The sequence below is a fragment of the Panicum hallii genome, chromosome 9, assembly GCF_002211085.1.
Source record: "Panicum hallii strain FIL2 chromosome 9, PHallii_v3.1, whole genome shotgun sequence".
NCBI classification, from domain to species: Eukaryota; Viridiplantae; Streptophyta; class Magnoliopsida; order Poales; family Poaceae; genus Panicum; species Panicum hallii.
In genome coordinates, this window is record NC_038050.1 from 47,608,628 (window position 1) to 47,680,716 (window position 72,089).

General features: G+C 46.0%; 1 protein-coding gene and 2 long non-coding RNA genes across 5 annotated transcripts; 2 read left to right on the forward strand and 1 right to left on the reverse strand.

Annotated features, from left to right (window-relative positions):
* Window positions 1-23,191: 23,191 nt before the first annotated feature.
* Window positions 23,192-36,223, forward strand: LOC112875236 (alpha-mannosidase-like). Its single transcript, XM_025939008.1, has 28 exons — window positions 23,192-23,625; window positions 27,690-27,778; window positions 27,867-28,041; window positions 28,269-28,388; window positions 28,502-28,585; window positions 28,667-28,738; window positions 28,843-28,956; window positions 29,339-29,439; window positions 29,530-29,623; window positions 29,763-29,930; window positions 30,022-30,105; window positions 30,334-30,399; window positions 30,469-30,525; window positions 30,746-30,965; window positions 31,509-31,645; window positions 31,816-31,884; window positions 31,970-32,029; window positions 33,014-33,085; window positions 33,779-33,826; window positions 33,946-34,065; window positions 34,282-34,347; window positions 34,669-34,781; window positions 35,162-35,246; window positions 35,342-35,452; window positions 35,525-35,620; window positions 35,705-35,752; window positions 35,848-35,916; window positions 36,035-36,223. The coding sequence occupies exons 1-28, from the start codon at window positions 23,308-23,310 to the stop codon at window positions 36,221-36,223; spliced, it is 3,045 nt and encodes a 1,014-aa protein (XP_025794793.1). The 5' UTR covers window positions 23,192-23,307.
* Window positions 29,946-38,710, reverse strand: LOC112875237. Of its 3 annotated transcripts, none has more exons than XR_003225158.1 (6): window positions 38,120-38,710; window positions 37,141-37,243; window positions 36,463-36,548; window positions 30,455-30,540; window positions 30,298-30,367; window positions 29,946-30,085 (listed from the first exon to the last, which is right to left on the reverse strand). It is a non-coding gene; the product is annotated as an uncharacterized LOC112875237 (long non-coding RNA). The 3 variants fall into 3 exon arrangements; XR_003225159.1 differs by having other exon boundaries at window positions 30,455-30,523; window positions 38,120-38,709; XR_003225157.1 differs by having other exon boundaries at window positions 30,455-30,533; window positions 38,120-38,709.
* On the forward strand, window positions 37,251-40,590 carry LOC112875238. The gene is made up of 3 exons (XR_003225160.1): window positions 37,251-37,863; window positions 39,906-39,972; window positions 40,456-40,590. It is a non-coding gene; the product is annotated as an uncharacterized LOC112875238 (long non-coding RNA).
* Window positions 40,591-72,089: the final 31,499 nt, after the last annotated feature.

Below are 72,089 nucleotides of genomic sequence, written 5' to 3' on the forward strand. Positions count from 1 at the left end.
ACCAGAGGGACAATGCTTCGATCAGGACCTCCCGCAAGGATTTGATGATGGCAAGTTCAATCCCGCCCTTTGATGCATGTTTCTGTCCTAGTTTTTATGAACGCAACCCGATTGGCCTGTTTTATAAAAATGCATGGTTTTGCTTGAGAAAACATGGTTGGATAGCCACCCTTGTTTTGTGATAACCACCCCTTGTTTTGTGATGACTATTCCTTGACCACCTGTTTTATAAATAAAAACATGTGTGTGTGTGGGAAGAGGTAAAATGTGGTTTTGAAAAGTGAGTTAGACGGGATGGATGGCATTTCTGTGTGAATTGCCGTTGGTGTGCTCGTACCTTTGTGGTTGAGCAAGGATGGGGGATATCCATCTTGTCACCCCTAAGGACCGAGTTGATGTGTCATCTCACCTAGCTTCCTGTCGTGCAAACCACTTGACCGTTGTATGGGCAACGGCTTAGCATAAATCCCACTAGTTAGTCTGACAATGAGAGTGCCATCAAGCTAGCAAACAACCCAGTAAACCACTCAAGAACCAAACATATTGATATAAGATATCATTTCTTGAGAGATCATGAGACCAAAGGAGATATCATTTTGAGTCATGTGAGCACCGATAAACAACTAGCCGATATCTTCACCAAACCACTTGATGAGCCAAGGTTTTGTACTTTGAGGAGTGAGCTAAATATCTTGGAGTCATGTGAGCACCGATAAAAATTACTAGAATTGTTAGGAGTGTGATTTTCAAGAAAATTTGAATCTTTTCTTGCTTACTTGAGACTATTGTTCCCATTGTTGATTGTTGGCTAGTCTCAAGCTAGTGAGCCTCTCGCTTCACTAGATCTCTCTATCGAAATTTAATCCTATCCTTCATTGAAATCATACTCAGCCTCAGGGGGCGCCGGAGACTCTGGACTTTTGTCCGTATACTCCGAATGGACCGGAGACTCCGGACCAGCGTCCGGATTCTTTGGGAGGACTGGAGACTCCAGACCAGCGTCCGGATACTTCTGGTGGTTAAATCCTAGTATATAACCGCGGGGGGGGGGGTGAACTCCAGTTTATTTTTTTACCGCCGCCGCCTCCTTTCACTCCTCCTCATTACTCTCTCTCTCACCATTGGGGCGATTTGAAGCCTCCCTCTATCAAAACTTCATGAATCTTCAAGGGAAGGTGTGCCTCTCCTTCGAAAACTCTAAGGAGGCTTTGGATTTAGGGCCTTTTTCGCACCCTCTCTCGTATCTCAAGGTATTCAAAATTCGAATTGCCCGATCTCCCAATGTAGTTGATATTGTTGAATATCCTTTACGGCATTGTCTCGACTCAGGTCTAGCAACTCATACCCCAAGTTTCATTCAAATCCCATGGTAGAATTTTCGATTTCTTGAACCTAGGGCTTGGACCATGATGCCCAAAGACTCCGGATATTTGGCTCGGATACTCTAGACAGTTTGCTCGGAGTATCCAGACATATACCCGGACTCTCCGAATATCAAGGATTCCAGCCATCATGTTTCTTTCCTGCTGCATCTAGATTGATCCTAATCGCTCAATCCTATGTATAGGCTATGGGACGAGAATGTGTGATTGCTCCTACAGGGCAGAGAAGGCAAAAGCGTCGCCATGATCCTGTTGTCGGTCAAAACCCACCGGCGAGCAGCGACAGTCAACACGAGGAGCCGGGAGGCCTCCGGGACTGCTGGTGGGTCCTGGTCCCTCGATCAACGGCCCAGAAGTCTGGCACACGCTCCGGCTTGGTGAAGTGCTAGGCATGCCACCTGGCCTATACCTGATCAGGAAGGTGTATAAGTTGTTCGTCAGCTATTTTCTGGCATGCACAGCCATATCAAACATTAGACCGAGCCGTGATCGGCTCTTACAATGACCTCGAGATCAGCTAAAGAAGCCGACGGAGTCACTGTACTAGGTCGGACCTGTCTTGGTACCAAGTTAGACCTTCGTGTACCTTTCAGAATCGGCTACAAGAAGCCGATTGCCACGTTTAACAGATTGGATCTACTAAAATATGAACGTTTCGTACGAATCCGATAGAAAAGATAAAAAGCATGCTCTGTAACTGCCAAGCTAATCCAATCTGCGACGGTAAAAGCTTTCACCGTATGACCGGAACATCCTACGCGTGGTTAAGCCTAACGAACATGAAAGATAACAATACGCTAACCCGAAGAGAGGCCTAAAAACCAACTAACAAGTCAATTCCCGGAACAATCCCTCGTTAGGTTACCATAAGGCACCAAACATGCAGCCGGAATATTTAACCCGTTTGAAGGGCCTAATCATACGGATGTTAAACCAATTCCTTGTAACACAATGAACTACCATAACAGATTAGATCTACTAACCAATAACAGAGCAACGCGCTGCCCTTGCACTTGAGATCACGTACAAGAGCAGCCAAAAGATTACGAACAGCAAGCAGAACATGGATTTACTATTCAAAACCAATGCAGTATCATAATCGTTTAAGATAACTAGTGTTATTCGCCATCAAAAATGCTTCAGTACGAGAAACACAAAGATAAATAGATAAATGCAACGCTACTCCGACCATGCAGAACATGATCGGAGCAGCATGTCGATTACCTGGAGAAAGCCCTTGGGGAAGGGGTGGTGATGCGCTGAGAGTTTGTTGTGAATGTTTGATTGATTGTTTTATTGAATCTCACGATACATATTTATAGTCCGGAGACTTGATCTTTTCTAACTAACCCTAGCTGATTACGATACAATCTCTAACTTACTATATTTAAACCATCCTTAGATACACGGCCATCCTGGCCCTTGACACGTTCGCATAGAAGCCTATTTGCAGACTGTTACCATGCTTTCCTTCAGCCCATGATGTTCCCGGCCCATCCTTTGGCCCAGTCAAATTATGGCGATAACACATGCCCCCCTGGTTTTGGCAATGATAATTCCGAAACCATCGCCTCTTCGACTTCTCAGACTTGTGAACACACATACCGCTCCCAATGCCATTGGACGCGGCCCTTCGACTTCCAAGGCCTGTACACGCGCGCTGCCTTCCAATACCATCGGACGCGACCCTTCGACTTCTCCCTCGGGAATCACGATAACGCCGCTTCGCCTTCCATCTCTGCCTTTATAAACTATCATCAGCGGATTCATTTCTATCCATCTTCTCTCCCTGTGCATTAGCCGCACCAGCACACTCTGCATCCCCTGACAATGGTTTCATCTTCCTCTGTCTCCTCCAATTCCCCTTCGTCTTCTTCCATAATCTCCATCACTTCTCCTAACTCCAACACCTCCAGGGAGGCGACGCCGGAGTTTGATCCAATAGCTTTGTATGAAGCTCTCGCTCCTCTGCATTGGGACGCAGAAGAGTGGGACTTCAGCACTTGGTCAGAGGACGATGAGTCCTTGACCGACGATGAGGACCTCCAGATTCTCCTTCATGGGGGTCTGGACGAAGGCGACGACGACTCCTGGGATGACGACTTCTTCTCTTCCTCGGAAGAAGATGCCCAAGACACTTCCACCAACGACGACTCGACAACAGGAGGGTTCCTGTGCGGTGGTTCATCGAATTCAGAGGATGACGGGGACGCCAGCGACGATGCCAGTCGTAGCAGCGATGGCGGGAACAGCAGCAACACCGGCGACGACGACAGCGACAGCAATGACGACTCCAGCGTGTCCCCACCGTACAAACGCCGCAAGTCTTTAGGGACCCACTGGTGGTAATTCATAGGATCTTCTGCCATTGTGCGCAGAGCCGGTAGATCAGCTTCTTTTGTAATAATTTCTTGTAAATGAATCCTTCTATTTCAGCGAGCAAGTACCCGTAAATCCAATCTCCTAAAGTCCGATGGCATCGCATCGGCCTTTCTCCTTGAATTGCCCGATCCAACCCTAAGCTTTTCTTATACTGAATCTAAAGAACTCGAGTACCCTTCAAATAACCTCACCAATAACAAGAGTATTCTGCCAGAATTCATCCGTATCTGGCCATGTGCCAATGTGATTTGTCCAATTCTTCCTGATTTAAGTCGCGCTACAGAATCCATTATTGCCGACCTTGGTAAGATACCTGCAATCGACTTCTTTGCTTGTTATTGAAGTCCGGGACTTGTAGTGCCTGATTATTGCTTCTAAAGTCGATGGCTTGACATCGGCTGTTCAATCTCTAGTTCCAGGCGCAGACGTGCACCGTTCTATCTTTACAGATCTGGCTTGTTCATCACATTCCACCTTATAGCCTGATACATTGCATCAGTTTCTAAAGTACCCGATAGATGCTGACTTGTAGCTTGATATACCACGAGGTACCTGATCAGACCAAATTGAGGTGCCACAAAGTACTCGACTATATCCACTTGTAGCTCAATGTGTCATATCGGCTTTCCTTGCAAACACCCTGATTGCATTGGTACCTAGCCTGATGCCTCACATCGGCTTCATTACTCATCTTCCCACATGCTCGGGAAATATTTCTTGAGATGCTGACCATTGACAGCCACCGGAAATTTAACTCCATCCAACTCTTCAAGCATGTATGCATTCCCCGGCAGGGCTTGATCAACTCTATAAGGCCCGTGCCAATTTGGAGACCATTTACCATATGCCGCATCCTTAGTCCCCAATGGTAGCACCGCTTCCCACACTAAATCCCCAACTTGGAATTCCTTCGGTTTGACCTTCTTGTTGTACGCGCGGGCTACCTTGGCCTTATTTTCCTTGATCTTTTCCAGCGACCAAAGCCTGAGTTCTGTAATGTCTTCCACATTGTCGCTCATTAGTGCTGCATATTCTTCAGCAGTCAACTTATTCTGAAACTCTATCCGTCTTGAACCGGCCGTAATTTCCCATGGCAATACGGCCTCCTGCCCATATACTAAATGATATGGTGAAGTTCTTGTTGCCCCATGGCATGAAACACGATAAGCCCATAACACTTCTGATAATACTTCATGCCAACGCCGTGGATGTTCATCAATCTTCCTTTTGATCAACTTGATCAGGCTCTGATTAGACGCTTCGGCTTGTCCATTTGCTTGAGCGTAGTATGGAGATGACCTGATTAATTTGATTCCCATGTCGGCAGCAAACTTTTTGAATTCATCAGATATAAACACCGACCCTCCATCTGTTGTAATGGTCTGAGGAATCCCAAACCTATGAATAACGTGTTCTTTGATGAAATTGATGACATCCCTCGATGTTACTGACTTCATAGGAACAGCCTCTACCCATTTTGTAAAATAATCTATGATGGCCAAAATAAACTGATGGCCTTTACTCGATGGAGGATTAATCTTACTGATCATGTCCATGCCCCAGCCCCTGAATGGCCAAGGTTTGATGATAGGGTTCATTGCTGACACTGGTACTATTTGTATCTTTCCAAACCTCTGACAGGCCTGGCATCCTTTATAATACTTGAAGCAATCTTCCAGCATATCAGGCCAATAATATCCCGAGCGCCTGATCAACCACTTCATCTTGTATGCTGATTGATGAGTACCACACGTACCTTCATGGACTTCATGTAAAAGCCAATTGGACTCAATCGGCCCCAAGCACTTAAGTAGTAGCCCTTCCAGAGTCCTGTAGAACAAGTCGTCCCCTATCAGGACGTACATCATGACTCTGTAACGTATCTTCTTAGGTGCCCCCCGAGCCGGATCCTTCAAGTAATTGAAGATATCGGCTCTCCAATCCCCCTGATCCAGCAGGTTTATTGGAAAATCGGCTCCATCGGCCGTGTCCTTGTAACCTGAAGCCATCTGGGCAAGATCATTGGCCTTAGAATTTTGTACCCTTGGTATCCAGTAGAAATTTATATATTTAAACTGGGCCATTAGCTCCTGGCATTGTCTCCACAAAGGAAACAACAACTCGCTCTCACATCGGTATGTCTCCGTGAGCTGAGAGATGACCAGTTTTGAATCCCCAAAAACTTCTACTGCTTCTGCTCCAGCTTCGAGAAGTAAATCCATACCTTTGTGCACTGCTTCATACTCAGCTAGATTGTTGGTGCAAGGTGTTGGTAATCTGATTGAAAAGGAATATGTTGCCCCCCAAGGCGAGACGAGCAAGATACCTATGCCAGAACCATCTCCACAGACCGACCCGTCAAAATACATTGCCCATGCGCGGATGGAAAGCGCCGCTATGTCTGAGCTGGTCCTCTCTGCAACGAGGTCAGCCAGCGCCTGCCCTTTGACTGCTTTCGCAAGCTGGTACCGGATATCAAATTCTGACAGAGCGAACATCCATTTATCGAGTCGGCCGTTCAACACCGGGGCCGACAACATATGCTTGATAACATCTGATTTGCAGAAGATAATTGTCTCGGCAGAAAGCAGGATGTGGCGGAGCTTCGTATAGGTAAAGAATAGACAAAGGCATAGTTTCTCAATTTCAGGGTACCTTGTCTCCACATCTAGCATCCTCCTGCTGAGATAAAAAACAACTCTCTCCTTGCCATCCTGCACTTATACGATGACCGAAGCAATGGAAGTGTCACCCACTGACAGATAAACATAGAATGGCTTACCCTGCTGGGGTGGGACTAACACAGGCGGTTTGGATAAATATTCTTTGATTTCTTTAAACGCCTGTTGTTGCTCTGCCCCCCAGCGGAACTCATCATTGGCTTTAGTTTTCACCAACTCCATGAATGGCTCGATTCTTCCTGACAAATTGGAAATGAATCTCCTAATAAAATTTATCTTACCAATGAGTTGTTGGAACTCCTTCTTTATAGTAGGTGGCACCATCATTTTTACAGCTTCTTGACTTTTTAGGCCGATCTCAATTCCCCATTCATGAACTAGAAAACCCAGGAACTGACCGGCCGATACACCAAAGGCACACTTCTTAGGATTCATTCTAAGCCCGAACTTCCTAGTTCATTCCAGAACTCGCCGTAGATCTCCTAAATACCCTTCAGCCGATGCAGATTTTACCACCACGTCATCAATGTAAATCTCCACCAGCTTACCGATCAAGTCGTGGAACATATAATTAATGGCCCATTAGTATGTAGCACCAGCATTTTTCAACCCAAAATTCATGACCACATACTCGAATAATCCCACTGCACCTGGCACTCTGGATGCGGTTTTGTGGATATCCTCTTGAGCCATAAAAATTTGATTATAACCAGCATTGCCATCCATGAAACTCAATATCTTATGACCAGCAGCCGCATTGATCAACGTTTCTACAACTAGCATCGGGTACTCATCCTTTGGTGTTGCTCTATTGAGGTCTCTGAAGTCTACACAGACCCGCCACCGGCCGTCCTTCTTATGTACAGGCACAATACTGGAAATCCATTCAGCATACCTGCATGGCCTGACGAAGCCTACTACTATCATCTTTTCGACTTCTTTCTTGACTTCTTCTAGGACTTCGGCCTTCATTTGCCGTACTCGTTGCTGGAACGGCCGAAATCCTGGCTTAAGAGGGAGTTGATGCTCAACAATACTTCTATCCAACCCGGGCATCTATGTGTAATCCTAGGCAAAACAGTCCGTATATTCTCTCAATAGTATTATCATCGCTTCTCACAACTCTGGATTTAACTTTTTGCTGATAAATGTTGGCCGTGGCTTATCCCCAGGACCAATATCGACTTCTTCTAGCTTTTCAGCATATGTAAACCCGTATCCTAGTTTCCCTTCATCCATCAAGTCGATACTACAAATAAACAACGAATATGAAGCAGAAGGATTTAGCCGATCGCAGGGATCGGCCGACTTGTTCTTTGCAGTAATGTATATTATCTTACAATCACAAGGCCGGCTGCTCGAGCGGGCCTCTTCGTGATCATTATAACAATGAAACATGGATGACAAAAACAACTCGATTCTATTTTTTGGGGGCTGATCGCAGGGATCGGCCTTTCCTGGATAAGACCAGCCTCACCCCATTTTTTGTAGCTTCCACGCGGTCGTAGCCCTCCAAGCTAATCCCTGAGATCGTCTCCTGGTCCTCCGCGTCCCAGACACTCATGGCGACATGTGAAACTTCAACAGAATCGTCCGCGTGGACCACTTCCACTTCATCTCCATCCCATTGAATCAGACACTAGTGCATTGTAGAAGGGATACAGCAATTGACATGGATCCAATCTCTCCCAAGTAGAACGGTGTATGAGCCTTTGCTATTGACCACAAAAAATGACGTAGGGACGGTTTTACCTCCACCGTCAAATCCACGTTGAGGACTCCTTGCACCTCTGAAGTTTGTCCGTTGAAGTCACTTAGCGTAATGTTTGTTTTGATCAAGTCTCCAACAGAATGCCTCAACTTGCGCAGCACTGAATATGGCATTATATTAACCGCTCCTCCTGTATCGACTAGCATCCTGCTGACAGGCTGGCTGTTTATATACCCCTTGAGATATAAAGCCTTCAGCTGCCTGTAATTCTTTTCTCGGGGCTTCTCGAATATGACTGGTCGTGGCCCGAAGTCAAGCTAAGCCACTGGCACCTCCTCATGTCTTGGTGCATGAAACTCTGCAGGGAGAACAAACACCATGTGTGCATCAGCCGATGTCTTCACATCGGCTCTCGACTTCTTGGGTCACCATACCTTCTTGGAAGAACTCTCTGCTTTCCGAGGGTTGTGGACCTTTTCCGCCAAATCTGGCCACGCCTTCCTTAACGTTTCCAAGTATTGGGCCTCGGCTTCTTCCAGGTTGCACAGCCGCTGTACCCTCCGCTTCTGAGATCGGTTGAGCCCATCAGGAAACCAGCGTGGTCGGTGATACTTGTCCTCCTCATCTTCTGAATTTTCCATTGTATGTGTTGACTTGTCTTGTTCATGGCGGGGTCGCCCTGGTCCCAAACGCTAAAAAACTGAAGCACTTCTTGTATCTTGCTTCTGAGAATTGCACTCTGGGCAATCTTCAAGGGTGGGTAGTCTTTTCATACCAGAATCCCAATAGTATTTGAAGAACGGGCAATGCCAATGATCTCGTGTATCCTCTCATTTCCTAAGACGTTTCCTAGTGCGTCGCTCGTACTCTTCTTCTTCAGTCTCGCGTTGGAGACGCTATTGATATTGATATTGGTATTTTCTCAGAAGATGAGAGGAAACCGGTCGTTGATTCCTAACGTGCATGACCTGTTCCTCAGTGATATAGTCCCTTTCTTCTTTTTGGGGCCGATTGCGGGAATCGACCTCTTGTCTCCTTGATGCATGCCCTGCCATGTTAATACCGAGCGTAAAATCCAGCTGTCGACGCGTTGATCGGTCGTACCCTTCCACCATATTTACGTTCGGGAACGGTTGAGTATCGACCTTCATGGCGTACTGTCCCAAAATTAATCGGCCTTGCTCGATAGCCGATTGTATCTATCACCGGAGTTCCTTGCAGTCACCGGTACCGTGAGTGAAAGAGTTATGCCACTTGCAGTATGACCTCCCCTGGAGCTCCTGAGCTGTTGGCATCTTGAAACCTTCAGGGAACTTCAACTGCTTCTCCTTCAGGAGTAAGTTGAATATCTGTTCGACTTTGCTCACATCAAAATCAAATCCTTTTAAAGGACCCTGTTGTTTCACCCACTTGCAGGGCACGGGCTTTGCCCCCCGTGCCCACTCCACAACTGCGATCTCTTGGTCATCCTCGGAGTCTTCAGAGTCTTCAGCGTCAACCATTACTACTTGATGTTTGAACTTGTCTTGGTATAATTCTGGGTGACGCTGCTCGTATACTGTCATCTTTTGTACCAGGTGTGCCAAAGAGTTGAACTCCAGCTGGAAAATCAGATCTCTCACCGGTTTTACCAATCCCAAAGACGCCAATTCCACTGCCTCCTTCTCTGAAATTCGAATCGAGTAGCATCGATTCTTGACTTCCCTGAAACGCTGGATGTACTCCGCCACTGCTTCTCCTCGCTTCTGGCGGACCTGTGCTAAATCGGCAATCCCAGCTTCTGCAGCTTCTGAATGATATTGTATATGGAACTACTCCTCTAGCTGCTTCCAAGTGCGAATAGAATCAGGACCCATCAACGTGTACCATCCAAAAGCCAGCCCTGTGAGAGACTGCGAGAAAAACCTCACCCGCAATGGATCCGACACCAAAATCATCCCCAGCTGCGTCAGATATCGGCTCACATGCTCTATGGAGCTGGATCCTTCTGCTCCGCTGAACTTGGTGAACTCAGGTAGCTGATACTTGGGCGGCAGAGGAATCAGGTCGTAATCACTTGGATACAGCTTGGTGTAGCCGATCGCTCGCCTTCTTGGGAGAATGCCAAATTGATCTCTCAAAATGGCACTAATTTGATCCACTGTATGAACTCCTGGGGCCGAGTGCGTACCTTCATGACTCGGCCCTGTTGCATAAGTAGCCAGCCATGCGTGTTTGTCGGCATCGACTGCAGATGTTCCTCCAGTTGTTCTCTGCGTGGGTTGCACCGGGTTACCACCATCTGGTATATACGGACAAACATATCCATGTGGTACCTCCTTAGGTGGTTCACTGAAGAATTGGTGATCAGCAGGATCACCTCCCACCTTGTATATGACATATGCTGGAGAATTCTGTTGCTCTAGGGCGGCAAATGTGTAAGGCACTGGTGGTCTGGATTGAGAAGGCAACTCCCCTTTGTGACTCCCTAAAGCAGGTCCTGTTGGAGAGTACTGGTGTTTCATAATTTCCTACACCACGCGCACCGCAACGCGCTCGAGGGTGTTTACCAAACTCTCAGAATGTCGATGTAATGAGTGAGCCACCATGTAGTTGACTTCCTGGTGGAGAGCTCGCGTACGTTCTTCCATAGTAGTAGACAGATCCACTTCATTGAGTGCCCCTTCAGATGAAAATCCCTTCCATCTGATGCCGTGGTGACGAGTTCTTTCAAACAAGCTGATGAGATCGGCTTCAAAAGTAGCTTTTATTTCATTATACCTCTGCTTGTGCTCATCGGACAACTCCTCAAAAGTAATCAGGTTCTCGTCCGGCATCTTGACAACGGAAGTCGATGAAGCCGAAGAAGATGATGCAGCCGATTGCAGTCGATGTAGTCGAAGTAGTCACTGGAGTAGTCGATGTAGTCGACGCAGTAGTCGATGTAATCGGTGAAGTCGATGAAGTAGTCGATGAGGTCCCACTGGGCGTGCCAGAATGTGTTGTCGGTCGAAATCCACCGGCGAGCAGCGACAGGCAACACGAGGAGCCGAGAGGCTTCCGGGACTACTGGTGGGTCCCGGTCCCTCGGTCAACGGCCCAGAAGTCTGGCACACGCCCCGGCTTGGTGAAGTGCTAGGCGTGCCACCTGACCTATACCTGATCAGGAAGGTGTATAAGTTGTTCGTCAGCTATTTTCCTGCATGCACAGCCATATCAAACATTAGTCCGAGCCGATATCGGCTCTTACAACGACCCCAAGATCAGCTAAAGAAGCCGACGGAGTCACTGTACTAGGTCGGACCTGTCTTCGTACCAAGTTAGACCTTCGAGTACCTTTCAGAATCAGCTACAAGAAGCCGATTGCCACGTTTAATAGATCGGATCTACTAAAATATGAACGTTTCGTACGAATCCGATAGAAAAGATAAAAAGCATGCTCTGTAACTGCTAAGCTAATCCAATCTGCGACGGTAAAAGCTTTCACCGTATGACCGGAACATCCTACGCGTGGTTAAGCCTAACGAACATGAAAGATAACAATACGCTAACCTGAAGAGAGGCCTAAAAACCAACTAACAAGTCGATTCCTGAAACAATCCCTCGCTAGGTTACCATAAGGCACCAAACATGCAGCAGGAACATTTAACCCGTTTGAAGGGCCTAATCATACGGATGTTAAACCAATTCCTTGTAACACAACGAACTATCGTAACAGATTAGATCTACTAAGCAATAACAGAGCAAGGCGCTATCCTTGCACTTGAGATCACGTACAAGAGCAGCCAAAAGATTACGAACAGCAAGCAGAACATGGATTTACTATTCAAAACCAATGCAGTATCATAATCGTTTAAGACAACTAGTGTTATTCGCCATCAAAAACGCTTCAGTATAAGAAACACAAAGATAAACAGATAAACGCAACGCTGCTCCGACCATGCAGAACATGATCGGAGCAGCATGTCAATTACCTGGAGAAAGCCCTTGGGGAAGAGGTGGCGATGCGCCGAGGGTTTGTTGTGAATGTTTGATTGATTGTTTTATTGAATCTCACGATACATATTTATAGTCCGAAGACTTGATCTTTTCTAACTAACCCTAGCTGATTACGATACAATCTCTAACTTACTATATTTAAACCATCCTTAGATACACGGCCATCCTGGCCCTTGACACGTTCGCACAGAAGACTATTTGCAGACTGTTACCATGCTTTCCTTCAGCCCATGATGTTCCCGGCCCATCCTTTGGCCTAGTCAAATTATGGCGATAATAGATCCACAACTTCAAGTGCAAGAGGCATACCCTCCAAGTCCTCCTCCGAGGGAGCCACGACCTAACCGTCGCCCCGGCAAGGAACCTACTAGCAGTAGCCAAGCTCCATCTCATGTATCTCGGCAAGCTTCTTACATGATGCCAAGCATGGCCGTGCCTCCATCCCAGGCAAATCCAACTAGAAAGGGAATTGCTTGGGAAATCTGCCCTCGCACACCTCCACGTCTAAAAATAGAATTTCAAGAAGATCAACGCCAATATCCTAGATGCCCGAAGCTCACCTGTCCTCAAATTGTGCCTGGTTTTGCGGTTGAGATGGGAAGAAATTACTTCAAACTAACCGTGGCACTGACTAATGCATGCAAGGAGGACGTGTATAAGTATGAGAAGTATGAAGGATTGGAAAGGCGTTTTTGGTGCCAACTCCATCAAGACTTCTACTCCTCCGTGGTCTTGCGCAAGGGAAAGGCACCTATTGTCCCTTGCAAGTACGTAGATTGGGCATACTTTGAGAAGCTTAACGATCCATTCTTCAATCAAGCGAATGCAAAGTGCAAGGAGTTTGGAGTGAAGTATCAAGCGATCCATTCTTCAATCCTTGCTCAATTTCACTCATCTCTCTACTATGATGCAAGGAAGATTGCCTTCTTTTGGACAACCAAGGGAGTGAAGTATGGAGTGGATTACATGACTTTCTCTAGACTTCTTGAACTTGGCTCTAATGATGAGAAGCGTGACCCCATTCATGTGGAGCATCAATTGAAGCCAAATCAATTACCAACCCTCTTCTACAATCCGATCCTAGCCAAAGCCGGTAATGCAAGCATCCTCCAACCCTTCTACTACATGATGAATCAATTCTTTCATGCCACCATTGATGCTAAGGGTGGAGATTCTACGGGACTTCGATACTTTGCTTGCAACCTTCTTGCTCGTGTCATGCCCGGTGGAAGACCCTTATCAATCATGGATTTCATTTGGAATGAGTTGAGAAGGATGATGAACAATCCACAAAAGTTTCTACCGTCTGCTCCATATCTCATTTATATGATAGAGAGGGTCACAAAGGTCACATTTCCTAATGACTCCAAGCATGAGGCACTTCACCTTCGTCCTCGCTCCGGTGATGTACCACGTGCACCTCCACTTCATGCTGGTGCTACAAGGAATCCAAGATTTGATCCCGCTCCATCCTACTCTGGTGCCTCTTCCTCCTCTCGCCATGGTCACCATGACTCATTCATAAAGAGGGCACTCAAGAGTATCTTCTGCATGTGCAAGATGGCAACTCAAGAGATAAATGAAAACCGCCATGATATTATTGAGATCAAGAGTCACTTAGGGCTTCCTACGGATCCTTATCATGAGTTGCCAGAGTTTGATGATCCATTCGCCGAGTGGGATGCTGCGGATGAGGCTGCCATTGCCACTGCTCATGCTCCACTTCCTCCATCTCGATGCCGGGCTCGTGCTCCTACTCGCTCTCGTCGCTCTCCTCCTCGTGCTCAAGAGATCTTTGATGAAGAAGAGGAGATCGAGGAAGAAGAACCTCAAGACTACTTCGAGGTCCCCGACTCAGATGAAGATGAAGACACCTCCGCCGATGACACCCAAGAAGATGATGAGTAGAAGACTTCTTTGCTCTTTTCATTCCCTTTTTGGCACTTGATGACAAAGGGGGAGTGAAAATGACCATTTATGTACTCATTTGAGCTTGTATCGGACTATGTCACTTTATCGCTTCTGTTGCGCTTGAACTCATTCTTGTAATCGGGATCCATGTGGCCGGAGTATTCCCACATCTTGGTCGTCCTCTTTGCTAGAGGGATGTCCCAGCGGGAGAGAATGGTGCCGAAAAGCCGCACCCCGTCAAGGCCCTCCGCAACGCGCTCCTTCAGATTCTCCTCGATAAAACCCACACGCTCCTTCTCCGCAGTGAGGACCCCCCCACGTCCAGCTATCCTTATTCACTGGACACGCTCTCATGAAAGCCAGTAACAGCTTCTGCTCCGAGTTCCTGATGTAGAACCATTCCTCATGCCACCCTCGATTCGACTCTGCGGGGGTGTACGCTGGGTATCCTCCTGACCAGCCTCCTCTCTTCTGCAGGGCAAAGCCCCTGACCGACACGAGCTCCGCATCCCCCTTCACCGATAGGATTCGCTCGTAGAAGAAGGCTCATAATAGATTTGTGTGCGGATCTATCCCGAGGAAGCCCTCACATAGAATGACGAAGCTTAGGATATGCAACACCCTGTTCGGATTGAGGTACTGCAGCTCCAGCCCCCACTCATTCAGCAGCACGAGTAGGAATGGGTGCGCGGGATGCCCGAGCCCGCATTTGTAGAATGTGAGAAAGCTCACGATCTCATCGGCTTCGGGTCGGGGCTCCTCGTGCCCCAGGGGGGAGGCCTCCCATGGGCCACCTCCTTGGATAGCATCAGCCCGTTCTCCGTGAAATCCTGCAGCCACTCCCCGATCACGGTTGACGGTCTCCAGTTCGACATTGCTACTGAAAAGTGGAAAAGCCACACGATCCTCTATCTCCTTCTCCCTCCTCAGTCACAACGACTAAATGTTACAAAGAGCAATTGGCCCATGGCCGTTACAAAGAACAAAAATCAGGTACCACCATTAAGGTGGTAACACAGGTAGCCTTGGGAGGGTTGCTACAAGTGCGGTAAGACTGGGAGGTGCATCTGCCTCGCAAGTCTTCTTCTTGCACCTCCTCCCTCAAGGCACCCTTGGTAGAGGATGGCGGTGGGTGAGCAGTCCATCTGCCGCTAGCTAAACTCCCACGCCGCCTCAAACGGCGGTGAGGAGCTCCTCCCCGTTCCTATCTCCAATTGCCCCAAAGGAATAAGCCTCCCCTCAGGGCATACTGGAGCTGAAGAACACGGGGAAGCCGAAGCCGTTCAGGGCCCAGGCAGCTCCCATGGGTATACACGACAACAGGCAGGGATGAGGAGTTCCTGCTTGTTTTCGGGCCTTGCCAGTGGAAGCACTTACACATCCCCCGCCTCGAGCCGATGCATCTCCCATAATCTCCCAGGGGGCCAGGGAAACTGCATCGACCGCCAGATGGGGATGGTGACCGGACTATGCACCCGCTCCCCTCGATCATCCGAGCGAAGCACTTGGGCGACTAGGCATGGAAGAGGCCTAGACCTTTGTCAGCCCCTACCGCTCGCAAGCATTCTTCTAGCACCAGACGCTGAGGGAATCCCCAGCTCTGTCAGGTGGACGCCCACGGGCTGAGGGCAACTCCATTGTGTAAGGCTAGACTCACTCTCAACTTAAGCTTGGGGTGAGTTCTAAAAACAAGGCCCCGGATGCCCCTATTTATAGCTAGCCAGGAACCTGCGCACCCCGTGAGCCAGCCTCGCCGCGTGGCACAAGCTTCGCCTCAAAAGGATAAAAACCGTCACAAGGGAAATAGGGGTGGTATCCCTCTACAGCAGCAAGCGTGATAGATCGGGCAGGCCTCAAGATTCCGCCGAAAAGAGACAGCTTGTGCCGCTGCAGCGTCTTCATTTTGCGAACAGACAAGAGCAACCCAAATTGACCCACGGTCGTCAAGAGTGGCCCGTCGTAAACTGTGTCTCCCTGCGATTGAGACCACACGACGTAGCCTCTCACTTAGGGCCAAAACACTGCATAGTGAAAGAAGCGCCTTTACGATTAAACAAATCGTAAAGCTGCTCGGGGGCCTTTGATGGGTCCAGTGACCTGGGGTCCCCAGTGGACCCGCCTCTCGCTGGCATTCCAACTGGCCCAAGACGGCACCTGGAACGAACGACCATCTTCGTGGGCCGTGACTTTGTCCAGGCCGCCCAGGCCGGCTGGTCAGCAAAAGCATGGCTTGCACCCCCGTCCAAGGAGACGATCAGGGACTGGGTTCGTACCATGGCTTCGACTAAGGTCCCCGACCAAGCTCCGCCTTACATGTGTCACTATCCCTGACCGGAAAGGCCGAGGCCAGCCAGACCCTGCATATTGGCAGGCCCGGGGAGCAGGTGTGGCGGATAAGAATGCACGCAGGAGTCAACTTGTCGTACAGGCCAACCACTCCCTCCACGGGGGTTACAGTGCCCCTCGCTGCCCATAACAGAGAGGCATTGTTTCACCTGACTGTCCTTGTGAGCGGATGGAACATAAGGACGTCATCACAACGCGATGTGCACCCCTCCATCATGGCGGAATGACAGGGCGTAACGTTGAGGACGAAGCGTGACTGTTATACCGTGCTTATCAGCGCACGCCTACCCTTCCGACTGGCGAAGGACGATACATAGGGATAAAACAAGATGGCCACTCCGCAACACGGGACTTGAGCGGTGGCCGCCCGAGGACTCCAACTGGCAGAGTTGGCGACTCTGATCGACAAGGCAAGGAACTCTCTCTCTCTCCCTCTCTTTCTCTCCCTTAGTTCCCCTGTAAAAGAGGCCCCCCTTGGACTATAAAAGGGAGAGTTAGCCGCGTAGGAAAGGTGACTGAAATCCAAGAGATCCATCCTCCACTCGTAAGCTTTTAACTCCCCAAACTCTCACAAGCACCTAGGCTCAAGCAATACATTCGACCGATCCCCGACTGGATGTAGGGCACGATTGCCTGAACCAGTATAAATCTTGAGTTATTACGTGTTACGTGTTAGACCATATTCGATCACGACACGCGACATACACTTCGAGTAGATGGATGTTGGCCATTTCCGAAACTGACACTATCCAAACAGGTTTTAAGTACAACAAGCAATAAAATAATTCAAGTATATATAATTTGATGCAATTTGTAAAAAGACTTCTAGGGATTGTGTTTGAAACCTGGGATAAATCGTTGAGGTCTTCTGGCAATTCCTGCTCAAACTCTCGTAGTCCGGGCTCCGGCTCACCATACTGGACTCCTTTCTCCTCTTCGTCAGCTACAAACTCACTGTCAGCTAATACACACAAAATAGAGCAATGCGAGGGCAAATAAATTTAAATTCAAAAGAACACCAAAAATTAGGAAATGGACATGAATGGACAGATTTTGAATTTAAAAAGAAGAATTGGGTCAATCGGAGTTCATATGGGTGAGGTGTTGTGTTTGCAATATTGGGTGTTGGCTAAATCCGAATATTGCAAACACAACACCTCACCCATATTCACATAACTGGGAAGCTTACTGCCGGCGCTGGTTTGGTCTGTGAGGCGGATGCGAACTTGGACCGGACGAGGAATGACCCATTATTCATTTTGCTTCAGCCCTCAAAGGACCAAGTTATTAACACAGAGACAGAGAGCACAGGGTCTTCATGCTCCTCTCGCCTCACCTGCCATGCCCGAGCTACTGAGCTCGAGCTGGCAGCATAGGAGGTGGATTTCTGCTGGTGGGAAAGCACTGGAATCAGGTCCTCGTGCAATGACGAATACATTTAGCTTGGTTTGGAAGGTGGGAGAAGGGTGGTAGACTGTTGGCAGCTTGCTGCCATTGGTGGCTCTAGAGCTCGTGGCGAGCTGTTCGGAGTGTCAGGAGTGGTCTCCGTAGTCACTTCTGAGCTTGTACCACCGAGAGCTGCGGCTCCGTTAAACTCCCCTGTTCCTGATAGCGGACGCGCTTAGAATACGTAACACTGAACCCAAAAACGATGAACCTTGTATGCTTTGTTCTGAGGAGTAAAGCGGGGAAACCCTTTTTCGAAAAGAATAGAAGAGAGAGCTGGCCCGGGAGAAGAAAAGGAATTCAGAAAAAGGAAAAGTAGAAAAGGAAAAAGAGAGAAAGAAAAGAAACGAAACTTTTTTCTTCTGTTGGAAAAATTAAAATTCTAGAGAAAATTAATCCTAAATAAATTCGGAAAAATTCAAAGGACGCTCAGGCACATAATTAAAAGACAATGAAAAACCATGAGTTGAACGAACACGACTATTTATTTACTTTAGAAAATAAATATTTTCCTGCATTAAATATTCTGATAATCAATATAAATGTTTGAAAAATTTTAAAATTATAAAAAATCCTTGCATTAATTTTTATTTTTTACTCACATTCTAAAATTAAATATTCTAAGATGTGACATGCTGTGGCCGTCCATGAATTAAAAGCTCGTCGTCTCGCCGCCGTGTTGCAAGCACTGTCTGCCGAGCCCGCAGGACCACACATGCTGAGTGGACCAAGCACGCGCTGAGTGGGCCAAGCACGCGTACCGCCTTCCCGTTAGTCTGCACCTCTTCGAGGGCAGCAACCAACCGACAGCCCATGTAAGACCCCCGGCAAAAGATAGCCCATGGTGATCAGGTTCATCCGTGGAATTCCAAAATAAGAGTGCATGACATGTTGTAATCTTATAGTGGTAGTTTAAAGGTGTAAGACAACTTAAACAAAAAGACCTCTCACTTCTCTGAATGAGTAAATGAAGGAGAGAATGAACTTGGTCTGCGCAATGCACGCGTGCATATTCGTGTATCTTTTCATGTAACCAACCGCGTGACGTTGTTCCCATTTGCATATTAACTTTTGTCAATAATCATTAGGTGTTCAAGAACAACGATGAAGACCACACGAAGGTGGCGATAATAAGGTTTCTCCGAGCCATTGTCATCATGAAGACCACATGAAGGACGGCGATAATAAGATTTTTCTAAGCTATTGCCATCCTGAAGACCCACGAAGGGCGGTAATAATAAAAGATTTCTTGTAGCGCAACTGCGCAACCGATTGAATATATCGACAACGTTTTGCGTTGCCTCGTCATCTATTTGCACCCTCAGCGAGTAATCCTGCAGCGAATCTACACGATGACGCAGAGAATCTCAGCAATGATTTTCATAATATATCTCAAGTTTAAATGCATATTTCCAATAACATCAAACTATTTGCATTATACAGTATCTATGGAACCGACTAACCCACCCAATCCATCTAAGCTAAAAAAAATGAGTGGGTCAAAAAAATAACACAAACCCAATCGTGGGTTTACACGGTCTAGTCGCGGGTGGATGGACGCCTGGGGCCAAGAGCTCGGCCGCCATCCACCAAGAGGCCGGGACAGACACGGCCACACGGCGCGCCACTTCCAACGTGTGGCTGGCCGGCCGGTCGTCATCCGAGGCGGACCACCGGTATCGCGACGTGACATCGCAATGTAGACGGTCGAGCTAGTCGCGCTGTGAATTTTTTTATTTTTTAACTCTTTTTCAACTTTATTTTAAAATAACACATCGAATAAATATATGCAGATCTAACCCTTTTGTTGCACTGACAGCGCATGGCGTAATAAAAACATGCCGTCGCACCACATGCATTGGCGTGACAAGGTGTGCCACGTTGGAGCGCACGGGAGGGGTACGCCCGCGCGTATTCCATACGTCAAGCTTGTCACGCCCCTCCCACCGGCGTGACAGTATGGTCCTGTCACGCTACCCGCCGGCGCGACAAGGTCTCACTCTAGAAAAAGCATATCCTTTTCATATGAACTCGAATAAAGATAATTTTTATATGAAAATTGTAGCTCTCGACGAGATCTACAACTTCGTAGTTTGGAGTTTTTTCATTTTAAATTAATAAGATGCTTAAATTATTAATTTAAACTTTATACAACATATTAAGCACTTGTGCCTCTATCGGATCGTCTCCAACTTAGCAGCACAAGTGTCATTCTTAGCATTTCTTAGCACATCATAATCAAAATTGAAGAGCTAACCTTAGAAATGTTTACTCATGGGACAATTCTTACCAATATATCCCTTTGCCCCCACAAGTATAGCAAATACGATGCTTGCACTTGTAGGATACCTTCTCATCTAGCTTCTTCCTTAGTTCTATGCCCTCTTTCTTGATGATATGAGACCTTTATTTTTTAATGTTGGTACATGATGCAACTTCATGAACCTTTTAATTGTAACCATAACATTTCCACTTGCTTCTTCTTGTTCTCTTCTTTGGAAGTGTGGTCTTATCATCAACCTTGTTAGAATATATGGAGGCATAGCGCGCCATATTGGAACACTTGTAACATTTTACATGAGCCTTCTTAGTTTTCTTTTATTAATTCTCCCTCATGTCCTTTACTTCTTTCTTGAAGAAGCAATCTCTCACATGGTGTCCTTCTTTCTTGCACCCAAAGCAAGAGAAAGGAATCTATTTTGCATTTGCCCCTTGTTCTTGACCTTATTGGACTTGTTTTTCTTGTCGGAGTTTGTCTCATGTCCATGGCCCTTATGCTTCTCATTTTCACCTACATTATACAAGTCACTAATAGTGCTCGGGGATATATTTTCTTGAGAGCAACAAGGGTTAGCATAAGATAAATCAATACGAACTTGAGAGCATATGCACTTGTACATATGAGGTTGGTAGGATTTTACCGAAGTCTTCATCACCTCATGAGCTATGTCTAGCGTTGCATGAGAATCTACAAGTTTTGCATGAGTGCATGAAAGATCATCATATTTCTCTTGTAAGCCAACATGCTTGCTAGTGAGATCCTCAACTTGAGCTTTTAGCTCACAATTACTTTTCTCCAATTGGGCTATATGAGAAATAGAGTTAGTTGCACAAGTATACTCAATTGATAATTTTTCATACCTTTCAATCAAAGTCACATGAGAATTCTTTAGTTCCTCATGATCTTTGGTTAGAGCATTTAACTCCTTAATCTTCTCAATGAGATGCTTTTATTGCCTCTTAAGACTTCCTTTCAAACCATCACAATCAATCACTCTAGCTTTATTCTTTTTTGCTTTTAGCCATGAGACACTCATTGGCTTTAGGAGTACTATACTAAATGAGTTAATCAAGTTCAATTATTGTTCAGAAAGATTTGAATTTGCTTAAGTATTTGAAGAAGGGAAATATGACCAATTAGTCATTTTGAAGAGTTTCAAGTTTGAAATTTAGTTAGTCAGTGAAGTTGTAGCCAATATAAAAGTTGTAGTATGAATCATGTACTACAACATGGAAGAAAATTTGAATAAAAATTGAACTATTTGAGTTGATTTCAAATAGACAAAACATGATAACATTGTCGATTCAGGATGAAGTTGAAATAATCTAAGTGTTGGAATGCAGTGAAAAAGGTGGAAGTAATTTGAATGGATTTCCATTAAAAATTTGAGAATGAAGTTTGAACAACAAGCACACCTCAGTAAAGTACAAAGAATGAAATAATTGTCCGTTTCTCTAGTCTTGAATGTACTGATTACATGTTGGCATATTGAACCAGTTAACTGTTGTTGTTCTGCTTTAGCCACGAAGAGCTCATAAACAAGCTTTATGATAAAATATTAAAAAAATAAATATATACTCTTAGTGAACTTTATAGCAAAGCCTAAGTCAGCAAGTCCACATAAAGCTTTATTTATATTAATTAGTTGGATAAGTCTTGCTTAGTACCTTCATATTTAATATAGTATTAATCCTGTTGTAGCATAGCCCTTCGGAAAAAATGAATAGCAACCATATTTTACCATCATAACCATATTTTAAGATCTTAAACCTTCATCAAGTTACTTGATCTAAGCTTAAAAATATCATTAATATACAATGTTACATTATATTCCATACTTGACAATTATATAGTTTGATTTTTTATTATATTGGTTCTAATCAAATTATTGTTAGTTATCCTATGATATCTCATATATAAAATATTATACAGAACTTACTTGGTGGAACCATGATGAACATGTCAAGTTGGAGACAATCCGTTAGAGGCACGAGTGCTTAATATGCTGTCTAAAGTTTAAATTAATTATTTAAGCATCTTATTTACTTCAAATGAAAAAACTTCAAACTGCAAAGTTGTAGATCTCGTCGAGAGCTATAATGTTCATATGAAAATTATCTTCATCCGATTTCATATGAAAAAGATATAATTTTTCTAAGGTGAGACATTGTCGCACCGGCGGTTGGCGTGGCAGGATTGCACTGTCACGCCGGTGGGAGTGGCGTGATAAGCTTGACACGTGGAATATGGGCTGACACATCCCTCCCGCGCGCTCCAACGTGGCACACCTTGTCACGCCAATACATGTGGCGTGACAGTGTATTTTTGTCACGCTACAAGCACCGGTGTGACAAAAAAGTTAGATCTGCAAATATTTGTTTGGGTGTGTTATTTTTAAAATAGAATTTTAGAAAGATTAAAAATAAAAAAATCTCGCGCTGTCAGGGCATTTCACGCCGGCGACTCACCGAGCGAACCCAACCCCAATGCCGATCCAGTCGTGCGCGTCTTGTCGTTCAAGTTACCGTGCAGCCAGCGTAAATTTTGTTGCATAGTCCGCGACGGCGTGCCCAGCGGTCGTACTATGATACAATCAATAATGGTTCCTGTGCGAAGCACAATAAAATAAAATAAAAACGCTAGCTGCATTCCTCTGCCTGGGCCCGCTGAGGTTCACGAGTCACAAGGCAACAAGCAACAAATCAATCCGGCCGCGCGCGCATGTGGACGAACGCGCCGCTTCGTACGGACCAAGTTGGAACACATTCATGTTTTAATTTGGCAGGCAGGAGCAGAAGCTAGCCCACCAACAAAGAAATCACACTAAATCGGTATTTTAATTTTCGGGTATAAAAACTACTCCATACTCTTAGAATATATGTAAATATATAAATATCGTAAAGGTCGATGCCACCTACACGAAAAATATATTCTACACGTGCTTATAGCTGTATTTTATCATGTAAGTCATATCTAATTCAATAAAAATCTAATAAAAAATAAGTACGAGTGTATATATTCCATTGGATTTGGAGTCTGGTCGTCACAGCTGCTTTTGACGGAGCCCCACCGCCCGGTTGAAAACAAACGCATTGCAGGCCGGCCGGCCGGCACGCACTCCGACTACTCCGCTCACCCACCGTGCCGCGCGAGCCTAGCGTAGCTCTCTGCTGGTGCCGGTCGGCCGTCATGGGGCCGGCGCTTCTCCTGCTGGTGGTGGTGGCAGCGGCGGCGCTCGCGGTTACGGAGGCGTCCACGTCGGCGTTCGCGGCGGCGTCGAACAACGCGACGGCGCCGCCGCCGCCGCCGCCGACGGTGGTGGCGGGCAAGCTGAACGTGCACCTGGTGCCGCACTCGCACGACGATGTGGGCTGGCTCAAGACCGTCGACCAGTACTACGTCGGCTCCAACAACACCATCCAGGGCGCCTGCGTCATGAACACGCTCGACTCCGTCGTCGACGCGCTCGCCAGGGACCCCGCCCGCAAGTTCGTCGTCGTCGAGCAGGTCAGTACCTACCTACTCTCGGGGGGTTCCATCTGCCCTTGTCGATCGCCGTCTAGAGAATGCTCCTGCCTTCGTCAAACGTCTATGCTACTACTTTGGCTTTTGGTAACTGCCGTCCATAGAGATTTTCGCATTGGGTGACATGAGAGAGTAGACAAACGGAGCGCGGCCGGTGTGCATTGTTGCAAGCCATTTTTTACGTCGACACCGACAGGTACAACAGCGACCAGACAGCCAATATTAGATATTAGCTACGATCCATAACATCCTTGGCATACCGTGACCTGAAGATAGGCCCCCGCGTCGCTCCCGCAAGGCGACCACGGGCGCTCCCTCGCGCCGCCACCTCTAGCCCCCGCCGCCTCCCTCCCTCCCTCGCCATCGCCTGAGCAGGTCTTTGGAAGCCCGACGGCCGGCGAGGAAGGCGACGGCGGGGTGAATCGGCCGGTGGGGGTGCGGGTGGGACGGCGCAAGGGGCCCATGGCCGGTTGTGCGCCGGAGCTTCGTCGGCGCGGATCCTGCCCGGCCGTGGGCGGATCCGGCCTTCGCGCCACTGGATCTACCGCTCCCGCCCAATACGGCATGTCACGGAGTGTTGGGCGGCGCGGTGGGATGGTGAGGGGAGGCAGCGCGCCATGGCAGTGCCGCCAGACGGCGGGTGCGACGGCGCAACGGCGGCCTCGACGCGGGTCATGGAGGCCCCGGAGGGGTTCTTCTGCTACGCGCCCACTGTGTTGTGGGCGGCGTGAGGTGTGGCAGTGGCGCCGGCCGACGGTGGGTGCGGCGGTGGCTCCGAGACGGGTCGTGTGGAGGAGGAGGAGTCCAGCTGCATGGGGTGGGCACCGGGACGGCCTTCTGGACCCGAGCGTCCACGGGGCGCCGTCACTGCAGCGGTGGTGGACCTGGAGGCCCTCGACGCGGGTGATGGGCGGGAGCATAGCGACGGGAGGGAGGGAGCGGCATGCGCACGCCGGTTACGGGGTCGAGCAGGTGCTTCTCGCCGAGGTCATTCGCGGCCACAACGAGGCGGAGGGGCAGCAGCATGCGACGACCGACGGGGCTAGCCGACGGCGGGCGTAGTGGCCTTGCTACTCCGGCGCGTAAGGATGTGGTGGAGGAGGAGCGGCCCCTGAGGCGGCACGGGAGTGCGCTGGTGTACAGGGCGCGCACAGCGGAGGTGGGAGTACGCGATGTGAGAGTGGAGGTGCGGCGGCGGCGTCGTCCCGGATGGGCTGCCGTGGCTGTGGCCCAGGAGTACCGAGCCGTGCGCATGCAGGGGGTTGGGATGCTCCGGGCGAAAGCCCTCGCTAGCGTTCTTGCTAGTGGATATGACAGCGGCGCTCTAGGGCATCGGTTTCCCTGTTGGGGGCGTCATGTTGGAGATACAACCCTGTTGCACAGAGTTCTCTGGGTGAAAACCCTGTCCAGTTCTTGGATGAGCGACGGCGGTGTCTTTGGTGTCGTGCCCTCCTTGGAGGCATCGTCTCTAGAGAACCAACTCGACTTTGGTATTGCTGATCTTTCGGTCATGGTTGGCTTCAACCAGCGATGGCAAGTTTGTTGCGTGGTAAGCTGGATGGGTGTTGCTGACCCCACGAGGAGACGTTTGCGGTTATGGTGGCGGTCGGAGGTTGTCGCATGTTTGTTGGTTGTGGCTGCTTGCAGCGGACCGTGGTGGCTGGCGTTGCTTGGCAACAGTCAGTGCGGCGTGGGACTGCGTTGGAGGACGTCGCTTGCGGCATCGGCATCGTGGGACGACTTGGCTTGCAGCGGACCATGGCGGGTCGCTCAACTGGGCTGGGCTATCCAGTACGGGACATCGTCGCAAGATGGCGCAAGCGACTACTTTGGCTCACTAAAATGGCGGTGGAGGTTTCACGTGTGGGTGAAGCATGAAGGTGAGGTCAACCTGTGACAGCGGCACGGCTGATTGATGGAGTTCCGGGGAAGTGGAGCAACATTGCTCACCATCCAGACGGCGATTTTTGAAACAAATCTGTGACATGGAGTGATGAGGCTCATGCGAGCGGTAATTCTTTGAGGCGACGAGAGGTGGAGTCCAATGGCAGATGTGGCAAGACCCCGCGCGTTGTGTTTCTCGTGGTGGTGACTGCGAGGCAGCCTGCAAGAGGTCCAGATTAGGGGGTCTCACTCTATCAGGTGGAGTGTGGTGTTGCAGCGGCACTACGGTGGAGGATCCTGCACGGCGGTGGCCTTTTCGGCATCGTGCAGTTTGCTTCTATCGGCTTCCTGTCAACGCAAGGTTACGCTGCAGGTTTCGGCGACTACATGAGCGCGAATTTTGGTGGGTGCCGCGTCTCGTGGAGATGCGTTGTGCGGCTTGCGTCGATGTCCCAATCCGACCAATCTAAGTGGTTTGCATTGAGTCCTTTCGGCGCGCAGTGATATCCCAATCCAACCTGCCGGTGTTGTTGTTCGTATTTTTTTTGTTGTTGCCTGGTTATGTCTTTCCAGGGATATAACCTTATATTTTTCTGCTATATCAATAGAAACGCACTTGTTGATTGTTGTTCGTCCAAAAGAAAATCCATAACATTCTTTGTTTTTTTCCTCAATATGTCAGTCCATTCACACTTAATCCATCAAAGATTATTGGTAGATTCAAACTAAATTTAATTCATACGACCTCAAGCCCAAACTAGTGATCGTCTTTACTGTTGTCCTAGAACGCTTTGCAGCCAATGCTTTGATACCTTGGTCATTGCTACACGTGAAGAACACCCAAGTTCATCAAATAAACATACAAGCTTCTGCGCCGCCATTGTACTTTCCATAGTTTCCTGAAATGTAAGTATAGTATGAGATGGTGATCATATTATTCCACAAAATTTTGACATCCATACCGACAAGTGGGAAGGGACCAGAGTGTGCACTATGTCCCCCATCCTTTTGTTCCACTGGAGTGTCCTCTAGCTTGATTGGTATTGGGCTACTCTCATCGGTGGTACAACAGTGACCCACCCTTCCACTCCCTGATAGTGATGGCAACACTTTACACAGTTCCTGAATTGAATTGAGCCGTCCTTCAATTGGGTTTCAATACTGATTATCTGGGTCGTGGAGCAACTGTGCTTGTGGCATGGTGATATAGTTTCTGAATTGAATTACTCGTCCTGCAATTAGCTTTTGTAGTTTTTATGTTTGCCTAAAATATGAATCATTTTGACGGTGCGTGTGGCCAAATAGTTCAAAAGGCCTAAGCCTGACTGTACTTGTTTCGGTGGGATAAGTCGTTTCTTGTCCCTCAACTTTGTGATGGTGCCCTATGGGCCTTAGTCATATCCAATGCAATATCACTGAACTTGTTTCGATGGCTCACTCTTTGGAAAAAATATAACTAGCAAAGAGTTTGCATTATTGCACATCAAAAGAATCCAAAGTGAGTGCACTGCCATCTGCTAACTTGGTTGTGGGTTGCTATCATGTACATGTGCTGCAACAGGGACCAGCATGTGGACCACCTTCCACTCCTAGACAGGGATGTCCATCCCTTTTTGATTTCAGGAAGTTTCAAATTCAGGGAAATAGTGGTATTCAGTTTGTGAACAAGCCAAAGTTGGGCCTCTGGCAAAATTGAGGCTGAAAAGTGGTCCTTGCTTCTCGATGGATCCAAAATTTCCCAAAACTGTGTGTATGACAAGTGGTGCCACATGCCATTACCAATTGTAGCATAAAAAAAATTCCAACATGGATATTGGATTGATGACTAATTTTTAAGGAATAAACTGTTTAAACCAGACATCCATCTGTTCGTTCAAAACTGTTTAAACCGGACCATAAATCGAATACATGTTTTAGAGAAGTATCATCTGAAGCTTGCCATTATTAGGCTTTATTTATTTTCTGAAAATGGATTTTAAGACATGGACCACAGGTCGAAACATTGCTTTCTAGGTCACTGACATCAATGACCACCGGAAAGAGTTGAATAGTTTATCGCTTAAAGCTTCATGCTTGGAAAAGAACTTTTCTGTATGTGTTGTTTTACAGGTAACGTTGAATCATATTAACCTTGGAGATTAACTTTTCCTGTTTGCTTTCAGGCTTTCTTCCAAAGGTGGTGGGCAGAGAAAAGCCCGACAATCCAAGCCATAGTCCACAAGCTGGTCGATTCGGGTCAGCTAGAGTTCATGTATGGCATGTGATTGTCCTTAATTATTCCTTTTGATCTTGGCCTCATCCTTTTCTTCTCAAAATTTTTGTTTGGATACTTTGTTCAGAAATGGTGGGTGGTGTATGCATGATGAAGCTGCTGTACATTACATTGACATGATTGATCAGACCACACTTGGTCACCGGCTGATCAAGAAACAGTTCAACAAGACTCCAAGAGCTGGCTGGCAAATTGATCCTTTTGGTCATTCTGCAGTTCAAGCATATTTGCTTGGAGCAGAGGTATTGTAAACATCACATTTGCAGTCATGACAATGTTCCTGAAAGAACTAAACAGTAGTAGTATAATACTACTGTAGTTGTTTCAGCAACTAAAAGTATTAGTATAAATTCCTAGGTTCGCTGAATAGAAGATAGAAATCTCTAAAAGCATCGTGAATGCACTTGCAAAAAAAAAAGGTGAACCTTATTTTGTCTTCTAACATTTGTTTACTTTACTGCAATTGTAGCTTGGTTTTGATTCTGTACATTTCGCAAGAATTGATTACCAAGACAGGGCAAAGAGGAAAGCAGATAAAGGCCTAGAGGTCATATGGCGCGGCTCAAGAACTTTTGGTTCATCTTCACAGGTAATTTCAGTTCTTTTCCATACAAATGTTTTTGTATATCAGTATCCCATTATTAGCATGAAGGACTAAATTAACTTTTAGAAGATCTGTTTAACTGTACGATCAAATTGCAGATCTTCACAAATGCATTTCCTGTTCATTATAGCCCACCAGATGGCTTTGACTTCGAAGTTTTGGATGAAATCATACCTGTTCAGGTGCATATCCATACAAAACGATTCCATGACGATTCCACACTCCTTGAATCTTTTATTTTTAATCATACAACCATTTTCTAGGATGACCTGTCACTCTTTGACTATAATGTCGAACAACGTGTGAATGATTTTGTTGCTGCAGCAATAGTACAGGTAAATGTCCAGCTCTGCGACGGCTCTTGGTTGACTGGAGTGATTTTGAAGTTACGTTTTGAACTGAAACCTGTAACTCACTTCTGAAATGTTTCAATGTTCAGGCAAATGTTACGCGTACAAACCACATCATGTGGACGATGGGGGATGATTTTAACTACCAGTATGCTGAATCCTGGTTCCGGAATATGGACAAACTTATCGAACATGTGAACAAGGTATAGCAGATTTTATCCATCCATGTCATGCTTCGATACGCATTTTTGACAATTTGTGGCAATATTGTTAAAATTTTATATTTTGAATTCTGTAAAAGGATAAGTGCCACATTTTTTTTGAAACTGTACAGCGGGGGAGGCGCCCACTTAAGTGCCACATTTGGACTTGTCCACTCATCTCACGTGGTTTTAGTTCTTCTAATTACAGGCATGCGAGACTGCATCTCGCTCATCAAAATAAGAACATATAAATTATGAATTTTTAACATATATGCCAAAGCACATCAATCATTTTGAATTTTCATTGCAGTTCAGTGACATGATATGGTTAGCTATTATCGCTACTGCATTTGAAAAAAGACTAATGTCCTGAACATTGCAGGATGGCCGAGTGCACGCACTGTATTCTACCCCCTCCATCTACACAGATGCCAAACATGCATCAAATGAATCGTGGCCAGTAAAATATGATGATTATTTTCCGTAAGTTCTCAAACTTAGTATAACATGAAAATTTTATGCTATCAAAAGTAAACATGGGCGATCTTGATCTTGCTGTACTGCAAATTTCAGCTATGCTGATTCAACAAACGCATACTGGACTGGGTATTTTACAAGCCGTCCAACATTCAAGCGATATGTTCGAGTGTACAGTGGATATTACCTGGTATAATATTTTTTTTTGCGGTAAACCTGGTATAATATTTGTGGACTACAACTATACAAGTATATGAATTATCGTGCTATCTAAACCACGTATTAATAAGTTCTCGAATGACCTTAGAACATGTGTCATTTCCTGGCAGGCTGCTCGTCAAATAGAATTTTTAGTGGGTAGGAGTTCCTTAGGATTATTCACTTCCAGCTTGGAAGATGCAATGGGAATTGCCCAGCATCATGATGCAGTCTCAGGTACTGCGAAACAGCACACAACTGATGACTACTCAAAACGGCTTGCTCTTGGAGCATCAAAGGTTTACAATTTCCCTTACAGAATGATTTTCTTACAATGCCCTTCCAGTTTGTCAAAGAAATTGTGATGTACTAGCTACTCTTATCGTTCAGGTTGAAAATGGTGTCAACACTGCTCTGACTTGTCTCACAAGCTCCAACGGAACATGTGTGTCCTCTGTAACAAAATTTGAACAGGTGACAAAATGTGCACTTGATTTTTTATGTTTTTCCCAATGAGCATTCGAATTCTTCTTACAGAAGGACAAAAAGTGATAACCTATTATAATTTTGATTCGTTGGTCATATAAGTTTTAAAGTTTTGTACTATATATTAACTCTGTATGAATTTTTCCAAGTTTCTCATAAGTAGTTCTTAAAGAGATTTACCTAATCAAACAGCCTCTCTTATTGATTCACTTTTAGTGCCCACTTCTGAATATAAGCTACTGCCCTTCAACTGAGAAAGCAAGTTCAGCAACAAAGAGTCTAGTGAGTACAATCTGTTTTCTCATTTTGTATACCAATTAATATTTTAGATACTGACATGGTCTGTTGCAGGTTGTAGTTGTTTACAATCCTCTTGGATGGGAACGTAGTGACTTCATAAGGGTTCCTGTAAGCGACTGAAAACTTCAATCAACACTTCGTCAGTAATTTTGGATGCTCTTTAAGAGAATGTTATAGGTCAAGAACCATGGTTTCTTTGTTAAGGAGCCATAGCCTTTTTTTCAAAAGTTCCAGGATAAATTTGTCAATGAGGTGTCCACCTCCTTTGATTTGCTTCCTTTGAATCCTTACTTCTATAGTTATGTGTTCTTTAATTAATTGATTTCAGGTCAATGATGAAAACCTAGCTGTAAAAAACTCAGATGGAACTATTGTTGAGTCCCAACTAGTTGAGGTTGATAACCTGACCGACAATTTAAGGAAGTTTTATGTGAAGGCTTATCTTGGAATCACATCAGACAAGGCCCCTAAGTATTGGCTAATATTTCACGCTTCCGTACCACCAATGGGATGGAATTCTTACTACATTTCGAAACCCACTGGAGCAGGTGAATCATATTTATTTGGATTAAACTGCAACTATGAAGCCCATGTGCAAATACTACTGTTTATTGACCCAGCAAATCTTTTGTTCTTATTGAAGCATGAAACTGCCTTATCAATAACAGAGTTAACTGTTAAGATAACAGAGTAAGACATGGCATATCACATATCTCAGAACTAGCTTCAATTGTCACCCGAAACTACCATATTGATTTGCAAACGAGACCCAACCTTGGAGGAACTAACTAGGTGGTTCTTGTAAAGAAGGAAATAACCGAAATTCGAATTAAATATGACTCCAATATGGGTGCTTGGGGTGCACAACCACACCTCCCCGTCCCAATCAATTGAGCTAGGCTCACTTTCTTTTTGTCTGTAGTCACTAAGATACACTAAGATAAAATAACCTTAGTGGTGCTTGAAACTACAATATGAACGTTGATAGTAATGCTCTATATGGTAGGTCAATTCGAAAATATCTTATTAATCTGTCAGGTTTTGATCATTTTCTAGAGTTGACTTACATGAATTTCCTACAATCTGTCCAGCATACAACGGTACTGGGAATGTCTCTGCGGTGGTTTCTCCAAGTAACGACACAATTGAAGTTGGGCCAGGGCCTCTAAAGATGTCCTTTTCATCAGCATCTGGACAACTCAAGAGGATGTTCAATTCCGTCTCAGGAGTGAGTGCCAAGATAAGCATATATCTTTAAATGACTTGATAGAAATACAGTACTATTTTACGTTGGATCTGACAGAAATAAATTCATTACATTTTTCATCACCTAAAGAAATGTTTCGGATTTCTTTACAGGGAAACATTATCATATTTTTCTTTGATAATTTGTTTCAGGTGGATTTACCAATTCAGCAAAGCTTTCTTTGGTATAGATCGAGTGAAGGTGATTCCATGGACTCACAGGTTTTACTATGGAACTGAGCTTTTTTTCTCAGTTGAAGAAAATCCGGTCACACATATTTAATAGTTTATATATGTGTTATGTTAGGCATCTGGAGCTTATATTTTTAGACCTGATGGTAATACGCCAACTACTGTTTCATCATCGGTAATATCTTTAAGGCCTATCTCTGAGTTTCTGTTTCTTTTTACTGGTATTCCATTGATCAATCTCCCCTTCGTCACTTTACTAACTTTTACGAGAATGAGTTTTGTGTTAATGTTAGTTCTATTTGTTGGCCCATGTTGTATTTCCCACAATAATATTGCACATATTGGCTGAAGAAAGGACGGAGTTGTTCACGGTATTGTGGTATCTATATTTTTGTTAGCATTTTAGCGTGAAGGACCTAGACATGGATTGGAATAGCATGGTGTTATTCCTCACAACCTTTGATCTTTACACTGAGCAGATGAAATTGTGGAGTCTATATTTAATTCATCAAAGGAGTCCAAAAGTTCTACTCCCCTCGAATATTTTAGTTGATGCTGTGGAACTTTTACTATCTGGCAGATGTAGTTTTCTGCATCTCAAAATTTTCATAAATAGTGGAAGTCAGAGTGAAAGTGATTAAAGACTTTTAAATGAAAATTCTAGTAATTTGGTATTAATTAGTTGATGAATGTTCCAGTGCATGGACTCTATAATGGGGTGTTTAGTTTGAGGAATGAGGTGGTCCATCATTTTCATGCTCCTCAAATTCTTCTTTGATTTGAATAAATGGAATGAGATGATTCATCACCACCTCATATAACTAGTATAAACATGGAGAATCAGGTCATCCCACCGAATTTCAAGGATCAACCCATGATGGATCTCCTCATCCTCAAACTAAACACCCCAATATAATGTCATATTGCAAAACAACAGAGGGCCTAGGTAAACTTATTAGCGTAATTTTGTGGTTATATTCAAACAAATGTCAACAAAAGTGATGGATTAATTTGATCTTTGATCTTCAATATCTCTTGTTAATAAAAGAGAGGGCACTGAAGTTCCTATGATATTTACCTTTAGATCATGCACTAGCTAGAAAGAACTTTACAGTACATTTTCTATGTCGGGAATATATTTATTCTAATTTCCTTTTAGGTGCCACTGAAAGTTATCTGTGGACCTCTGGTCGATGAAGTACATCAACAATTCAGCTCATGGGTATATCAGGTCAATTCTAAACTTGCTCCAATCTAGAGCCCCATAAAAATTAAATGTAACTTAGCTTAATCATCAGTTGAGCCTAAAATAGGAATATTATTTTGATTATGCTAACATGCACAAAAAGAGTGATTGAAGGTCAATTCTACTTAGGTGTTCATTCAAGTCTATTTATTATTGAAGTGGATAAATCAACAGATAGATCATCAAAAAAAGTGTGTCTTTATAAGTTACTTAAAATCAAGACATCTCTATCCTAGGAATCACAAGAGGAGCTCATGGAGTTGTTGAGTTTTGTTGTTAAGTATTAAATTGTATTGCCTGACTACCAGGCATATAAAATCCTGCCATTTTTTATTTTACAATCTTATATTAATGCAATAATACGGAGCTCCCATGCATGTGGAAAAAAACTGCAACCTCTGGTTTTATTCATTCTTCTTAATCTTAGTACTAGAAGCATCCCTTTTTTCCTAGCATCCAGAATTTCAACAATGTTTACATCTGAAGAATGTACCCCTCCTGAAATTGAATAGGAGGTACATCCAGAATTTCAACATTGTTTACTAGAATGTACATCTCAAGAATGTACCATCATTTCAGCATAATTATTCATTGGTCCAGAGTATAAGTACCACATTTGAAAAATAATAGGAGGTTCTATTTTAGTACTAACTAGTGATTAACATTTTCTTCATATAGATTACACGACTCTACAAGAACAAGGAGCATGCTGAAATTGAATACACGGTTAGTAGTCACATGATACTTACCTAGTGGGACATGATAGATGTTATAGTGATGCTACCACATTTTGGCAAATCTATTATTGAACTAACAATTTTTTGTTTCTCTTATATGTCAAAAAGATTGGACCAATCCCTATTGATGATGACATAGGGAAGGAGGTTATCACACGAATGACAGCAAATATGGTCACGAACAGTACATTTTATACGGATTCTAACGGAAGGGATTTCCTCAAAAGGGTAATAATATGTATAATTTGTAGTTTGGATGTTTGATATTGTTATTTGTTTGAAAATCACACAATTCTGTAGTGGTGTATTGAATAGATCTTTCCAAATCTTCTCATCTATATCTGAACATGTTCTTTATGGGGAAAGTGCGGGAGCCCATCTGAAATATTTCTCCAAAAGGAGATCTCCTTTTACATGGGGATTCACAGATATTTTCATTTGCAGGTGAGAAACTTAAGGGAAGATTGGGATCTTCAAGTTACTCAACCTGTTGCAGGAAATTACTATCCGGTAAGCAAAAGTTCACATTTTCAGATTGAAAGCATCTACAGGTTTTCAATCGAGCGGAGCAATATGTTCTCTATGGGAAATATTTTTGACATGGGCAGAAGTATTTGCGAAAAAGTGAACAACGTGCTGGTTATTGTGTGGCACTGTAGTTGAAAATACTTGAACCAATTAATTACCGCATTTCCATTGTTTTCATGCAATGATGTAGCATTGCTGAAAAAAAAAAGATAAATAGTTCCTAACTTCATATATATATAAATACTATCATTTGGGTTAGACAATCTACTAGTCTTGCTGATTTCTAACACATTGACATTGCAGGTTAATCTGGGACTGTATATAGCAGATGGAAAGTATGAACTATCTGTACTTGTTGATCGTGCTGTTGGAGCATCAAGTATCCAGGATGGTCAGCTAGAGATTATGCTACACAGGTATTAGCAAAAGTGGTCTGAGGTCGTTCAACTCCAGGATCTTGTAGCGTAAAAGTTTCCGTTACACACTATTATAACTCTAGTTTGTTTTCAGTGTCTAAATCTGATGCTGTTATTTCGAAGAAAAAGACAGGCCCAGGTTTACTTAATAACTGACAAAAATTTGGTCAAATGACTGAACCTATCAATTTTGAAATCTTTTTGTGGAACTTACGAGTGTTATACACAATTTTGTTGAATGATATGATCAACTTAGCAAGTAATTGCAAAGTAGTTTGGAACAGTTTGAAGTCAACCGCAAATCTGCATATCATGTTTTATGCATCTCTTGAATTCTCAAACTCTCTCTAGTCTCTAACCCTGAACATTATCAATATCAGGCGTTTGCTTAAAGATGATGCTCGAGGTGTTGGAGAACCACTAGATGAAGTTGTTTGTGTGGGTGAAGATTGCGAGGGGCTCACGGTACACATACAGTCACAATATTGAAGAGCGCCCCTCTCTCTTTCTCTATTCATTTGCTAATAATAGCTATTGTAATTATGCCTAATCATTTACAGGCCAGGGGCACTTACTATGTCAATGTCGAAAACATAGGGCACGGAGCTCATTGGCGACGTACATATGGCCAGCAAGTCTATTCGCCCTTTCTCCTTGCTTTTGCTCATGAGGTATACTTGCTTGCTATCTCAAAATCTCTGGTTTCTTGGGTTTCATTATTTCAGAGTGAGCACTTCTTGCAGGAGGAGACAAGATGGAAATCCTACAGTGTTCCTAAAGCTAGCATGATGGATGCAAACTACAGTCTTCCTGATAATGTCGCAATCGTCACTTTGCAGGTATCACTTTACTCCCCTTCTTTCACCCTTTACCCATGCATGGCACTACCGACATACATTCCTTAACCATGCATGTCTTTTCAGAATCTAGATGATGGTACCACACTACTCCGCTTGGCCCATCTTTTCCAGGTATATTAGTTATTTGGTCAATACTATTACATATTGTTGTTCCTTCTTGATGATAATGAATCAAAGATACTGATCACTCTTCACCGGATCTGCAGGCTGCTGAGGACCCTCAATATTCAGTGCTAGCAAAAGTTGATCTGAGAAAGGTGTTCGGGAAGAGAACTGTAAGTAAATTTTTTCTTGCAGGCCAGGTTTTAGAATGAGAGAAGATTTTGTTGCAAAACAACTTTGTAACACTGGTTGTGTGCGCCAGCTTGTGAATAATGTTGTTCCAATGTGCAGATTAAGGAATTGACCGAGACTAACCTTTCTGCAAATCAGAAGAAGTCAGAGATGAAGAAGCTCAACTGGAAGGTCGTCGGGGAAACTGAAAATGGTCCCGACCCGATAAAAGGCGGCCCCATTGATACTCAAGCTCTGGTTATTGAGCTGGGACCCATGGAGATACGCACGTTCTTGCTGAAGTTTTAATTGCATTTATATATGATGTATATAAGAAAACAAATATGCCTAGAAAAGGTCAAGGAATGTTTTGTCCGGGTACATGAGTGGCGTTCTAGTCTACTGATAATGTGCCTCTTCTTTTTACATGTAAGGTTGTGTGTCCATCAAACAGAGGTCGGGAGTTTTTTTATCGCTCACTGATATAATTTTACAAAAAATTAATGAAACTTCTTTTTTCAAAAAGAAACTTAGGAGAGGCTTGTTACCTTATCGATCGTGAAAAAAAAGAGGTAGAGCACCCAAATCGGAGATTAAGTAGGACTTTAAACTTGGGCAATGGATGTTGTCACACCTGATTTTTAAAACAAACTGAATGTATAACTATTTGTATGCTATGATCAAATTCCATACATATAGCGATGTCATAATAAAATAATAAGTAACAGTGTCACGAAAAAGAGACTTAAAACAACTAAAAGTCTATCAAAGATATACAAATTTTACTAAAATTGACGGCTCCACACTTCACAGCAAATCGACTGGGAGTTACGAATGACTAGAACTCAGCAACATCTTAAAAAGCTTCACAGCAACTTTCTCTTCCGAGCAGCGTTGATTTAGGAAGAGTGGATACAATTATATTTTCATTATAATTATAATTTTTAAGAAATAATAATATCTTGTTCATAATTTAAATGTTTATATACTTTACATTCTTTTTTTACGTGCTTCACACTTTCTAAAACTTTATGATACCCAATTTTTCCCCAAAAATTATGAAATTTGGTTGGAGACCAAAATGCATGCTTATAACATCTAAAAAAGTTTCATCATGAAAATCAAATCGAAGTAATGATTTGCTTTATTTGGAAGCACATCGTTACAATCTACTTTTTTTAGATGATCTTTATTTGGAAGCACATGTCACTAATGTTGGAACCTACCCGTGATTCGATTTCTTGAATCGCGTCTCAACCACCGATGGACTTCACCGAGTCAGGCGCTCGCTCCGGTCAACCCGAAATTTTCATCAACACCGCTGTTCGCCTGCACAGCCCGTGTACATAGCGTGTATAAGCTACACAATGATTGGCCGTATCCGTTTAATCAGCCGTTTACCTCGTTTAATAACCGTTTAACCCGTTTAAATAGCCATTTAGTTCGAATAAATAGCTAAATAATAGGTGAACAACTGTTTAGCGTTTACCATTTAGGCTAACACTGATCAACACCAAGCTAAACAAACTCACATCCTCCGGTCCCACTCCTAGGGTAAGCACCCGTCCCACCCTCTCTCTCTCTCCCTCCCGTCTGCTCTGCTCTTAGATCTGGCGGTGGGGCGAGCAAGGTACAATGGCAGGGGTGTAGATCCAATCCACCACATTCCGCTCTCCTTGCAGATCCCGCCCGCTGTCCTCGGTGGGTTATTTCTCTGATGGGGTTAGGAGTGGCGCAGGCATGGATTAGGGCTGGCTGGTGCCATCCCCCGACCACGTCCTGGCTCCCTGGTGGCAGCGGCAAGGCCAATCCCTAGCCAGGTCGAGCACCTGCCTTGTGATTTGGTGATGGGCCGTGCCACCACCTTTCTGCTCCTCCACAATGGCGCAGCACCGCCACGGCCGTGGCTGAGCACTGATTAACGAGTAGCCACAGCGAATCATAAGTGGGTAAGGAACCCTCTGACCTTATCTCCTCTGCTCTTCCGATTTGTATCCCGTCTTGTGCCCTTACCCTAGGCGGATTGATTGGCTTGTGCAGCAGCGCAGGTTCGTGTCCACTAGTACACAATCCTTCATTAGTCCCGGTTTCCCAACCGGGACTGTCAATCCGAGACTAATGTGCCAAACTTTTTTTCCGGCGGCTATTCAACCAACCGGGACTAATGTAATTTTTCGAAAACAAAAAAAATCGGACGCCGCTCACCGGGTCTGGCCGTGCCGCCCGCCGGGGTCGAGCCAGGCCGTCCACGCCGCTCACATCCCATCTCATTTCCCTCGCATCCCCCACCAGTAGTGGGGACAGTCATTCGAAGAATCAATCACAAATATTGAATTGACCGATACAAAAGCAATAGATTTAAAAAATCATTCGAAGAATCCATCACAAGATAGATACAATCTATACAATCCCACATGCATCTCTATTTTAGAAAAGTAAGAAAAAAATCACCCACGGCCGGCTCCCGCGGCCGGTGCCGGAGGCCGCCAGTGGCCCGTGCGCTCCCGCAGCGGCGGCCAGCACCAGCTGCCCACGCGCCTGGCAGCCCGCGTGCTTTGCGGCGGCGATGACCGGCTGCCCGGGATCCTATCCACGCCCGATTCCTTCAGCAAGAGAGGATAAGGTAGAGAGAGAGATGAGAGGTAGAGAAATGAGAGGGGTAGAGAGATAAGAGAGAGGAGCCGGACAGGGACTTAGAAATATCGAGGAGGGAGAGGCCGGCCATCTTTTTATCCCGGATGGTTGTTTCTACCGGGGCTGAAATTGAAACTCATCTTTTAGTCTCGATGGGTGCTATCAACCGGACTAATTAGCCCGTGGACCTTTAGTATCGGTTGGAACCACCAACTGGGACAAATGATGAATTTTTAGTCCTGGTTTGTGGCTCCAACCAGAACTAAATGCCCCTCCCTCTTTCCGAGAGGCCCCTAGCCGTTGGACCTAAGACTAATGCTTTCATTAGTCCTGGACCCAAGTCCGGCCAGGATAAATGTCAAAGATGAATGAGCCTCTCTGCACTAGTGGTCGATGGTCGCCGAGGAGGCGCTAGTCATTGCTCGTCAATAATGGAGGGCCTGGTGATTGCTTTTGAAACCCGTTCCGTAAATTCCCTGCTGGTTGTTGACGTGCTGAGATTTGAGATACTAGAATGTGCTCATGGGATTGATCTGTTTGCGTAAAAGAGTTGCTGTTTTGGTATGGAAATTAGGGGAAACATGCTCATGGAGTTTTGATATCTGCTTCCATCCGTCCTTTATTTTATATATTTCTTTTTATGTGATTACAGGTGATTGGACTAATATCCAGAACTCTTAACTTTGATTACTGGATACATGATTAACTAGAATAAACTATTTTATTTGTTAAGTTGTACACTTGTACTCTATTTGAAACTTATTGATGGTGCTAGGCGAACTGAGCTAAGTAGGCAAAGTTGATCCATTTTGATCCACCCACTTCTGTGCAACATGTGTGATAGAATAAAGTGACTTTGCACTTTCTTCTTCATGCCTTGGGGTTCTAGTGTTTTACTTACAGTCGGTAATCTTTATTTCGACTGTGCGATATTCATTGTATATTTTGTATAAGATAACTATCATTAGGTAACAAGTTAACTTTCTGTGGCAAGGGGTGGGGTGGGTGGGTGTAGCTGTACTGTCATTTTTCAGAGTTTTGATTTCTAAGAGAACAAATAGATTGTCCTTTGCCTTTTGACTTTTATGCACATAGAACCTGAATTTCTATCTACTGAGTCATCTGTTTGTGGTATATACATCTGATTATGTGTATATGCATCTGAGCCATATGCAGTTTCTAGGCTAAATAACTGTCATTAATAAGTGTATATGCATTTTGCCTATGAACCTATGGAATTTATTAGCACTTCTAACAACAGCTCTGGTGTTTTCTTATGTCATCCAGTTTCAACTTTATGAATTTGTGACTCGAATTAAGACTTCTCTATAATAATTTGTTTCTAACTCTTCAACAGGACCAGATCAGACAGAGGGAGGGCGAACAGTTGCAGCTGGACATCAAACCAAATTTGAGACAGACAGGTGAGCAACTAACTAATCTATATCACTCACGAACTAGTCCAGCTGTAGGCAAGAATGGTTAAGATTGAATTTCTTTTGGTTCCAGCCCAAGAATTAATTAAGTTCTTCCATCTACTCTTAATTTTGAAGAACTTAACCAGACCAACAGTTATATTTTTAGTTTCATGACATGTTCGTCTGTATTCTGTTAGCTGCAAAAGTCTTATACCCAGATCAAAAGTTATATTTTTAGATTGATTATTACATGGGTTCACTAGATGTTCTTTATTTATTTGAATAACAACCTTCATTTCAATGAACTTATGCAAGTCCCTTTCTAACAGGTCCCAAGCAAATTTCTATTTTAGTTAACAAAATTTAATTAGTTTCTCTGCTAGTCCATATGGTTGTTCCAGATGTTTTTTTTATTCTTGTAAAGTGATTCCTCTTGTAAACTGATTAGTCTTGTAAAGCGATTCATGTGGTGCATTTTCTTCTGTATAGGGTCGAGGATTGAAACTTATCACAATCAAGTATTCATTGCTTTGGTGGCTACTATCAGCGTCAAGTGTTCACTGGTTTGGAACCAGATGTATATAATATGTAGATGTAGCAATGCACTACAGGAAAACAGCAAACTTCCGATGGCCAAAATAAACTTTCGACGGCCCCGTCGGAATTTAAATAACTTCCGACGGCCAACGAGACAGGTCGGAAGTTAAGTAACTTCCGACGGCCTAGGGCGGGCCGTCGTAAATTGAGCGGCCCGCCGTTACCCTCCCCCCCCCCCCCCCCGGCCGGGCTCGCGTTATCTCCAGTCTATCCGTTTTCCCCCAAATCTCGCGATCTCCCGCCGCCGCCCGGCCGCGCCGCCCGTCCGCGCCGCAGTCCGCCCCAGGCCCCGTCCGCGGCGCCGTCCGCCCCAGGCCCCGTCCGCGGCGCCTTCCGCCCAGGGCCCCGTCCGCGCCGCAGCCTCCGCCCCCGGGCCGTGCGGCCGTCTGGCCTCCCGCCGCCGTCCGCGCCAGCGCGAGCGCCGCCTTGGGCCTCGTCCGCGCTGACACCTCCGCCCCCCTGGGCCGCTCCAGCTCGAGCGCTGCCCCGGGCCCCGTCCGCGCCGTCGCCTTCGCCCCCGGGCCGCGCGGCCTCCCGCGCCGCCGTCCGCCCCGGGCCCCGTCCGCGCCGCCGTCCGTGCCGCGCTGCCGCCCGGCCGCGCCGCCCGGCCCCCCGCCGCTCCGCCCAGCCCGCCGCCGTCCGACCCCCCGCCGTCCAGGTTAGTGCAGCACCGTCGGAAGTTAAATAAAATATTATATTTGATATGCATATTATAGTGATTAAACACTAATCGCTTAAGTTTAGTAACTAAAACTTTATAATTATGATATATCTAATTTAAAATTAATCGCTCAAGATAACTATATTCTAACTTTGCAATTATTTAACTTAAAGTATGGGTGAGGATCGACGATGGATGTACGAAGATTGGCCTAATTTGTCAGATAAATGGATAGCTAATACAGAGAAATTTGTTAAGCGTGCTTTTGCTATATTTTAGTACATAATCCTTATTCTGAATGGAGATGGGTTAGTATATTTTTTCTATGTTTTAGTACATAATCCTTATTCCGAATTGATTCTAATTGTTTTATATACTTGTAGGTCTTGGTTTGAGCCTAATTTCCCAGGAATTGGTCATTTAAGACAGGTGAACAAAATTTTAGGTAACATATGTCGTATGCTTTGGCCTGGAATGGTAGAACTTGTATCTGGTGAACGGATCCCTGCTACATCTTGGAATCATTATAGATATGGTGTCAATATAACGTTCGTCAATACCCAAAAGGCAGTTTGGGCTGAGTTTTGGGTATGATTGCTCTTATGTACTGATTTAATTTTCGACATATGATGGCTACTGATTGTGTAAAATTTTTGCAGAAATATTACAAGTTGCCTGAGGAGGGAGCTTATGATGATCATGCCAGACGTGTGTTCCACCATAACGCATACATTGTGGTTAGAGATATGATTTCTTATGCCAGAATTCAGGTTGTTGCTTCTTATCTGGAACGGACTCAAGGGATAAGATTTGAGAAGAAACGGGATGCTGGAAAATATTACTTGACTGAGGAGCAATACCGTGAGGTAAACTGTTGCAAGTTGCAATTAGTATGATTCTGTTTGTTACCTTGAAACGAAATATTGTTGTGCAGGAAATGATTCCGTGGATGGCCACACGTGAGGAGGCTTATCATGCCTTATGTTACTATTGAACCACAGATGAGTTCAAAAGCATTTCCCAGAGAAATAGAGGAAATCGTGGAACTGAGTCCTATCACACCTACGGAGGTGATGGGCACTTCCGATTGGCCAAATGCACTGTAAGTGAACTCTTTGAAATGAATTCTATTAATTTCATTTATCAATGCATGCTTCTTTAATTTTCTGTTGTATGTATAGGAAGTTCGCACAGGTGTAGCGCCGAGTGATATTCAGGTCTACCTCGAAGGTCATAGAGGACGTGATCCTATAAATCCAGATCAGTTATGCTCTCAGGCGGCTACAGAGCGTCTGGTATATCTAAATTTACAAAATTAGCACTATCGAGTTGTCATGAAACAATCTTATGTAATTGTGTGATTTTGTTCTTTGAAGGCGGTATATGGTGACCAAATGATTGCTCGCCATGGAGAGGGTTATGATTGGAGAAACGCGCCTATTGATCCTGAGGCCGTTTACAGTAGTGGTGGTGGAAAACCTCATGGCCGGTTAGATTTCTTTAAATTTCAATCTAATTTTATAATTTAAGCAAAAATACATATTTTGAATTTGCTATATTTGGTCAATATTTGTAGGTATCCATTATTCGACAAAGTCATTGACTCGAGTCAGGTGCCGTCGCGTCAAAGAGCGGGATCATCGCTGTGGCAGAACCAACCTGAATTACACCGGCTCAAGTACGTGAGTCCTCTCTAAAGGGCTACCTCGTGCTTCAAACGGTATAATCCTATTGGCCTGTCGGGTAACGTCCCGATAAACCACCGAACGCAGGATCCAACAAGGTACCTCACACGAAGGTGAGTCCAGAGATATAAATGCCAATACATTTTACACCATAGGCAGATATAATACAAAAATTTTACAAAGCATTAGTAGCTCCCACTGAGGGGAGATTATTACAAAACAGGTTTAAGTTATAAGTCAAGCAGCGGAGTTTAAAAGCGTAAACATTGTACACGTCGTTATTACAGATATTATGCTAGCCCTGGCATAATATCACTCGGCGGAATCTGTGTTGGCCGGGGACGGATCCCACTCCACGGACCAACCATCAGGCAAGGGATAGGGCCACGGTGTAATGAAAGCTGGCTCATCAGGGAGATTGCCTGAAGTAAATCAACAAAAGCAAGGCTGAGTATTCTAATACTCAGCAAGACTTACCCGCTCATGGTATACTTAGCCATGTATCTAGACTTATGCAGGCTTTTTAGGCTTTGGGTAAGGTTTTTAGCTGAAAAGCAACAAAGAGTAGATCCTTAATTTCAACTTTTAGTTTTCAGGTTCTAGTTGATTATCCATTCTAGGTAAGCACTTATAACTACTCAAACATGGTAGAATCTTTAATCAAACATCATCTTTGGTAATCACATAGTTGCTCTTGTTACTCTATGTGGCAAAGGGGGTAAGCAGTCTCATTCATCGTGAGAGGCGGACGATTCCTGAATCGAGATTCAAAACCTTGCAAGGATAAACCTAACACACACGCTTGGAACACCAAAGGGTCGTTCCTAAGCAACCATTTGCCTTTCATTCCGACTCGTGGATCAGGACCACCACAAGCGACTGCAGGATCATACGCACTTCCAAAGTGCAGGACGTACGTCTGTAGCGCGACTACAAAAACCCGTACTCCTGGTTGCCCAGCAACACGTATTCCCACACATCGAACTAAGTAACCAAAAGAAGCAAATACATGTGGTGGGGGGTATGTCCACTCCTCGGGCCGATTGGTTACTAGGCTTACCGCTTACCATATTTCACGGCATGTGGCTAGTACTTTCAAACGCTTAACCACCGCTACCACACACTGCGGCCTTATCCAGTTCGACAACACAGACGGGGTATCACCTCAATCATGATACCGAATAAAACTTCCGTCCGTCATCCTTATAGTGATAACATGAAAGTAAACATCACAATTCCTATATCGCGCGAGTGACAGGAAATCACTCGACTTCTACCGGTCCTATTAGCATAGCAGCTACTCGGACTCAAGTACTATTATTCAATACATTGGTTCCTAGGATTCATGCATCTAGGGTTTCAAACAAATCCTATAAACTCAATGCATAGAATACATAAATAAATATAGAGTGCAGTGTAATAAAAATAGTAGGTTATGTCCGGGGCTTACCTTCGCTGGTGGGGTTGGGGTTAGTCAAATTAATATCTTCCGAACCTTGGTTCGGGGCTTCAAAGAAATCCGCGATGAGATTCTCGGGGTCTTCAGAATAAACTCCTTCTGGTTCCGGAATCAACTGATAATCCCCGTCAGCGAGAGTGGTCGAGTCTATATGAGATGCAAAGTTACAAGTTATGGAATGCATGTACTTTATGTTAATTCACAATAAAGTTGCAATCCAAACAAAAGAACATTATATTGAAACAAATAACCTGACTATCCTGCACTGGGCAGTCATTTATTGAGTATTAACTAAACTAACTAGTCTCGTTAGGCAACCGGGGGGTTACCCTAAACATCCAATTAACTACATTAGGTGGCATATCTGGTTACCATAAGCAATTCTAAATACACTTAACAATCTCCATTTATTTTATTAGCTAAACATTGTAATTAACCTTAGGTTATTATTTAATTATGGTTAACTTTAGATTAGTTAAGCCAATCTTATATTAGGAAAAATAAATTAATATTTATGAAAATTATCCTAAGTGGGTTTAATTGAAATAATATTACTCTAAATATTTTATACAATAGATAATTAGAACAATTCACTTAATTAAATAGTATATTTCACTTGAATAATTTTTTTACAGAGCAAGATATTTCAAAACAGGAGCTACAAAATTTACTGAACATAGATTAGTATGAGATCTAATTACTGTAGTTTTATTGGAATTTTATTCTAAAAGGAACTAAGCCATAAAATTTAACAAGATCAAGATTGAAATTTCAAGATGCAATTGTATTTGGAGTTTTACACTAAAATCAGGGTTCAAAATTTAAGGACACCAGACACTACTCAAGACTAGTATTACAGAAAAGTTTCATAATTTTTCATGCATAATAATTATTATTAATGAGTTACCTTTGAATTTAAGCTTGAAATTTATAACTCCAGTTATATTAGGTTTCTGATTCTCAAATTTTTATGATGGATCATACTTATAAAGATCAAGTTATGGTAGAGATTTCATCCCTAAATATGCACAGATGCTTTTGAAATTAATTTGTGAAGCTTGCATGAACATATAACAAAGGTAGCAAAAACATTCTAGCTAGAGAGCTGATCTAAGCCTCAAAACTTTACACAAGGCTACTTATACTACCTGCAACACATGCTCCAAACACCAACAGCAGCAAGGCTATTGATCCTAGGATTCAAATAAAACATCCCTTTTCTTGTATTTAAAATACAGAACAAACTATTCATTTTCATAACTTGACCATGAAATAAAAGTTGTAGAACTCATCACAAGGATTCTAACCCAACAAGTTTGGTATTTTTTCTGATTTTTCTATGATTTTCTACGCATTTTTGAACTTCACTGATTTGAAAGGGAGGTAAGAACTAAACTCTTGCGTTTAGGCCCTTGGAAGAATTTAAATCTTTACACTCGAGTCCCTGCTGCCATGGCCGGCGGGGAGAGCTCTGCTCCGGCCAAAATCCGGCGATCCCTGAGGTCGGCGGCGAGGGGCAAGGGGAGAGGAAGCGTCAGGGAGTCGAGGGCTACCTGTAGAGGGTCCTGGGGAGAGCGGGGAGGGGCGGTGGCGAGCTGCCCACGGGAGCAGTAGCTCCGGCGAGCGGCGGCCCGAATTCCGGCGAGCTCGGGTGAGGAGTGGGGATGGCGCGTGGCCTAGAAGCTTTAGGGCGAGGAGGGGACCCGATTCCGAGGCTCAACTCAAGGAGAGGGAGGTCGGAAGGGGAAGCCCGACGTGGAGCAGAGGGCGGCGGCAATGGAGGTGGGCGGCGGCCATCGGCACACACACACAGGAGGAGGTTTGAGCTGCTTGTATGGACTACCAGGAAGTAAAGAGCGAGAGGAGAGGCAGCATTGCAACCTGGGGCAGCTACAAAGGCCCGGCGGTCGATGACCAGGAGAGCGCCGCGGCGGGGGTGCTGGCAGTCCGCGGCAGGAGGGAGGCGATGTGGCGCGCGGGGAAGGAGACAACGGGGAAGGGCTAGGGCAGTGGGAAGACCCTCAGGCGACGCGTGGGCACGGGTAGCAGCTGGAGGTGAAGCTCGGGCGCTGCGCCGGCGGTGAGCGGCGGGAGCAGAACGGAGCAGAGGGGAAGCGAGGATGACAGAGGAAGAAGAAGCAGGCAGGAGTCAGAAGGACTGATTTGCAAATTTAAAAATTTCCAAGGACTCTTCTGTAAAGAAAGAATTCCCGTTGATGCAAAAGCCTAGTGAGGAAAGTGTCTAAAGCAAAGTTGTAAAGAATTTCAAACCCTACAATAATGCTTTAGGGTTCAAGTTCAAAATCCCAAAGGATACAGTTTTATTTTAAACTTTTGAACACAACTCAAATTACAAACTTTGTGTTATAATTCAAACAAAATGCTTTAATGTTTGGGGTCTTTTTGTAAGATTGCCTGCAGTAATCATGACTAGCCCTTTTTACACTTTAGCCCTTAAGTAAATCTGAGTTTTACTTTTATCTTTCAACCATTTCACATGTAAACCCTTATACCTTTGTGTTAATTACACCTAAGTCCTTAGTTTCCAATAAAAGTCTATTTTTCTTAGGTTTATTTAACTTTTGCACTTTTCTTTTTTATAATCATTTAGGTTTACCACTTAAGAGTACTTTTACACAATTACACTCAAGTACTTACATAATTCCTAAATTACAATTATACCCCTAGTGCTTTGTACAACGTATATACACCATATCATGCATACATATAATACATCCAAACTTAGTATCCCATTGTCTAACTACCTGGATATTACAGCCTTCCCCCCTTAAAAAGAATCTCGTCCCGAGATTCCGAAGCTTGAACAGAATCGAATGATTAGATTTGGGGATTGGCTTGAAGGAAGTCTGGGAAATTCCGTTGAAGATAAGACTCTGTTTCCCAAGTCGCTTCTTACTCGGTGTGATGATCCCATAAGATTTTGTACATCTTAACTGCCCTTCTTCTGGTGAATCTTTCCTTGGTATCCAGGATTCGAAGAGGTTGTTCGATGTACGATAGATCGGGTTCAATCTTAATGGCACATGTCTCAACGATTTCCGTGGGTACTTTGACACACTTCTTAAGTTGAGAGACATGGAAGACATCGTGAATAGCAGCCAATTGAGACGGAAGGCGAAGCTTGTAAGCCACTGGGCCACAAACATTAAGAATTTCAAAAGGTCCGACATATCGAGGTGCTAACTTTCCCTTTATGCCAAAACGTTGGACACCTTTGGTAGGAGATACTCGAAGATAAACAAAATCTCCTATTTGAAATTGCAGAGGTTTCCTCCTTTTATCTGCGTAGCTTTTCTGTCTGGATTGAGCGGTTTTAAGATTAGATTGAATAACCTTAACCTTATCTTCGGCTTCAACGACTAGGTCTGGTCCGAAGATTTTGCATTCACCAGTCTCAGACCAACTCAAAGGAGTTCGACATCTGCGACCATATAACGCTTCAAAAGGAGCCATCTGAAGACTAGCTTGATAACTGTTGTTGTAGGAGAATTCAGCTAGAGCAAGACACTTGTCCCAACTTGTACCATAATGAATAATACAAGCTCGGAGCATATCTTCAAGGATTTGGTTAACTCGCTCAGTCTGCCCATCAGTCTGGGGATGATACGCAGAGCTTCGAATCAATTTGGTCCCTAGAGCTGATTGCAATTGCTCCCAAAATCGTGCAATAAATTGGGGCCCTCGATCAGAGATGATGGTTTTTGGAACCCCATGTAATCGAACAATTTGGTCCAGATAGACTTCGGCATACTTCTTAGCAGAGTAAGTGGTATGCACAGGAAGAAAATGAGTTGTTTTTGTGAGTCTATCAATGATCACCCATATGGAGTCATACTTTTGAGATGTATTGGGAAGACCGACAATAAAATCCATACTAATGTCTTCCCATTTCCATGACGGAATGGTTAATGGCTAAAGTGTACCAGAGGCTTTTAAGTGGCTGGCTTTGACTCTTTGGCAGGTATCACACTCAGACACATATTTAGCAATTTCTCTCTTCATTCTGGTCACTTGATACATTTTGGTGCTACCAGGATGAATGGAGAATTTGGATAAATGTGCCTCATCAAGGATTTGTTTGTGAAGTGGATGATCCTTAGGCACAACAATTCGATCATCGAACCACAGGACTCCTTGATGATCAGTGTGAAAACACCTATATTTAGCTTCTCCTTGAGATAGCTTTGATTTGATGATTTTGATACCCTCATCATGTAGTTGTGACATGATGATTCTATCTCGAAGAGTAGACTCAATGGATAGCAGATTCAGACTACCTTGAGGAATAATCTCTAGATTGAGTTTTCTCATTTGATGGCAAAGAGTGTCACTAAAGGTGGATACGGATAAGCAGTGACAATGTGACTTGCGGCTAAGTGCATCCGCAACCACATTAGCTTTGCTCGGATGATAGTGTACCTCAAGGTCATAGTCTTTAATCAATTCTAACCAACGCCTTTGCCTCATATTTAGGTCAGCTTGAGTGAAGATATACTTGAGGCTCTTATGGTCAGTGTAGATATTACACTTAGCACCTATAAGATGATGTCTCCAAATCTTGAGAGCATGGATAACTGCTGCCAATTCAAGATCATGTGTAGGATAATTTTGCTCATGAGTCCGAAGTGCTCGGGATGCATAAGCAATAACCCGGTTGTTTTGCATAAGAACACAACCAAGGCCAGTTCCAGAAGCATCACAATAGACATCAAAAGGCTGAGTATTATCGGCACACACCGCGACCTTATCAAATTCAACAACACAGACGGGGTATCACCTCAACCATGATACCTTACATTCTTCCCGTCCGTCATCCTTATAGTGATTGCAGGAATATAAACATTACAACTCCTATATCGCGCGAGTGACAGGAAATCACCCGACTTCTACCGGTCCTATTAGCATAGCATCTAATCGATATGAACTCAGGTGCAATACATTGGTTCCTAGGATTCATGCATCTAGGGTTTCATCTCAACTCTTAGACTTAATGCAAGGTATAATATAAGTATAAGATTGCATAATGTAGTAATTTGAAATACTGGGTTATGCACCGGGGCTTGCCTTTACTGGTGGGGCTGAAGTCAGAGATGTTAGCATCATTGTCTTCCGAACTTTGGTTCGGGGCTTCAGTTAATCCCTTGGTGACGTTCACTTGATCTTCAGGAACATCCTCCGTAGACTCCGGGGAGATCTCGTAGGTACCGTTGCTGAAGTAATCGTATCTACATGCAATGCGACATTACACTCAAAGTGTGCATATGAAACTATCTTATTTCACAATACAGTTGTAATTCAGCACTCATATAACACACTATTCACATAACAACCAAAAGATCTAAAACTAAACTTAGACAGAGCTTTAGGTGGACAACTAATTGGAGTCGGCTACTTGTTGGAGATTACAACAGAGCCGATTGGAAACAATGAGGGTTTAGCTGATTGATGAGGGCATCGGGTTTCTAGACGATCGATGAAAGCATTGATTACTTCAGCAGAGGGGTGATTCCTAAAGCAGTCGTGTCTTACTTGAGATGTGCTTAAGTGTTTCCTGGGTAACTAGGTGTGGTTGTATCGACTTAATTACGTCAGCACATTAATTGAGTGACGTACAGCCGATTGGAGCGTGGTTACGGGTATGTGACCGATAAGTATAAAGCCGACCTCTTAGTCGATAAATTGACTGATAGAAGTGTGTGGACAAGGATGGGGAAAACTAAGGATTGATCGGCCGTGTTTGACCGATACGGAAAAGCAACCAAAATCGGCTTGGGTCGGCCTATGGCAAAACCCTAAGATCGTGTGTGTTTCTCCGATACATCGACTCTGTGCAGTCGATATAGAACAGAACAAAAGAATTGTATCGGCAGTAGCCGATACTAGAAAGGTAACAACCGTATCAGCTAATCGGTCGATGATAGAAGTATCGACTGACAGCTGTTACGCAGAAACATCCTAGACTCAAGGAAAGCGGATGCTTAGCAGCTGAACTGATAGCCAATGCTGAAGCATAGCCGCAGAGATGTTTTGGCTAAGCAGCAGACACACAAGAACTAACGGGGATCCTTATACGACAAGGAACTTAAAGAAACAGCAATCAAGACGAGGACAATGTCTTGATGGTAGGGATATGAGCTCTAGGGTGATAGGATTATCTAACTGTCACACTTCTCCACTTAAAACATACACCCTATAATTTATCTTCCAGCTAAAACACATGCATACAATATAAGGTACAACAAAGCATTCATTCCCTAACATTTAACCTAGACCACAAATCAAGATTTTCAATTCAAGATCACAACATAAACTTGTAGATTTTGACCTAGGGTTTCAAACAAAACTGATTTTGTACTTTTATGAACTTCTTACGAGAATCTATAAAATGTAGAAGTTCATTGATTTGAAACAAAGAAGATTTTGGAAACTTTTACAGAGAACCCCCTAGAACTTCTAAATCGAAGCAATTAAGTCCCTGGTTCGGGAAAACAGATAACAGGAAGTTAACGACGATATTCCGGCAAAGGAATCGCCGGCATTAAGAAGATTCAGTGAATCAGGGCAAACCTTGATTGTGGAGAAAAATGGACGGAAAGTGAATTCTCGTGGCGAACAGGATTGGCGAGGAGAAAAGCTCGATGAAAGGGTTCACGAGCTTTCTTGAGGTGTTGTGGTCTTGCTCGGACGGTCGACGAGAGATAGGAGTTGCTAGATGTCGTGGACCACGGAGTAAGACGATGGAGCCGAACGGATTAGCTATACCAACTTTTCCACGAACCCTAGGGTTTTCCTGTTCACGAGTTGAGCCGGCCACCGGTAGAACACTTCCGCTCGCACTCGCGAACGCGCCGGTTCAGTTCCGCTCGGTCCTCTGGGTCCTGCAACTTCGCCGTTCCCTCCACGTGTTGCGACGCCCTCCGGTTTGTCCTACCACCGCCGCCGGTCTTGCGTTACACGTCAAACCCGTGTCGCGTTGCTCCCGCCTTGACTTCCGTATAGATGAAGGGAGCTCGTCGTGCATGGCTGCACCGCATCTCCTCTGAGCTTGTCACGCCCAACCAGTGCCTTCGCTCCACGGCTTCTCTTTCCGATTCGCCACGCCATATTCACACCTTCGCCTTCGCGAGGACTGTGGTCTACGTGTATTAGGGCCGTGCCTTCCGCTGCGTTTTCCTCGACGGCCTCAAATGTCCATCACGCGCGACCCTCCTGCACACCAACTCGGTCGCGGCCTGAGCTCGCCCAGCGGGAACACCGTCATGCGCTGCACGCTGCCGCTCTGCACGTCGTTGCCCTGCATAGCTCTTCCTCCTTCTTCCGTTATTGGTCACACGCTCGCTTCGGCCTTGCCGTGCCTTAGCTGCGCGCTGCTCTGCTCTGCTGCGCACGCGTTGCTCCACCCGCGCGCTTAGGCCACTCCGCACGCTATTGCTTGCTCCGGCTGCTCGCCTCCGCGCGAGTGCGGGTCCCGCACCTGCCGCGCTCGCGCGCATCCTGCACGCCTGGCCTGCCTCTGCATCCGAGCCAGCGCGCTCCTGTTCCAACGCTGCGCATCGAATCCGCCCTATGTTGCTCCTGCTCTAATCGCCTTGCCGCGGCGCAGCTGCTTCTTCCGAATTCGCTGTGCTATAACCGCCTCTCTGCTCCTCTGCTCCTTTGCGCGTGTTTTTGCTGCACACCCAAGTCCACTTGTCTAGTGTTGCGGACAGAACCAAAACTTCTGTGGACGCCAGAACATTTTACACAAATGAGTACCCCAATGTTAGCTGACGCCCATTTGGAATCAGGCGCGCTGCAGTCAGCCCAAAAGAGATTTTCACTTCTGTGCAACAATTCCTTCAGTCTTGCCATCGTTGCTGAAGCCCCAATGTCGCCGTGTCCTTCGATTCCTTCTGTCTCCCGGTGGCTGCGCGCCGAGCCGCCTGTTTCACACTTGCTCACGCTGCGCGCTACCGCTCGTGCCGCATCAGCTCTCGCGGCCCGTGTCCTAGCACCGCCTTATCTTGCTCGGGGCCGCCCGCCTGCGCACGCCCACGAGGCCGCCGCTCCAGCCCCCGCTAGTGCCGCCACAGCATGGAGCCGCAGCCGCCCTGCTTGCGCCAGCCGAGCTACCTCCGCCCGCTCCGCTCACCTGCTCCCTCGCCTGGGCCGCGCGCTACGCTCCCGTGCTTGCTGCCGCGCCGGCCCGCTCCTCGCGCTACCCACCACGCCACGCCTGAGCCGCCGCCGCGAGCTGCCGCTGCCCGCGCGCCCAGCGCCTGCACCGAGCCACCAAGCGCCGGCCCACTTGCTCCTGCCGCTCGCCCCCCTGCGGCCCGCACCGCGCCAGCTCGCACGCGTCTGCGCGCCTGGCCACCAGAGCTTCGCCCGAGCCCAAGTGCCCGCACGCGCCTGGCCCAGCGCCTGCTGCCGCCTGCGCTTGCTTGCGCCAGCGCCTGTGCGCGCCTGAACCGAGCCGCTCGCCTTCAGCGCTCCAGGGCCCGATCTGCACCGCGTGGAGGTGGAGAGAGAGAGAGAAAGAGGGGAAAAGAACTGGTGTGTAGACCAAAGAGAGAGAGAGGCGTCGGCAGAGGGTAAAGAAACACCAGGGAGAAGAAAAACAGTGGGGAAGAAGGAATGGAAGTCCCCAAGGACCTATACGTAATTACAGAAAACTGCAAGGGCTGTCTGTAAAACAAAATTTTCCATCAATCCAAAACCCTAATGAAGAAATGCCCAAAACGAAAGTTGGAGAGTTTTTCAAACTCTACAACATTGCTTTAGGGCTCAAGTTCAAAAATTCAAAACTTATATTTTTACACGTGAATCTTTGAACAAAAGTCGGATTTGAATTGTGTTTGTCCTTAGGTGAGATGGCTAGCAAGCACACTACGAGACCGTTACAAAGGATCACATTGGTAAGGTGTAACCGCTAAGGATTCTGGATCAGTGATGATGGGGCCCACCTCCGGGGGTACAAGCACACAGCACAGACCAAGCCGGAGGAGCAGGGACCATTGAAGCCTACCACCCCTCTTGCCCACGCAGGTAAGTTATTCCCGAACCAACACGACCTAATTAGTAAGTCAAGACCGTCCCATTCCAGTCTTATGGTTGCGCGGTTGTCCTAGGTTGTCGCTCTATGAACAGGTCCTTATGGAGAGTGGCCAACCAAGCACTAAGCACCGTGCTGGCCCCCTAAACCATGTTTCTATCAAAAACATCTTTTAAGTAGACGTGAGCCACTCAAGCACACAGCACAGAGGGCCACTCTTAGAATTAAGTTGCATAGATCCATTAATCAAATTTAATTAAAAAGGACCAACATAGGTGAGAGCGCAGCACCTAGCAAAACTAACCACAATGCAACCCAAGGATGTATATATAAGGATAGAGGTGGCTAGGAAATCCTTATAGTCATACAGAATTAAATGCAATATGAAATTTGTATTAAAAAGTGATAGGATGTTCATGTTATACTTGCCTTCCTCAAAGTTCTCCTGCTGCTGCTCAAAAGCTTTAGAAGATGGTGGCTCCTGGTACTCGTCCAAAGGCTCAGCGTCTACTCACGATCGCAACGCCAAAACATGGTCCAACACACACATACATGCAAACAAGGACAAAAGATAAGAAACAGTACAACATTACATAAAAACAGCACACAAAACTATGATAGAGCTGTTCTACGCATTACAACGATCGCGTGAGCGCGAGAATCAACTAAAACGGAGCTAAGACGCGAAATCTAGGGCTAAAACAAGGTCCAGGGACCTTTCTGCAAGAAAACAGGAAGTTCTAAGGGGTTCTGCGCAAAAACCAGGGACCTAAACTCAATTAAAGGCTAGATCTGGGGTCTAACCCGCAAAAATTAAGGACATGGAAGGCGGGTTCAATTTCCAAAGACTACAGGGGGCTGAACAGAAGAAACAGGACTAAAACAAAATACCTTTGAACTAAAAAGGGACTGCGGGTTGATTTCTAAAAAGGCACGGGCTCTTTAGCAAAACTGGCAGGCCGAACCGGTATGTTCTAATTGGGGCCGTTGGATTGAAATCTGGCGGTTGAGATCTGATGCCGATCTGGATCTAATCCAGATCGTTGGTTCGAGATCGAGCGGCTCGGGTTGGGTACCGGTCTGGATCTAATCCAGACCGTTAGATAGCGATCGGGTGGCGGCTGGAGCTCCGGCGGCGGGGGGAAGCTGGACGCGGCGGAGGGCGGCGGTGGGTCGCCGGAGACCACGCGATCTCGCACCTCCGCTGTCGGTTTGGGACGAAGTCGGGTCGAGAAGGTAGAGGAGAGCACGGGGGATCGATTTGGGGGAAAGAGAGGCGGCCAATTTGGCCGTAGCGGCCGGGCGGCGATGGCGGGCGGCTCGGGAGCTCCGGCGAGCCCGCGCGGCGGTAGGGAGACGAGGCCGAGGGAGAAATGAGGCGGGTGAGCATCCTTACCCCACCGGGGTAACCCCACGGTGCTCGAGCGACGGCAGAGGACGGCGAGGAGACGGCACGGCGGCGGCCCGTGGCTCGGCGGCGGCGGCGCGCTCGGTAGCTAGGGTTGGGGGCGTGCGGGGGTATGGCGGCGGCTAGGGAAAACCCTAGGCGAAGGCGCAGCCCTAAATAGGGCGGGGTTAGGCCTTGACGTGCGGGTCGGGGCGGACGCGGGGCGATCGGGCGCCTGGCCGGAGATCTCGGGGCCGTTGCGCCGGGGAAGAAAGGGGAGAGGGAGAAGAAAGGCGCTGACGCGTGGGGCCGCTAAGTCAGAGAGAGAAAGGAGGGAGAGCGGGCGCGCGGGCGGGAGGGGGATGGCGCCGACACGTGGGGGAAAAGAGAGAGAAGTGCTGGGCCTCAGGGTCGGCTCGGGCCAGGGAAAAAGAGAGGGGAGAGGGAGCCCGCGAGAGAGAGAGAAAGATGGGCCGAGCGTAGCCCATGCGGGAGAAAAGAAAGGGAAGGAGAGAGCTGGGCTGGGCCAAGGGGTTTTGGGCTGCCCTTTCTCTTTTCTTTCCTTTCCTTCTTTTCTATTTCTTTTCCACACTCAAACTATTCAAACAATTCTATTTGAATTCAAATAAATTTGAATTCAAACCCTATACACCCAACACAAATAAAACAATGCGCCAGCATGAATGCACAAGCAAGTTGATCTTATAATAAATTTTATTTTCTTGTGTTATAAAATTACTTTAAATGCAAGATAAATTAGAGAAAACCCTGGAAATTTTATTTAAGCCCAAATAAATTCATTAAAATTAGGGATAATTACCTTAGGGTGTTACAAACCTACCCCCCTTACAGGAATCTCGTCTCGAGATTCGAATAGGCTAGCTAGCAAAGAGGTCGGGATATGTCTTCCTCAGCTCGTCTTCTCGCTCCCATGTAGCCTCATCCTCCGTGTGATGACTCCACTGAACACGGCACAGCTTGATCTTCTTGTTTCTGGTAACTCTCTCAGATGTCTCCAGAATCTTCACCGGATGCTCGATGTAAGTCAGGTCTTCCTGTACATCCAACCCTTCTAACGGTGCTTGCTCTTCCGGCACCCTCAAGCACTTCTTCAGCTGAGACACGTGGAACACATCGTGCACTCCTGAGAGACTGGGAGGTAACTCCAAACGATATGCTACCTCACCCTTCCATTCCAACACCTTGAACGGACCGATGTATCGAGGGGCTAGCTTCCCTCTCACATTAAACCTACAGATTCCTCTCATCGGCGAGACCTTCAGATACACATGATCACCCACTGTGAAGGTCAAATCCCGACGACGAACATCCGCGTAACTCTTCTGACGAGTCTGTGCGACCCTCAGGTTCTCTCGCACCTGCTGTACCAGTTGTTCGGCCTCCTCAACAATATCCGGACCAAATACCTGCCTCTCGCCAATCTGATCCCAATACAGCGGAGTCCTGCACTTCCGACCATACAGAGCCTCAAAAGGGGATTTCTTCAGACTGACCTGATAACTATTGTTATACGAGAACTCCGCATACGGCAGGCATTTATCCCAGCTGGTACCATACTGAATAGCACAGGCTCGAAGCATATCCTCCAACACTTGGTTGGTTCTCTCTGTCTGCCCATCTGTCTAAGGATGATAAGCGGTGCTGAAACGCAGCTTCGTATCTAACGAATAATGCAACTGCTCCCAGAACCGTGAAGTGAACTGAGATCCTCGATCAGATATGATCTTCTTAGGAACACCATGCAGACAGACGATTCTGCGAGTCTAGCGCCAGAGTAAGTAGTGTTCACCGGAATGAAGTGGGCAACTTCGTCAACCGATCCACTACTACCCATATAGAGTTGTACCCTTTCTGAGTGCGAGGCAATCCCACAATGAAGTCCATAGTGATCTCCTCCCATTTCCACTCTGGAATCTTCAATGGCTGCAATAGACCTGCTAGTCTCTGATGCTCTGCCTTGACACGCTGACAAGTGTCACAAATAGCCACGTACTCCGCAACGGAACACTTCATTCCATACCACCAGAATCGTTCCTTGAGATCATAATACATCTTCGTGCTGCCCGGATGAATGGTATACGCTGTATCATGAGCCTCACTCAAGATCAGCTTCCTGAGATCTGCTACATCCAGCACACATATCCGGCCCTTGTACCACAAGGTACCCTGATCATCCTCTCTGAAATGAGGGGCCTTGCCAATCTTGAGCAACTCACGAATCTCCTGCAGCTTCTTATCTTCCTTCTGATGCTGCCTAATCTCTGCCTCTAGAGTGGGTTCTGCCTCGAATGCTGCACTCGAGGTGTGATGTAAGAAACCCAGACTCAGCTGCTCAAACTCCTCGCATAACTCCTGAGGTATCGGAAAAGCCACGGCCATGTTGACATAGCTCTTCCTGCTCAGAGCGTCTGCCATGACATTAGCCTTACCCGGATGATAGTGAATATCCAGGTCATAATCCTTGACTAGCTCGAACCATCTTCTCTGCCGCATGTTCAGCTCACTCTAAGTGAAAATATACTTGAGGCTCTTGTGATCGGTGTAAATGTCACACCTTTGCCCAAACAAGTAATGCCTCCATATCTTCAGGGCATGCACAACAGCGGCTAACTCCAGATCATGAGTGGGATAATTTAGCTCGTGCCGGCGTAATTGTCGTGACGCATAAGCTATCACTCTGCCTTCCTGCATCAGAACGCAACCAAGACCATCCCTCGAAGCATCACAATACACTGTGAACCTCTTGCTCTGGTCTGGCAGAGTATGGACTGGCGCCGTAGTTAACCTCTTCTTCAGCTCCTCGAAGGCTTTCTGATGCTCATTAGTCCAAGAGAAATCCACACCCTTCTCTAGCAAGGAAGTCAAAGGCTTTGCAATCTTGGAGAAATTCTTAATGAACCTCCGATAATATCCTGCTAAGCCCAGAAAAGAGCGGACTTCCTTCACTGTCTGCGGCACAACCCAGTCAAGCACATCCTTCACCTTCCCGGGGTCCACAGCAATACCTCCCTTGGAGATCACATGACCGAGGAATGGAACCTCGTCAATCCAGAATTCGCACTTGCTGAGCTTGGCATACAGCTTGTGCTCTCTGAGCCTCTGCAACACAAACCTCAGATGCTTCTCATGCTCTGCTTCTGACTTGGAATATATCAGGATATCATCAATGAATATCACCACAAAGGTGTCCAGATAATCCATGAAAACCTTGTTCATCAGATGCATGAAGAAAGCCGGAGCATTGGTCAAGCCAAAGGACATGACCGTATACTCGTATAGCCCATACTTGCAGGTGAATGCCGTCTTCGGAATATCCTCGGAACGAATCTTCAGCTGATGATAACACGAACGCAGATCAATCTTCGAGAATACACAAGCGCCCTGAAGCTGATAAAAAAGATCCTCGATGCGAGGCAATGGATGCTTGTTCTTGATGGTGACTGCATTCAGATCCCGGTAATCGACGCACATTCTCTTCGCACCATCCTTCTTCTCTACGAGCAAGACAGGAAAAGCCCAAGGGGAGAAACTGCGACGGATATAGCCCTTGGCTAGCAACTCGTCGATGGTCTTCTTAACTTCCTCATGCTCAAAGGGTGCCATACGATAGGGCCGCTTAGCAATAGGAGCTGTGCCAGGCAAGAGGTCAATAGAAAACTCAATGTCGCGATCAGGCGGCATACGTGGCAAATCATCTGGAAAGACATCCGGAAATTCAGACACCACGCGAATACCATCCGTGGGTCTAGCCTCCATCTGACAAAGAATTCCAGAAGGCTCCAAAGCACTGACTGTGACTTCCTGTCCATCTAGTGCCGACAAGTGGACAGTCCTCTGAGCACAATCAATCCTGACACCCCATCTAACAAGGGTTTCCATTCCCAAGATCACATCGATACCCTTGGTGTCTAGCACCATCAGATTAGCACTGAACTCTACCTCCCTTATGACAACACTGACTCTGGGACAGAAGATATGAGACCTCAACTGTCCTCCCGGTGAAGATACTAACATGCCCCTCTTTAATGTGCTAGTAGGAATACCATGATGCTCAACAAAAGATTGGGTGATAAAAGAATGCGTAGCACCAGTATCAAAAAGCACTGTAGCAGGATGGGTGTTGACCATAAACGTACCAATAACCACGTTAGGAGCCTCGGCCGCTGACTCGGCCGTCACGTGGTTCACCCTGCCCTGAGCTGGGGCCTTGGGCTGAGCTGGACACCCCTGCTGTCCTGGCTGTGCCTTCCGAGGGCAGACGTTGGCGTAGTGCCCCGGCTCGCCACAGTGAAAACACACCCGTGGGAGTACTGGAGCCTGCTGCCCAGGAGGAGTGGGCACTCCCTGCCTCGGAGCTGGTGGAGCCGGTGGCGCTGGAAGCCTCTGACCCTATCCTGCCTGCTGCTGAGGATGGGGAGGATACTGCTGCCGCTGCTGGTACTGCTGGGGCGGCCTCTGCTGCTGCTGCTGCTGTGGATGCTGATATCGGGGACGAGTGTTGCTGCCCGATGAGGATGGAGCCATCTTCCTCTTCTTATCCTCAATCTCCCAGCGCTTACGCTCGGTGTTGAGGGCAGCATCAACCAGATGGTTGAAACTGTCGAAGCGGTGGTTCAGCAGCGCATACTGGATGTGATCATCCAATCCCTCCTTGAAATACTCCTGCTTGTCGCTATCACGGGCGACGTCGGCGGGGGCGTAACGGGCAAGCTGAAGGAAACGGTCACGGTACTCCGTCACCGTCATAGATCCCTGAAATGACAACACAGATAACAAGGATAGAAATTGATCCATATGTCAGACTTACGAAAGAGATCAAGGATAGATCGAAGCTCAAAAGGAGTTGCAGAGAATTCCATTCAGAATTACCTGTTTAAGGGCACGGAACTCCTTTTGCTTCATTTTCATAATGTCACACCCGATTTATAAGAACATAAATCGAGCAATCATATATGCGCCAGGATCAAGTCACGCATATATACAACAGATTATCAAGATATCACAACACATGTCACGAATAAAAGCGTATAAATTATAAAATGAATATCCTTATTACAACTGAATTAAGAATCAGTTCAAGGAATGCGGAAGCGTAAAATGAATACATGAAGAGCTGGGCGCCACAGGGACGTCGACTGGGAGACAAACGCCTAGAAGTCATCGAAGCCGCTGACGTAGTCCTCCACGTTGCCGGGCACTGAGCAGCAGTCGAAGATATCCGAAATAGAACAGAAGAGTAGAGAGGCAAGTGTGAGTACAAACTCGTACTCAACAAGTATAACACGAGCATGAGGCTCTAAGGTTAGCTGACTCAACTGCATTAGCTTTTAGTCTTGGCAAATTTTATTAAAGCTATTTACTACAAGTGGATGAATTACCATAACCCAAATTGCATAAGATTTAATCAATATTAATTAAGAACTACTGAGAACCATCCAAACCAAAACCACCCGGGGAATCCCCCTCGTCAAAGGTTGATAACCCCACTAATCAAAAGGAGGATCTGGGCCGCTCATGACTGTGAGCGCAGCTGATATATCAGTTTTACACTCTCGAGAGGTTGCACAACTTTACCCACAAGTCGTGAGCTACGCTAGTTGTTCATCACACTTCCTTAGGTGAGATGGCTAGCAAGCACACTACGAGACCGTTACAAAGAATCATGTTGGTAAGGCGTAACCGCTAAGGATTCTAGATCAGCAACGATGGGGCCCACCTCCGGGGGTACAAGACACACAGCACATACCAAGCCGGAGGAGCAGGGACCATTGAAGCTTACCACCCCTCTTGCCCACGCAGGTAAGTTACTCCCGAACCAACACGACCTAATTAGTAAGTCAAGACCGTCCCATTCCAGTCTTGTGGTTGCGCGGTTGTCCCAGGTTGTCGCTCTATGAACCGGTCCTTATGGAGAGTGGCCAACCAAGCACTAAGCACCGTGCTGGCCCCCTAAACCATGTTTCTAACAAAAACATCTTTTAAGGACGCACAAACCACTCAAGCACACAGCACAGAGGGCCGGCTCCAGAATTAAGTTGCATAAGATCGTTAACAAATTAATTAAAAAGGACCAAGTGTGTTATAGCGCAGCAACCTAGCACAACTATCCAAAATGCAACCCAAAGGATATATATAGGATATAAAGTGGCTAGGAAAGTCCTTATAGGCATACAGTATTAAAATGCAGTATGAAATTGTATTAAAAGGTGATAGGAGGTTCATGTTATACTTGCCTTCCTCGTACTCTCCCGGCTGCTGCTCGAGCTGCTCGGAATATGGCTGCTCCTGGTACTGATCCAAAGGCTCCGCGTCTACTCACTATCATCAAGCATAGTCCACACATACACACATGCACAAACAATAGCAAACTATAAGAAAACAGTACAACATTACATAGAAACAGCACACAAAACTAGTCTAAAGCTATCCTACGCGTTACAACGATCGCGTGGATATAAAGAACACCTGAAACGGAGCTAAAACGCGAAAACTACGCTAAAAACAAGGTCCAGGGACTAAACTGTAAGAAAAACAGAACTTCCAGGGGGTTCTGGGCAAAAACCAGGGGCCTAAACGTAATTAAAGCATAGACTCAGGGGCTAGCTCGTGAAAACAAGCGGCATGGACTGCGGGTATGAAAACTGGAAAGTCCAGGGGTCTAAACGAGTAAAACAGGACTAAAGCATAAATACTTTTGAACTAATGAGTACTGCGGGTTGATTTCCCTAAAGGATAGGGGCTCTTTAACAAAAAACGACGGCTGAACCGGTAACTTCTGTTCTGGGCCCTTGGATTGTCATCTAACGTCTCGGATTAGATCTCTGACGCGAAGGGGTACGCGCGGTTTCCGTCCGTCCGATCGGGATCTAACGCGCCAGGGCCTATCATAATGCAAATCAAATCCCACGCGTCCGATTTCAGAAGAATTCAGGAAGTTTGCTGCTGATATGGGAATCAAGCTGATTAGATCGTCCCCATATTATGCTCAGGCAAATGGACAGGCCGAAGCATCCAATCAGAGCCTTATCAAATTGATCAAAAGGAAGATCGATGAATACCCCAGACGCTGGCACGAGGTCTTGTCAGAAGCACTCTGGGCATACCGTATATCATGTCACGGGGCGACAAAAACTTCCCCTTACCACTTGGTCTACGGGCAGGAAGCCGTGTTACCATGGGAAGTTACGGCCGGGTCAAGACGTGTGGAATTCCAGAATGATTTACTGCTGAGAAATATGCTACTCTGATGAGTGACAATGTGGAGGATCTCACGGAACTCAGGCTGTGGTCGCTAGAGAAAATCAAGGAGAATAAGGCTAAGGTAGCCCGTGCGTACAATAAAAAAGTAAAGCCGAAGGAGTTTCAAGTGGGAGACTTGGTCTGGGAAGCAGTATTACCATTGGGAACTAAATACGCGGCATATGGCAAGTGGTCCCCGAATTGGCACGGGCCGTACAGGGTTGACCAGGTCCTCCCTGGAAATGCGTACATGCTTGAAGAATTGAACGGCGTCAAGTTTTCGGTAGCAGTCAACGGCCAACATCTTAAGAAATACTTCCCGAGTATGTGGGCTGACGAATAGTGAAGCCGATGGCCCCCATCAGGCAACAAGCCGATGTGGCTAGCAAACTAAGAAGGGCAACACGGGCCGAATCGATGACGTATGGGCAAAACAAGAAATAAAGAAGAAGGCCGATGAGTATTATCGGCTCTTAGAACAGCCGAGTCGTCAACTTTAGAAGTTTGCTTGTAGCAATTAAACATCACAAGTTACCAACCAGCCGATGCATCACCATCGACTTTAGGTTCACTATATAAAAGACAAAGTTTATCTGGAATAGTTCATCTGGAGCAGTTTTTCTGAAGGAAGTCATCAATGGCGGCAATAGCATCAAGACAAATGCGGTCAACTTCAGCAATTACTGCCTCATCTTCTTCATCTACCCCCGGCACCACTTGCTTGCTCAGGCCGCTTAACTCGGCCAAATCTGCTTGCAGCTCGGCGGTCAAGACTGCTGCTACCTGCTTGGAACCCGCGATAAGATCCTTCTCTTCTTGGATGCGCTGCTTGGTGGCTTGGACTTTGGCTTCGAGGTCTTCTAATTCTTTCTCCAGGAGGTGAAGCCGCTGGGCAAAGGCAGATGTGTCAACTTTGGCATCAAGTGCAGCTTTCTTCTTGTTGACTGACTGGCACATCTCAGCGATGATAGCCCTTAGGAGCGATTGGGAACGCCGAGTCTCAATCCTATGGCGAGCCTCTGCCACTTTTGCCCGGAAAGAAGGAAGGCACTCGACCGGCAAAAGCTTGACCTGAAGGCTCACTGGGAGATGAGGGTTGATCTTATCAAGGACTTGCTTTACCGTATTGGAGTCCTGAGTCAGGGCGTCGATCCGACCCGATAGAAGATCCTTCATGCAAAGGAGTCGACTGGCGGTGCTGGCCAGGTCCAGGGGAGGGTCATCGGCTTCCAGTATGGTTGACCCGATCGAGGCTGGATCAAACGCGAGCAGCTCTGAAAGATTCAGGTTTTGAAGAAAAAGAGAGTAAGTAGGGTACTACGGGGAAAGACCAAAGTAAGTGCAAAGTAATTACAAAGACATACCCGTCCCGAAGAGGTGACGATAGCCGACGAAGGGACGATTGGCTCCTGGGGGCGCATCCTTTCCGAGGGACGAACGCCGATGGAAGAAGTTCGATGAGCCACGTCTTCAGAAGAAGCAGCGACAGCTGGCGAAACAGCGGACAGTTCCGCCGGAGCGACAGCCGATGAGACAGCGATCGGCTCTGCTGGAGGAACCCCTCGTGCAGGAGGATCGGCAGTAGCTGAGGCAGTGGATGACCCTTCCAGGCAAAGGCCAACAAGGGACGCGGCCTCGACCGGTTCCCGCAGACCTGGCGAAGCGACTGGGACATTGATCGATGCAGAAGGACCCGCCAGGTTTGCCGCACCAGGATCGCGGAGAGTGATTAGAACCTTACTGGGCGCGTCCACGTCCTTTGGCACCTCTGAAGATGAACCCTTCTGGCATGAGGGTTCTTCCCCACTGGAGACATCCACAACGGCAGGCTACAGGGGGAGAGGGTATAATTAAAGAAGATATAAACAGAAGTCCAATCACGAAAGCAGGGAAAAGAGCCGAGCCTGGTTGGTGACTGGAGACGCCAGGTTAGGGGAAGATGGCGCAGTCTCCTTCCGGACCTTTCTGACAAGAACCTTCCTCGTTTTGACATGAGCTCGGGGGGCAGCAGCTTCAGAAGAACGCTTCCGCTTGGGGGTCAGCTTGACAGTGCCCGACTGAAGTTGCATCACGCTCTTCGAAGGGGGAGGTGCATTCTTGCCAAAGAGAACCACAGGGGCAACTGGCAGGAAACAAAAGGGCGATCCATCATCGTTCAGCAGCTCTGGGCCATCTTCTTGCTGTGGAAACAAAGAAGGAAATTAGAAAGAGTCCAATAGAAGTCAAAAAAGGAAGTGTTAGCCAAGAAGCAATACCTCTTCAGCAGGAATTTCGTATTAGGGGTGGATCTGTTGCAGCATCGGACCCAGAGCTGCTCGGAAAACATGAGTTTTCCACATCAGCCACCACCCGTCAAAATCGACAGCCGAAGAAGTAAGGGTAAGATTGGTAGGGACAGATAAGGGGAGGTCTGTAAACAGGCTGTAACACCTCTGGGTGGTCAGAGCATCGGGGAGATCCACCCTGTTTGATGTCAAGAAGTGAAGAAGAAAATGGGGAGGCACTTGCCCGAGACCCAACTGCCGGGCTGCTACGATCGGCTGGTAGAACTCATAACCGGGTTTGATGATCCGATTAGAGGTACTCATGCCAACTGGAAGAAGGCAGGGCCAAACCATGATGGAGTATAGGCGCCTAGTATCGGCGTCATAGGCAAGATCGGCCAGCCGGAACATAACCGGGTTCTCAAAGAGTTCAGGATCAGCATATGGGAGGAAATTTGGGTTATCTAAGCCTTTGTAGAAAACCCTGAACCAGCAAGAAGCATCTGGGGGATTCAATTTCCTGCCAGGGAGACTGTAGAGAGCTTGCCCAAAACTGGTACACCTAATCTGTCTCCCAGTCGGATCAGGAAAAGAATTGCGAACCAAGGTAGGGAAATTGGGAATGGAACTTTGGAAATACAGGTGAGCCCACAATTGGATGAACCACCACGGACCACCAGTTCTGAGTTTTTTCTGTGTAAGTAAGCTAGAAGTCATCAAATGAAGGTACCTGTAAAGTTCCCCAAGAAATAGTTTACCAAGGCCAACAGGGATACCTTTGGCCAGCTCGTAAGCCAGAGAGAGGTAATTTTTGGTTGGGGCAAGAGAAGGACCACAGAAGAGGAAATGCTCAAGCCACAGATTGAGGAAAGCCGTGTGCTCCTTCTCCGATACAGAACCCTTGCTTTTTTGGTGTTGGCTCAAGTATGTGCTCCAGTTAGTACACTCTGCTTTGGAAGATAGTTTGAAGGGGACTACGGAGAGCCTGTAAGCAGAAGGGGAAGCTGATGATATGTCCAAGCCAGTGATCATCATAACATCTAGCAGTGTTGGGGTCATTGGACCATGACCAAAAAGGAAGCAATTCAAGGCATCGGACCAAAAGTAGCCGATAGTCTTCAGAAGGTTTTCGTCTTTTTCAAGAGAAGAAAGGGACAAAGACAGAGCATCAGCTATCCCGATGGATTCCCATAAGGGCTGGTAGGTGTCTGCTGCTCTGTTGTACCAAACTATCCAGCCTTCAGGAGGATTCGGCCAAGCGCGGAGGCTATCCGACCAAGATTCTAGGTTTATGTCCTGACTCACGAAAGGGATCCGATTGGCTTCAGATGAAATTAGATCTATGGGTTTTTCGTAGGAACGAGGCCCGAGGTAGAAAGAATTGGGGGAAGAAGGGTGCGGTAAGAAGATATCGGAAGCCTGAAAAACCCCAAGAAAACAAGATTGCCGAAGAAAGAGTCAATCAACCGCACAGTAAATTTTACGGATGCTGCATTAATTTAATGGGGGTCGAAGTTTACCTTCAGACCGAAGCCGGCGGCGGCGGCGTTCGAAGATTCCACCATCGAGAGTCCTGAATCGGGATTTTGGAGAATGGATCTAGGGTTGGTGATGCAAGATCAAATGTGCGCCTCGGGGATCAAAGGAGAAGCTCGCAGCTAGGGTTTGCGGGCAAAAAGGAGTTCGGATTTGACCTAGATCCTAGGATCTCCAGAAATCTGCGGCGGTTTGGAGGACTAGTGGAGGGTAAAGTAAATTGAAAGGTTACTCCAGATCTAGGTCAGTACATTCTAGAGCCGATGCGTTGCCATCGGCTCTTGAGTAGATTGTAGTGCACAAGAAAAGCCATGGATACAAAAGAAGATTTTATTCACAACAAGGTAGTAGATACAAAAGAGGGATTAACTACTCCTTGAGGTAGCCTAATGGGGTCACTACGGCCTACCACCAGTACACACCAGCGGTTTTGCGGCGCTTGGCTGGCGGAGCAACGCTAGCATCGCTACTATCGCCATTGCTGCTGTCGTCGTCGTCATCCCCACTGTCGCTGGCGAAGCCGTCATCGTATTCGGCTTCTTCGGTGTCGTCGAGGGTTTCGTCTGATGACCTGCCAAGAAGGAAGGTACCTGCCATCGGATCTTCCTCGGAGGAGTAAGAATTGTCTTTTTCTTCCGAGGAGGAAAGGTCTTCCCCCCAAGACGCGTCGTCTTCATCTTCCTCCAGCTCAGCTCCAAGGAGGAGCGCGAGGTCTTCACCGTCAGTCAGGGATTCATCATCCTCTGACTGGGAATGAAAGTCCCATTCCTCTGCATCCCAATGCAGGGGGGCACGGACCTCGTAAGCGGCAATCAGGTCATATTCTGGAGTTGGTTCTCGGGAGGATTCAGATTCATAAGAAATAACGGAGGAAGCAGAAGAAGAAGAGGCCATAGCAAAAGAAGAGAAGAAGCGTAATTGATGATGGCTGTGAGGGGAAAATGGTTGAGGAAGATGCCGGGGGTAAGTTTATAAAAGCAAACAAGTGGATGAAGTGAATCGGCACCATGACGGTTCCCTAGGAAACTGGCGCAGAGCCGTCACATCCATCGGAAGTCGAAAGGGTATGGCTGTACGGATTGGAAGCTGAAGGATCGAGGCGGTGTTAAAATAAGGTGATTTCGGAATTATTATTGCCGAAACCAGGGGGGCGTGTGTTATCACCATAATTTAACCGGGCCAGAAGTGGGCCATGGAGCAAGATGGGCCTAGAGGACAGTCACAATAAGCTTGCGAATCGAGCCCTGTGCGGATAATTAAGGCCAGAAAGGCCGTGTAAATTAGGAATAGGCAGTTAAGATTCGTATCGTGTTAGGTTAGGGTTAGTTAAAGAGGATAAGTCTACGGACTATAAATATGTATCATGAATAAACAAGAAGGACAGAATCATTCATCAACAACTCTCGGCGTATCGCCTCCCCTGTTCTAGGGTTTTCATCGGGTAAGTGCCATGCGACCCCGGTCACGTTCTGCGTGATCGGGGTAGCATTACCCTTGCTCGTTCGCTTATATGTTGCTCATTCTGAAGCCCTGTAGATGGCGAGTAGCATTAGTTATCCTAGCACGCATAGAGTGATGTTATTCTTTTCGCATCTTAACCATGCTTTGTTCGTTGCTCTCGTGTGCTTGATCGTCGTGTTCGTTCATGGATGCGATGGTTATATCTTGTTTCGTGTTTATCAGTAGATCCGATCTGTTATGGCTAGTTTCTGTTCATTTAGGGGCTTGGTTCGATATGTGCATGATTAGGCCTTGCAAACGGGTTGAATGTTTCGGCAAGTATGCTTTGTATCGGCTTATCGCTTGATTGGAGGTTGCTTCAGAAATCGGCTTTTCAGTTGTTTCTTTAATCTCTGTTTAGATTGTTTATCCCGATGCTTTTGTATATTTGTTAGGCTCAATTACGTGTAGGATGTTCCGATCGTGCAATGAAGGCTTAGTTATCGTGGGTTGGATTAGATTGATATCTATGAAGCAAGTCTTATTTAAATATACATATATTTGTATGTTACATGTTCCAAAGATCCGATCCGGTATTGATGCAATCGGCTCTCTATAGCTGATACCGGGGAGGAGGTAATGAGCCGATCATGGCTCGGACTAATCTTTACGTGTGTTTGAGTACGCAGGAGTTTGACATGTCACACCTTCCTGGTCGGGTGTAGGATCAGGTGGCACGCCTAGCGACTTCCAGCCAGGGCGCGCGCCGGATCACTGGGCCGTTGACCGAGGGACCGGGGCCCACCAGCCGTCCCGGAAGCCTCCCGGCTCCTCGTGCTGCCTGTCATTGCTCGCCGGCGGGTTTTGACCGGCAACAGTAGAGGAGAGCACGGGGGATCGATTTGGGGGAAAGAGAGGCGGCCAATTTGGCCGTAGCGGTCGGGCGGCGGTGGCGGGCGGCTCGGGAGCTCCGGCGAGCCCGCGCGGCGGTAGGGAGACAAGGCGGGTGAGCATCCTTACCCCACCGGGGTAACCCCACGGTGTTCGAGCGACGGCAGAGGACGGCGAGGAGACGGCACGGCGGCGGCAGCACGCTCGGTAGCTAGGGTTGGGGGCGTGCGGGGGTACGGCGGTGGCTAGGGAAAACCCTAGGCGAAGGCGCAGTCCTAAATAGGGCGGGGTTAGGCCTTGACGTGCGGGTCCGGGCGGACGCGGGGCGGTCGGGCGCCTGGCCGGAGATCTCGGGGCCGTTGCGCCGGGGAAGAAAGGGGAGAGGGAGAAGAAAGGCGCTGACGCGTGGGGCCGCTAAGTCAGAGAGAGAAAGGAGGGAGAGCGGGCGCGCGGGCGGGGAGGGGGATGGCGCCGACACGCGGGGGAAAAGAGAGAGAAGTGCTGGGCCTCGGGGTCGGCTCGGGCCAGGGAAAAAGAGAGGGGAGAGGGAGCCCACGAGAGAGAGAGAAAGATGGGCCGAGCGTGGCCCATGCGGGAGAAAAGAAAGGGAAGGAGAGAGCTGGGCTGGGCCAAGGGGTTTTGGGCTGCCCTTTCTCTTTTCTTTCCTTTCCTTCTTTTCTATTTCTTTTCCACACTCAAACTATTCAAACAATTCTATTTGAATTCAAATAAATTTGAATTCAAACCCTATACACCCAACACAAATAAAACAATGCGCCAGCATGAATGCACAAGCAAGTTGATCTTATAATAAATTTTATTTCCTTTTGTTATAAAATTACTTTAAATGCAAAATAAATTAGAGAAAACCCTGGAAATTTTATTTAAGCCCAAATAAATTCATTAAAATTAGGGATAATTACCTTAGGGTGTTACATATACAAAACAAGATAATGCAAACAAAACAAAAAATTCATCCAAGTTAAAAGCTGATTACAACATTGCACTCATTTTAGTCAGAGCTTCAAAACAAGATTTCTCATCACTATTTCGACGATATATTTTCTTGTGTGAGAAAATATTTTCTTGTGTACTCTAAATTGTTTATAAATTTTGAAAAAAAGATATTTAACACTTGTCGAAGTATATAAAGTACATAAAAATGAGGTCATGTTTCGAAGCAGTGGTGCAATCAGATTTTAATTTGGATGCTTGTTTCTAACTTACAGTATTTTTTAATTTTGAAACCACTTTGCAAGTGATGATGTCATCTAGTTGTACTTGTCTTTTCATGCAAGCAATGTGGTGTAAAAAATATGGCCCCATTAGGCTATTATTGTAATTTTAGTGATTAAGTGACAACATAATGAAAGTGCATTTGGCCCCCTAAGTGCATTTTGCTGTTGATGACATGCATAATTAAAGAGCTAATGTGTTTATCGAGCTATGGATAGGTTAAAATTCAATAAAATAAAATATATGCATGAAAAGATGCTAATTTATTTGATAAACGGTGACGGAGCTTAAAAGAAGATCTTTATTTATTTTCTATTTTGAATTTGAGTATAGAAAACATCGTACTACTAGGAGGGATGCGAAGAGATGACTTGAAGATGTCAAAGTACTTAATTGAATTGAGATGCCAACTACCCATGAGAGACACAAATCACACACTTGTACAGTGAGTTTTTCTCGCCGTTTCTGTGAGTGTCGGAAGTTCTGACAGTGGGTCGGAATTTCCGACCCCTGTCGGAGGTTGGTTAATAGTTCCAAAGGGGGGTCCTCAGCCAGCTGTTTTTAATAGGGTCGGAAGTTTTGACCTGGGGTCGGAAGTTCCGGCAATCACTTAACCAGCTCACTAACGGCTAGTTTTTAGGGCTCGGGTATTTATGCCCCCACTACCCCTCCTTTATTTGTTGATGACCTCCATGCAAAGAACACCTCCAAGAACACTCACTCCACTTCCCCAATCCCTCCAACAGCTAATCCTTGAGTTGATTTGAGGTAGGGCTTGGGTGAGAACAAGATTAAGGTGTGAGACTTGAGCACTTGAGTGATAAGGTAGCTAAGTTCATCTCAAAAGCACTTGAAGCATCTTCATCCATCGATTCATGTTTTTTACTTTGTCGGTATTTAACCTCCAAACCCACCAAGGATACCCCTAAGGTGGTAGATTGTAAGTGGGGTATCGCCGAGATCACGAACTCGAAGGTGCAAGGAATACGAAACTTTAGACAGGTTTGGACCACCGAGAGTGTAATATCCTACGTCCTGTGTGGTGGTTTGTATTGCCATAGATGATATAATGTTTGGAGTGGATCCCTGCCTGCCTTTATATAGTCTGGGGGGCAGGGTTTCATGGAAATCCTGACACGATACTAGCTTAAGAGTCCTACCCGAGTACCACTCGGGTAATTTCCTTATGTTACGACTAGTCCTACTCCTATACGAGTAGTAGGGCGTGAGCTATGTCCCATCCCTTATCCTAGAATATGTACGCTATATGCGCAGTCCTGTGGCCCCAGGTCTGAAGCCCCAGGTCTGACAAGCCTCTGAGCTCTTCGTAGTTGAGTACTGCAGGTTTTCGAGTATTTCTGAAGGCATCTTCGAGTTCTTCCGAACTCCGTCTTGAAAGTGTCTTTCGAATACTTCCTTGGATGCATCGAGGCTGTGAGATGCTCATGCCTCGAGTTTTTTTCAAGTCTTCTTTTATATAAGGTGCGATGAAACTCGCACTGCATATGGAGTAGCCCCAAGCCTTAGGTTGAATTGAAGAATCAGGCTGAGGGTCAAATTAGTCTTAAATCTTCCGATCTTTATCTTCCAAATGAATTTAAAAAATAAGCCATTGATGACACATGTCCCGCAACCCCGAGCCTTGAATCCAAATTCCAAGGTTTGAAGAAAAAGGATCCAATGAGTCGTGGCATGGATTGTGGAAAAAAAAGAATTTGACTTGATGGTTAAAAAGAGTAAATTGGTTTAGAAATTTGATAACCCCTTTTTTCGGGATGACATCTCTGTAAAAAATGGTTAAGCAAATAACTTTCCCAAAGCAACCCAAAATTACCGCTAAAATCAAATCTTATCCCAAGGGAAAAAACCCTTCGCATTCTGCATAGTAAATGTAGGCCCATCGCTGGTTATTTAACCGCGCAGTTACCTAGGGTTTCACTCACCCTTTTTACACTCACCCTTTACTGCTCTGTCCTCTTGGTCTTCCTCTATCTCTCAGCCGCCGCCGCTTCCAGAATTAGATCTAGGTCATTCTCGGCTTCAGAGCACTGCTTTGCCGCCTCTCTCTTTGCAGCCCCCAAGTGCATGCGAATGAAGCGTCTTGTGACCACAAGGATTGTCAGCAACAAGCGAGGTGCCTCCAAGGGGAAGGAGAAGGAGTCTAAGGCCGCCACCACCACCGGAGATGGGTGGAAAGCAAGTAAGTGCTTTGAAGCCGATCTTCAAGCGTTGGTTGACGAGGGTCTTCTCCAGAACAAAACCATCATCCAGTGGCGCGCTGCCACTTGGGATACGAGGCCGTATAAGGGGGCCGATGAATTGGTTCTTTTCCAATGCTTTGTCGAGCGAGGGTTGGCCCTGCCAACCTTTGATATTTCCATTGTCTTCTTTTCTACTACGGAATCCAGCTCCATCATCTGAACCCTAATTCTATTCTCCACATTGCTATCTTTGTACAATTCTATGAAGTCTTCTTAGGAATAGAGCCACATTTCAATCTCTTTTGCTATCTTTTCCACCTCAGAGCCCAGCCCATTGAGAAAGAATTTACGAAGTCAGAGGTGCTTGACTCCAGCTAAGGCAGGGGATGGAAAAAAATACATCTTCTACAAGTTCCCAACTAGCTTGTTAGGATGGAGGGAGAAGTGGTTC

Excerpts from the sequence above, each read along its gene's own strand:
- LOC112875236 (XM_025939008.1), top strand. The coding sequence starts at position 23,308 with ATGGGGCCGGCGCTTCTCCTGCTGGTGGTGGTGGCAGCGGCGGCGCTC. Across the intron at positions 23,626-27,689 it reads AGTTCGTCGTCGTCGAGCAG|GCTTTCTTCCAAAGGTGGTG; the intron begins GTCAGTACCTAC and ends GTTTGCTTTCAG. Across the intron at positions 35,621-35,704 it reads TCGCAATCGTCACTTTGCAG|AATCTAGATGATGGTACCAC; the intron begins GTATCACTTTAC and ends ATGTCTTTTCAG.